This window comes from Triticum aestivum, chromosome 1B, assembly GCF_018294505.1.
Source record: "Triticum aestivum cultivar Chinese Spring chromosome 1B, IWGSC CS RefSeq v2.1, whole genome shotgun sequence".
NCBI classification, from domain to species: domain Eukaryota; kingdom Viridiplantae; phylum Streptophyta; class Magnoliopsida; order Poales; family Poaceae; genus Triticum; species Triticum aestivum.
Genome location: NC_057795.1, coordinates 647,919,694 through 647,991,782, shown reverse-complemented (window position 1 = coordinate 647,991,782; position 72,089 = coordinate 647,919,694). Strand labels below are relative to the sequence as shown.

Here is a 72,089-nt window from a genome sequence, read left to right as displayed (position 1 = left end):
TCTTTTCCTCGGTCTGGTAGACATGTCCTTCACATAGATAACCTGTGCCACATCATTGGCTAGGACGAACGGTTCGTCAGTGTACCCAAGATTTTTCAGATCCACTGTTGTCATTCCGTACTGTGGGTCTACCTGTACCCCGCCTCCTGACAGATTGACTCACTTGCACTTAAACAAAGGGACCTTAAAATCTACTCCGTAGTCAAGTTCCCATATGTCTACTATGTAACCATAATATGTGTCATTTCCATTGTCGGTTGCTGCATCAAAGCAGACACCGCTGTTTTGGTTGGTGCTCTTTTCATCTTGGTCAATCGTGTAAAATGTATTCCCATTTATCTCGTATCCTTTCCAAATCATTACAGTCGAAGATGGTCCCCTGGACAACAAGTACAGCTCATCACAAACAGTGCTGTCACCTCTGAGACGTGTTTCCAACCAACTGCTGAAAGTCTTGATGTGTTCACATGTAATCCAGTCGTCGCACTGCTCCGGGTGTTTGGAGCGCAGATTGTTCTTGTGTTCATCGACATACGGGGTCACCAAGGTAGAGTTCTGTAGAACTGTGTAGTGTGCTTGAGACCAAGAATATCTGTCCCTGCATATTATTGAGTCCCTTCCAAGCGTGCCTTTTCCAATCAGTCTCCCCTTATACCGCGATTTAGGGAGACCTATCTTCTTAAGGCCAGGAATGAAGTCAACACAAAACCCGATGACATCCTCTGTTTGATGGCCCATGGAGATGCTTCCTTCTGGCCTAGCGCGGTTACGAACATATTTCTTTAGGACTCCCATGAACCTCATATTGTGTAGAAATACGGGCCCGGAATGACAATCTCGTCGACTAGATGAACTAGGACGTGCGTCATGATATTGAAGAAGGATGGTGGGAACACCAGCTCGAAACTGACAAGACATTGCACCACATCACTCCTTAGCGTTGGTACGATTTCTGGATCGATCACCTTCTGAGATATTGCATTGAGGAATGCACATAGCTTCACAATGGCTAATCGGACGTTTTCCGGTAGAAGCCCCCTCAATGCAACCGGAAGCAGTTGCGTCATAATCATGTGGCAGTCATGAGACTTTAGGTTCTGGAACTTTTTCTCTGGCATATTTATTATTCCCTTTATATTCGACGAGAAGCCAGTCGGGACCTTCATACTGAGCAGGCATTGAAAGAATATTTCTTTCTCTTCTTTCGTAAGAGCGTAGCTGGCAGGACCTTCATACTGCTTCGGAGGCATTGCCCTCTTTTTCGTGCAAGCGTTGCAGGTCCTCTCGTGCCTCAGGTGTATCTTTTGTCTTCCCATACACGCCCAAGAAGCCTAGCAGGTTTAGGCAAAGGTTCTTCGTCACGTGCATCACGTCGATCGAAGAGCGGACCTCTAGGTCTTTCCAGTAGGGTAGGTCCCAAAATATAGATTTCTTCTTCCACATGGGTGCGTGATTCTCAGCGTCATTCGGAACAGCGAGTCCGCCGGGTGATGGAGTCATGTACCTAGGGTAGGGTCACAGACCTGATTTAAGTACCCTGACCAAGGACACCCTTAGAAGAGATCACCTTCCAGTCGACCTACGAGGGACTCACTCGACTGACTTGAAGGACTCGACCACAAAGACTCACTCGACCACCAGAAGGTCAAGAGGCACTCTGCACTGCAACGGTCTGTAATTAAGTAGACTTTATGATAGTAAAGACACTTTATGTGGGGCGTTACCAGTAACGCCCCGGACTTAATGTACCTTAAACCCTTCATTACGTGGGTTGGCTGGGGTCCTGGCGCACTCTATATAAGCCACCCCCCTCCACAGGCAGAAGGGTTCGGCACCCTGTAATCCATATACACATAATCCACTCGACCGCCTCCGGGCTCCGAGACGTAGGGCTTTTACTTCCTCCGAGAAGGGCCTGAACTCGTACATCTCTTGTGTTTACAACCTCTCCATAGCTAGGACCTTGCCTCTCCATACCTACCCCCCACTCTACTGTCAGACTTAGATCCACGACAGTTGGCGCCCACCGTGGGGCCGGTGTTTTAGCGATTTTGTGGAGAAGTTGCGATTCTTCCGAGTACTTTCATCATGGTAGCTGCTGGAGTTTTGGTCGAGGGTCGAGAGATTCGTCTCGGTGCTCTCACCTTCGTCGCCGACGACTCCGCCTGGCTCCAGGAGGCTCCACTCGACGTCGATGCGCTCCCCGTCCGCGGTGCGACGCATTTTCGCGCATGTGTCCGCGGCGTTCTGCTGCGGCAACCGTCGACCCCATATCGGTCGACTCCCCTATCGACCACCCTCCCGGTCTCCCGCCAGCGCAAGCGCTCGGGTCGGTCGAGGCTTCAGCGGTGGGTGAGACACGCGGTGGCTCGCCAGACGGCCACCACCCAAGTTGCGGCAATCGAGCCCGACGAATCTCTCTACGGCCTGTTCGATCTGTCGACTGGCTCCGTAGAGACTGCATCCGAATGCGATAGCAGTGATCCAGCGGCGGAAATCCTGATGGTCGACGGGCCTCGCAGCCCCCCTGGCTTCGCCCGTGATGGTGGGGCAGGCGACGGAGGCGACCCCGCACGAGACCACGAAGAGTACCAGCCCGAGCCACTCGACTCTCTGCAAAGAGAGGAACTTCGCCGCAGGAACATGGATGCCCTGCATACTCCCATCGCAGGAGAAACCCCCGAGGCTCGCGCCTTGGAGGAGGCACGTTTGGCCAATTTGGCCGAACGCGCTCGCCTGGAGAATCTTCAGCGAGCACTCGACGAGCGCGCGCGGCAACGAGTTCCCGACGCCAATCGACGTCAACTCTTCCCGCCGACTCAGGTATATCGAACCCCAATCCAGAATTTAGCAGCTGCGACCCGTATAGCAGAGTCCATCCAGCCCTCTCAGTCGGAAGCTGGCAGAGGCTTGATGCAGATCAGGGATCTGCTCCGGGCAGCAGGAGATCAGAATTCAGCCGTGTCGCAGTCGCGCAACAGAATTCACAGTCGATCCGTCGCTGCGAATACGGTTCAGTCGGCTCACAGTCCCAGATCGCCTCCGCGGCGTGAAGGGCGCGAGAATCGGCGAGACCAATATGGAGACCGACACGACCGAGATGATAGGCGTCGAGTGCCCACTTCCCCTCCGAGGGGTGGGTCTTACGCTCCTCGGCAGCAAGATGACAGACGTCAGCTCAGTGCGGGGCGAAGAGTTCCAGTCGACCCCAGAGAACCAGGCTTCGACGCGCGATCCATTATCGTGCAAGGCTTGGTCGACCGGAACAGAGCCCATCGAGGTGGACTCGACAGAGATGCGCCCACGAGCAGTCGAGTGCACGTTTCTGGTCCGGAATGTTTCAGCAGAGCTATCAGAGCCGCAGTGATTCCTCCCAATTTCAGGTTGGCAACAGGAGTCAGCAAGTTCACCGGTGAGTCTAAGCCTGAAACTTGGCTTGAGGACTACCGAGTGGCGGTTCAGATTGGTGGTGGGAATGACGAGGTGGCCATGAAGCATTTGCCCCTCATGTTGGAAGGTTCTGCCAGAGCGTGGTTGAATCAGTTACCTCCTAGCAGCATTTACACTTGGGAAGATCTGTCCCGAGTGTTCGTCAGAACGTTTGAAGGAACTTGCAAGCGACCGGCTGGATTGACGGAGCTGCAAGTCTGCGTGCAGAAGACCAATGAGACTCTCAGGGAGTATATTCAGAGATGGATCACTTTGCACCATACTGTGGAGAATGTGTCTGATCATCAGGCAGTCTGCGCCTTCAAGGATGGTGTCAAGAACAGAGAATTGAGTTTGAAATTTGGTCGAACCGGAGACATGACCTTGAGTCGGATGATGGAAATTGCTACCAAGTACGCCAACGGCGAAGAAGAAGACCGACTCCGAAGCGGCAAGCACAAGCCGAGCCAGTCGGAGAAGGGAAACACCAGTCGGAAACAGAAGCGGAAGGCTGAACCGGCAGCTCCTGGAGAGGCTCTGGCCGTGACTCATGGAAAGTTTAAAGGGAAACCAAAAGGATCCTGGAACCCTAAGAAGGTAAAGGATAAAGAAGGGAACGACGTGATGGATATGCCGTGTCACATCCACACGAAGAAAGACGAAGAGGGGAATATCATTTACCCAAAGCATACCACTCGCCAATGTCGACTCCTGATCCAGCAGTTTCAAGGAAAACAGTCTAAAGACAAGGAAAAGGAGTCGGACAAGGCCGAAGACAAGGAGGACAGTGAGGAAGGATATCCGCATGTCAACTCCACTCTGATGATCTTTGCAGATGTGGAAAGCAAGAGTCGATTGAAAGTCATTAACCGCGAGGTGAACATGGTTACCCCAGCAAAAGCAAATTATCTGAGATGGTCCCAAACACCCATCACATTCGACCAATCTGATCACCCGACTCATATTGCCACCCCTGGGAGGCAAGCTTTGGTGGTCGATCCAGTTGTCGAAGGCACTCGACTGACAAAAGTGCTGATGGACGGTGGTAGCGGGCTGAATTTGTTGTATGCAGACACACTGAAAGGAATGGGCATTCCGATGTCCCGACTGAGCACCAGTAACATGAGCTTTCATGGAGTTATACCAGGGAAGAAAGCCGAGTCACTCGGCCAAATAGCTCTGGACGTGGTGTTTGGTGATTCGAAACATTTTCGCAAAGAGAAGTTGACGTTTGAGGTCGTGGATTTTCAGAGTGCATATCATGCCATTTTGGGGAGACCAGCTTATGCACGGTTCATGGCTCGACCATGTTACGTGTACCTCAAATTGAAGATGCCCGGCCCCAAAGGAGTGATCACTGTCACCGGTGATCGGAAAAAGGCAGAAGAGTGCTTTCAGAAGGGCTCAAAGATTGCTGATTCCCAGGTGACAGCGGTCGAGTTTGAAGAATACAAGCAAAACGCAGATCCGAGTGATTTGCTGCGATCCAAGAAACCCGCCACAGAATCTGCATTTCAGTCGTCCGGTGAGACGAAGCCTGTTCACATTCACCCGACCGACCCCGATGCAGCCCCGACCCACATCTCCACAACACTCGACCCGAAATAGGAAGAAGCGCTCATCCAGTTCCTCCGTGAGAACTGGGACATTTTTGCATGGAAGCCCGCTGACATGCCAGGTGTTCCCAGGGGACTGGCTGAGCATCGCCTAAGAGTCGACTCATCAGCAAAACCAGTCAAAGAGCATCTTCGGCGGTCCGCCGTCCAGAAGAGAAAAGCCATTGGTGAGGAAGTGGCTCGACTGTTGGCGGCAGGATTTATCCGAGAGATATACCACTCCGAATGGCTCGCTAATGTCGTCATGGTTCCTAAGAAGGACAAATCGCTCCGAATGTGCATTGATTTCAAGCACATCAACCGGGCCTGCCCGAAAGATCATTTTCCTCTCCCTCGCATAGATCAAATTGTTGACTCGACCGCGGGATGCGAGAGATTGTCTTTTCTAGACGCCTACTCCGGGTACCACCAGATCCGTCTGTACGGACCCGACGAGGTAAAAACAGCTTTCATCACTCCATTCGGGTGCTTCTGCTATATCACCATGCCATTCGGCCTCAAGAATGCCGGAGCCACATTTATGCGAATGATTCAGAAGTGTCTACTCACTCAAATCAGTCGGAATGTGGAAGCGTATATGGATGATATCGTCGTCAAGTCACGAAAAGGTTCCGACCTGCTCGCTGACCTCGCCGAAACATTTGCCAACCTCAGAAGGTATGATATCAAGCTCAATCCATCAAAGTGCACATTCGGAGTTCCTGGTGGCAAGTTACTCGGTTTTCTCGTTTCCGAGCGAGGGATCGACGCTAATCCAGAAAAGATCGGCACTATTCTCCGAATGAAACGCCCTGTGCGAGTGCACGATGTCCAGAAGCTTACTGGATGCTTGGCCGCATTAAGTCGATTCATCTCACGACTCGGTGAAAAGGCATTGCCTCTTTACCGACTAATGAAGAAGGCAGACAAGTTCGAGTGGACTCCAGAAGCTGATGCAGCGTTTGCCGAGCTAAAAGCTCTGCTCTCCACCCAGCCGGTGCTTGCTGCTCCAATCAGCAAAGAGCCTCTGTTGCTTTATATCGCAGCCACAGGACAAGTCGTCAGTACAGTGCTTACGGTCGAGCGGGAAGAAGAAGGAAAAGCTTTCAAAGTTCAGCGCCCAGTGTATTATTTGTCTGAAGTCTTGACTCCATCCAAGCAGAGATATCCTCATTATCAGAAGCTTGTGTATGGAATATACATGACCACAAAGAAGGTTGCTCATTATTTCTCTGATCATTCCATCACAGTCGTCAGCGACGCTCCACTATCAGAGATTTTGCACAACAGAGATGCAACTGGTCGAGTGGCGAAATGGGCGATTGAACTTCTTCCCCTTGATATCAAGTTTGAGGCAAAGAAAGCCATTAAGTCCCAGGCAATAGCAGATTTCCTCGCCGAGTGGATTGAACAGCAGCAGCCGACTGAAGTTCACTCGGAGCATTGGACCATGTTTTTTGATGGCTCTAAGATGTTGAATGGTTCCGGTGCTGGGGTTGTCCTGGTTTCCCCCAGAGGAGATAAGCTCAGATATGTGCTCCAGATTCACTTTGATTCCTCCAACAATGAGGCAGAGTATGAGGCCCTCTTATACGGATTGCGCATGGCCATTTCACTCGGCGTCCGTCGCCTGATGGTCTATGGCGATTCAGATTTAGTGGTCAACCAAGTGATGAAGGAGTGGGACGTGAGAAGCCCAGCCATGACTGGATACTGCAGTGCAGTGAGGAAGCTGGAAAAGAAGTTCGAGGGGTTGGAGCTCCATCATATACCCCGACTGAAAAATCAAGCAGCTGATGATCTAGCAAAGATAGGTTCCAAGAGAGGAGCCATTCCGAGTGGTGTGTTCTTGGAGCATATACACACTCCGTCAGTCAAAGAAGATCCTTTCACCGAAGAAGCTCCACAGCCCAAGAGTGCCACAGATCCGACTGAGGTTGAAGTCCCAGCAGTGGTCGACTTGGTCATGGAGGTCTTGGTGGTCATTCCCGACTGGACAGTTCCGTATATCGCGTATATCCTGAGAAAAGAGCTTCCGGAGGATGAGGAAGAGGCTCGACAGATCGTCCGTCGATCTAAAGCCTTTACCGTAATCAAAGGACAGTTATATAGAGAAAGCGCGACTGGAGTTGGTCAGAAGTGCATAACACCAGAAGAAGGTCGAATCATCCTTAATGATATCCACTCGGGGACCTGTGGTCATCATGCGTCCTCTCGGACCATCGTGGCCAAAGCATACCGAGCCGGATTTTACTGGCCAAAGGCGAATGAGATGGCAAAGGAAATAGTGGATAAGTGCGAGGGATGTCAGTTCTACTCGAATATGTCGCACAAGCCTGCATCAGCTCTGAAGACCATTCCACTCGTCTGGCCTTTCGCAGTATGGGGGTTGGACATGGTCGGTCCTTTGAGAACAGGTCGAAGTGGCTTCACGCATGTACTGGTGGCAGTCGACAAGTTCACCAAGTGGATTGAGGCTAAACCAATCAAGAACCTTGACGCCGGTACTGTTGTTAGCTTCATCAGGGAACTGATATTCAGATATGGAGTCCCGCACAGCATCATTACGGATAATGGGTCGAACTTTGACTCGGAGGAATTCAGGGATTTCTGCAACTCTCAAGGCACACGAGTCGACTACGCTTCAGTCGCCCATCCGCAGACGAATGGACAAGCAGAGCGAGCCAATGGCCTGATTCTCAAGGGATTGAAACCCCGACTGATGCGTGATCTCAAGCATGCAGCTGGAGCGTGGGTCGACGAACTTCCCTCGGTGCTTTGGGGACTGCGGACCACACCTAATCGATCGACCGGAAGAACTCCATTCTTCTTGGTCTACGGAGCTGAAGCAGTCTTGCCGAGTGATCTTCTCCACAATGCTCCTCGAGTTGAGATCTACAACGAAGCAGAAGCTGAACAAGCGCGGCAGGACGCAGTCGACCTTTTAGAGGAAGAAAGGGAGATGGCTCTGATCCGATCGACCATCTACCAACAAGATTTGCGTCGTTTCCACGCCAGAAATGTGAGGGGTCGAGCCTTCCAGGAAGGAGATTTAGTTCTCCGAGTGGATCAGAAGAAACATCACAAGCTTGCTCCTTCTTGGGAAGGACCCTTCATCGTCACCAAAGTTCTCCACAACGGGGCGTACCGTCTTTACAACGTCGAACATAATATCGACGAGCCCCGAGCTTGGAACGCGGAACTACTCCGCCCATTTTACACTTAAGTTTATCACTCGGATGAGTTGCAATAAAGTACTCCTGTAGTTCATGGATTTCAAAATAATAGTGTCATAGTTCCTCCATAATTTTTGTCACTTTTTATTTTGTCCAATAAAATTTTCCCCTCAGTGGGTGACTTAGCCGCGAATTCGTTTCGCCTAAGTTTGTAAAAATCCTTACCGAGTGGTGAGCCAGACTCCCACTCGGAGGCTTAGCTGCGAATCCGTTTCGCCTAAGATTAAATAAAATCCTACCGAGTGGTAAGCCAGACTTCCACTCGGGGCTTAGCTGCAGTCCAAGTACTCGCCTAAGTTATAAAAATCCTACCGAGTGGTAAGCCAAACTTCCACTCGGAGGCTTAGCTGCAGTCCAAGTGCTCTCCTAAGTTATCAAAATCCTACCGAGTGGTAAGCCAGACTTCCACTCGGAGGCTTAGCTGCAGTCCAAGTACTCGCCTAAGTTATAAAAATCCTACCGAGTGGTAAGCCAGACTTCCACTCGGAGGCTTAGCTGCAGTCCAAGTACTCGCCTAAGTTATAAAAATCCTACCGAGTGGTAAGCCAGACTTCCACTCGGAGGCTTAGCTGCAGTCCAAGTACTCGCCTAAGTTATAAAAATCGTACCGAGTGGTAAGCCAGACTTCCACTCGGAGACTTAGCTGCAGTCCAAGTGCTCGCCTAAGTTATCAAAATCCTACCGAGTGGTAAGCCAGACTTCCACTCGGAGACTTAGCTGCAGCCCAGTGCTCGCCTAAGATATAAAAATCCTACTGAGTGAAGAGCAAACCTCTCACTCGGGGGCTTAGCTGCAGCCCAGTGCTCGCCTAAGATATAAAAATCCTACCGAGTGAAGAGCAAACCTCTCACTCGGGGGCTTAGCTGCAGCCCAGTGCTCGCCTAAGATATAAAAATCCTACCGAGTGAAGAGCAAACCTCTCACTCGGGGGCTTAGCTGCAGCCCAGTGCTCGCCTAAGATATAAAAATCCTACCGAGTGAAGAGCAAACCTCTCACTCGGGGGCTTAGCTGCAGCCCATTGCTCGCCTAAGATATAAAAATCCTACCGAGTGAAGAGCAAACCTCTCACTCGGGGGCTTAGCTGCAGCCCAGTGCTCGCCTAAGATATAAAAATCCTACCGAGTGAAGAGCAAACCTCTCACTCGGGGGCTTAGCTGCAGCCCAGTGCCCGCCTAAGATATAAAAATCCTACCGAGTGAAGAGCAAACCTCTCACTCGGGGGCTTAGCTGCAGCCCAGTGCTCGCCTAAGATATAAAAATCCTACCGAGTGAAGAGCAAACCTCTCACTCGGGGGCTTAGCTGCAGCCCAGCGCTCGCCTAAGTGGATTAAGGAATAAGTCGACTGCAGTGAGCGTCTTGCTTTGAACCTGCAAAAGACATTTCAAGCCAAAAGCAATCATATTCAAACATCAAATTCAAGTTCGGAACGATACCTAAAGGAACCGAAAGTGCTCAGGCGCTAAGCCTGTTAAGGTTTATCGGTTACAACTCCACTCGGCATACCGAGGCAAATTTAAAGCGTCGAGCTTAAAAGAAGTTTTTTACCCCTCCTGTGGAGGGCTGGAAGGTGCAACAAACTCATCAAGATCAATTCCATCTGCGATCCGAGTGGCAGCAGCAATGAAAGTTTCCATAAAGGACCTGAAGTCGTGTTTCTTGGTGTTGGCCACCCGGAGGGCCGCCAGCTTGTCTTCTCGCGCATCTTTGCAGTGGACTCGGGCCAGACACAGAGCAACATCTGCACCGCACCGAGCCGAGGACTTTTTCCACTCCTGCACTCGACCAGGGACCGTGTTCAAGCGAGCCATCAGCGACTCGAGGTCGTTCTGGAGTGTCTCCCTGGGCCAGAGCGTTGAGTCGATGCGAGATGTGGCGACCTTCAGCCTTGCAAGATAGTCCACGACAGCTGCAACACGGGACTCCAGTCGGAAAACATTCATGGCAACTTCGTCGTTCACCGGAGAATTGACGGGGTCAAGGTTTGGTTCCAGCCGGCTAGTCTCTTCTTCAAAGTCTTGACAAAATTCTGCAAGGGCGATCACCGAGTCAAGGCAATGGTCGAATGGAAAAATCACAGTTGAAAATGATTGTTGAGCATAAAGGTTTACCTTCAAGCATAAGGAACAGCTTCTTGGCAAGACCACTCAGGAAGGCCTCCAGATCATTTTTCTTCCCAAGAGCAGCTTTCAGATTGGTATTTTCTTGTTCAAGCTTGGTGACTGAAGCTAACTTCTCGTCAGCAAGCTTGATCTTCTCAGCTAGTTCAAGGTCTTTTTTCTGTTGGGCCTCCTTCACCTTACCTGCAAGTTACAGCAAGATCAGATTTTGAAACAAATAAAGGGAAAAAGCAGTCGTCGAGGTCTCACCAAACATACCTTTGGTCTCCTCCTTTGCCTTCGTCAGATTCTCCTGAGCCAGCTTCAAATCCAGCTCGAGCTGAATGTGCTTGTTTTCCAGCTCAGTGTAGCGAGCCGCAAGGTCACAGGATCTCTGCGAAGAATCAATCGACTAAATGTCAAAGATAATTCACTTCCGAGTGGAAAAGGAAAAATCATGCGTTTCTAAGACTACAGCCGAATACAAGCATTCGACCGTAGTCTCGGGGACTACACCCAGTGGGTGCACTCAGCGTGCCCCCACTAATCCTATTGAAGACAGAGTCGACCAGTCGACCTCAAAAAAAAACAAGATGTATTCTTTAAGACTGTAATCGACTGCAAGCAGTCGACCACAGTCTCGGGGACTACACCCAGTGGGTGCACTCAGCGTGCCCCCACCGGTTTGCGAAATCCATTCGCCATAGTCGAATGACGGAAAGACTGAACTTATAAAGCCTAAGGCCGACTGCCAGCAGTCGACCTTAGCCTTGGGGACTACACCCAGCGGGTGCACTCAGCGTGCCCCCGCTAACACGGAGTTTAAATCGACACACCCAGTGGGTGATTACTATAAATTCTGGAAAGAAAAGTTTTGATAGCATATCCTAACAGAACAAGCGGTGGTCGACTGACCTGAACATTGCTTTGAAGGGCGGAACTGGCGTCGTAAGCTGCCTGGCTCGCATCCCGGATGGTCTTCAACTGCTCCATCATGATCCCTGCCTGGCGTATCGCCTCCTTCGCGGCGCCAGCTTGGTCCTCTGGGACGTGGTGCGTCGTGAAGAGGGAGGGCTGCAGAGCACTCGTCAGTGGATCTGCGAAGGACACAGTGTGTCGAGTGGTGTTCTCCTCCTCCGCGACCAGAGTCTCAGGCACCGTCACATCCTGGGGCACCCTGCCGGCAGACGCTTTCCTACTCCTTCTGTGCTTCAGCGGTTCCTCATCTTCATCATCATCAGGGAGAGTGATAACAACATTGGATGGAGCTACAGAAAAGAATCAGAATTAGAGATCATGAGTCAGTCGACTAGAAACGGTGTTAAGAGTATAGTACCAGGTTTTGAGGTTGCTGCGTCCTCCATCTCATGGTCGTCAGCCCGGGCTGAGGTCTCAGAAGTAGCAGCACTGCAACTCCAAAGAATCAGTCGACTAACTCCAGCGCCAACCAGAGATAAAGTTCGCACAAAACAAGAAGACTTAAGCAGCATGATTACCCTGATATGGTGGGGATGGACACCTTCATCTTCGGCAGGAGCTTGGTCGGCTTTGACGGGGCCGCCCTGGGCTGCTTCGACGCCTTTTCAGTCGGCGCCGGAGAGGTGGTCCGAGGGCGCTTGGTCGACTGTGTAACAGTCGCAACCCCCTTGCCACGTTCAGTCGCAGGGTCATGGACAAGCTTCGACCGCCTTTCCGAGCGCGGTGGTGCGACCTCCTCCTCCTCCACTTCTTCGTCCTCATCATCATCATCATCATCGTCATCATCATCATCATCGTCCTCAGCGGCGTCCGAGTCCCACTCCTCCTCCTGGCTCTCGCCCCCGCTCGCTTCTCCCTCCTCAGTCGGAGCCTGTGCTCCATTGGGCATCGAGTACAGCTCAGTGAGGGCCTGATAGACATCAAGACAAAGATCAGTCGACCGATCGGCAGAGAAAACAGAAATAAATGTGACAAGAATACAATGGGAAGTGGAGCAGACATACCTTGTTTGGATCACTGTGGTGGTCGAGCGGAGGAATCCTTCTGGCTCCTCGGGGGTTATCCTTGTTCCCAGTAACAGCGGCCATCCACCTTTCCAGAGTGGCATCGTCGACTGCTTCTGGATTGACCCGAGTCTCATCCTCAGTCCCGCGGTACAACCACATGCAATGGCTCCGGAACTGAAGAGGCTGGATACGACGCCTAAGAAAAACCTCCAGGAGATCCATACCCGTCACTCCCTCCCGAACCAACTGAACTACACGCTCCATCAGCATCTTCACGTCAGCTTTCTCCTCTGGAATCACCTTCAGAGAGGAGGGCTTGTTCACTCGGCCCATGGTGAACTGAGGGAGTCCACTCGACTGCCCCGGCGTCGGCTGATCCTGGCAGTAGAACCAGGTCGACTGCCAGCCTCTGACTGACTCGGGAAATGTCATGGCTGGGAAGGTGCTCTTGTTCCTCACCTGGATCCCCAGACCCCCACACATTTGGACAACTCGGGTTTTTTCGTCGCCTGGGCTCGCCTTCTTCACGGTCTGAGAGCGACACGTGAATATGTGCTTGAACAAGCCCCAATGCGGTCGACAACCCAGAAAACTCTCACACATGGACACAAACGCGGCAAGATAGGCGATAGAATTCGGGGTGAAGTGGTGGAGTTGCGCTCCAAAGAAGTTCAAGAAACCACGGAAGAAAACGCTCGGCGGCAAAGAAAATCCGCGGTCGACATGGGTAGCCAGAAGCACGCACTCACCCTCTTCCGGCTGGGGCTGCCACTCTTTCCCCGGAAGCCTTGCAGCTCCATGAGGGATCAGGCCCTCGTTGGCCATGTCGAGGAGATCCGTCTCCGTGATGGTCGATTGGATCCAATCTCCCTGGACCCAGCCTTTCGGCAGGCGAGATCTAGACGAAGACCCGCCACGACTGGTGGATCTCCCCTTCGCCTTCTCCGTCGCCGACGCCTTCTTCGCGCGTTCCAGCGCCGCCGTCTTCTCCTTGACCATGGCTGCCGGCGAGACGCGCGAGGAGAAGTTGTGCGGAGGCGAGAGCGAGCGCGTTGGGCGGAGACGAAGGGAGCAGAGAGAGAATGCTGAGGCACTGCTCAAAAAACCCTCGCCGGGCGCGTTTATAAGATCCCTTCCGAGTGGATGACAGGTGGGCCCGGTCGATCTAATCATATCCTGAAACAGTTGCGCGGACGTGATACGTGGCGAAAAAAGCGGCGCGGGGATCGAGGCGTCTATGCCCTGTCCCATCCGAGCGCCGCGGTCCGCCCCGCTTCGCGCGCTTCCCCAAATTTCGTATCCCGCGGAATCCGCGAACGGCAGATCGGTCTGCCAGACGCGGGATTTCCTGCGATCCGTCGCTCGGAAATCGGCGAAGTCCAAAAGATCACTCGACGAAGGAAAAGAATGGATCGAGTCGACTGAAGAAAAGTTGTTCACTATCAACAAAGAGATTTTTTGGTTCAAAACAACGCACGACCAGTATGCGAAGGCTAATCGGAAACAACATCAACTCCTTCATCACTCAAGCCTCAATCCATTCGGGGGCTAATGATGGAGTCATGTACCTAGGGTAGGGTCACAGACCTGATCTAAGTACCCTGCCCAAGGACACCCTTAGAAGAGATCACCTTCCAGTCGACCTACGAGGGACTCACTCGACTGACTTGAAGGACTCGACCACGAAGACTCACTCGACCACCAGAAGGTCAAGAGGCACTCTGCACTGCAACGGTTTGTAATTAAGTAGACTTTATGATAGTAAAGACACTTTATGTGGGGCGTTACCAGTAACGCCCCGGACTTAATGTACCTTAAACCCTTCATTACGTGGGTTGGCTGGGGTCCTGGCGCACTCTATATAAGCCACCCCCCTCCACAGGCAGAAGGGTTCGGCACCCTGTAATCCATATACACATAATCCACTCGACCGCCTCCGGGCTCCGAGACGTAGGGCTTTTACTTCCTCCGAGAAGGGCCTGAACTCGTACATCTCTCATGTTTACAACCTCTCCATAGCTAGGACCTTGCCTCTCCATACCTACCCCCCACTCTACTGTCAGACTTAGAACCACGACACCGGGACCCTTTCCAAAGATTACGTGTAAATCATTGACCATAGCAAGTACGTGATCACCGGTACGCATGGCGGGCTTCTTCCGGTGATCTTCCTTGCCTTTGAAATGCTTGCCTTTCTTTCGACATTGATGGTTGGTCGGAAGAAATCGACGATGACCCAGGTACACATTCTTCCTGCAGCTTCCCAGGTATATACTATCGGTGTCAAGTAAACAGTGCGTGCATGCGTGGTATCCCTTGTTTGTCTGTCCTGAAAGGTTACTGAGAGCGGGCCAATCGTTGATGATCACGAACAGCAACGCCTTTAGGTCAAATTCCTCCTTTTTGTGCTCATCCCACGTACGTACACCGTTTCCATTCCACAGATGTAAAAGTTCTTCAACTAATGGCCTTAGGTACACATCAATGTCGTTGCCGGGTTGCTTAGGGCCTTGGATGAGAACTGGCATCATAATGAACTTCCGCTTCATGCACATCCAAGGAGGAAGGTTATACATACATAGAGTCACGGGCCAGGTGCTGTGATTGCTACTCTGCTCCCCGAAAGGATTAATGCCATCCGCGCTTAAAGCAAACCATACGTTCCTTGGGTCCTTTGCAAACTCATCCCAGTACTTTCTCTCAATTTTTCTCCACTGCGACCCGTCAGCGGGTGCTCTCAACTTCCCGTCTTTCTTACGGTCCTCACTGTGCCATCGCATCAACTTGGCATGCTCTCCGTTTTTGAACAGACGTTTCAACCGTGGTATTATAGGAGCATACCACATCACCTTCGCAGGAACCCTCTTCCTGGGAGGCTCGCCGTCAACATCACCAGGGTCATCTCGTCTGATCTTATACCGCAATGCACCGCATACCGGGCATGCGTTCAGATCCTTGTAGGCACCGCGGTAGAGGATGCAATCATTAGGACATGCATGTATCTTCTCCACCTCCAATCCTAGAGGGCATACGACCTTCTTTGCTGCGTATGTACTGTCGGGCAATTCGTTATCCTCTGGAAGCTTCTTCTTCATTATTTTCAGTAGCTTCTCAAATCCTTTATCAGGCACAGCATTCTCTGCCTTCCACTGCAGCAATTCGAGTACGGTACCGAGCTTTGTGTTGCCATCTTCGCAATTGGGGTACAACCCCTTTTTGTGATCCTCTAACATGCAATCGAACTTCAGCTTCTCCTTTTGACTTTCGCATGTGTCCTTGCATCGACAATGACCCGGCGGAGATCATCATCATCGGGCACATCGTCTGGTTCCTCTTGATCTTCAGCAGCTTCGCCCGTTGCAGCACCATCGTGCACATCGTCTGGTGCATCTTGATGTTCAGTAGCATCACCGTATTCAGGGGGCACATAGTTGTCATCGTACTCTTCTTCCTCGCCGTCTTCCATCATAACCCCTATTTCTCCGTGCCTCGTCCAAACATTATAGTGTGGCATGAAACCCTTGTAAAGTAGGTGGGTGTGAAGGATTTTTCGGTCAGAGTAAGACTTCGTATTCCCATATATAGGGCATGGACAACACATAAAACCATTCTGCTTGTTTGCCTCAGCCACTTCGAGAAAATCATGCACGCCCTTAATGTACTCGGAGGTGTGTCTGTCACCGTACATCCATTGCCGGTTCATCTGCGTGCATTATATATAATTAAGTGTGTCAAAAATCATTACAGAACACCATGAATAAATAATTAAGTGACCAAATTAATAAAAGTTCATCATCACATAAAAACCAAAGTACATACATAGTTCTCATCTAACAACATAAAGCTCTGCAGAGCATCTAAATTAATTAAACCATACATTGAAACTATGTAAAACATTTCAATGCGAAAACAAATGCGATCATAATCGCAACCAAGGTAACAACTGATCCAACGGCATAATGATACCAAGCCTCGGTATGAATGGCATATTTTCTAATCTTTCTCATCTTTAAGCGCATTGCATCCATCTTGATCTTGTGATCATCGACGACATCCGCAACATGCAACTCCAATATCATCTTCTCCTCCTCAAGTTTTTTATTTTTTCCTTCAAGAAATTGTTTTCTTCTTCAACTAAATTTAACCTCTCGACAATAGGGTCGGTTGGAATTTCCAGTTCAACAACCTCCTAGATAAATAAAATCTATGTCACGTTGGTCGGCATAATTTTCATAAACAATAAATGAACCAATAGTTATGAAAAGATAATATATACCACATCCGAATCATAGACAGGACGAGGGCCGACGAGGGCGGATACCAAAACCATCGGCACTATATAAGATGCAATAATAAAAGTAAGAAAATAATACAAGTTAAAAGAATAATATTTTCCTTTCGGAAAGAAGATAAGAACAAGAGGCTCACCACGGTGGTGCTGGCGATGAGATCGGCGCGGGTGATCGACGGCGGTGAAGACGGGGACGGGGCGTGATGGACCGCTAAACCTAGACAAATATTGAGGAAAATAGAGGTTGGCGGTCGAGCTTGGAGAGGAGAAAGTTAAGTAGTGTGGCTCGGGCATTTCATCGAACACCTCATGTGCTATGGAGGTGAGCTAGAGCACCACAAAGCCCCCCCCTCGCCGGCAAGAGAAAAACAGAGCACTGGAATGCTCTGCTCGCGAGCGAGGGGGTATATATAGGCAGCACTATTGGTCCCGGTTCGTGGCATGAACCGGGACTAACGGGTAGCCAATGGTCCCGGTTCATGCCACCAACCGGGACCAATAGTGGTGGGCCAGGAGCCAGGCCCATTGGTCCCGGTTCGTCCCACCAACCGGGACCAAAAGGTCCGGACGAACCGGGACCAATGGCCCACGTGGCCCGGCCGGCCCCCTGGGCTCACGAACCGGGGCAAATAGCTCAATTGGTCCCAGTTCTGGATTGAACCGGGACTAATGGGCTGAACTGGCCTGGGCCATTGCCCCATTTTCTACTAGTGGTACCTGTTATCTGTACCGTTCACATCAGATTCTCTTTCCTGGAGATGTGAACCATGCCTGCTGCTGCAATGTGATTTAGAATATACGGACAAAAAACCTATGCATGCTTACTCTAGCAGCAGTGTCCACCTCCTGTCACCTCACGTACTCTCTCTTGGCACTGTTTCTCCTTTGATTTCTCCCTCACAGCCACGCTTTCTCTCTCAGCTCTCACACGTCTCATTCTCTCTCTCCACTGCTACACGCCAGAGATTGGGCGTTTTCTCTCCTCCCACTTTATTCTCTGTTCTCTCTTCCATTTTCTTATTATTCCTCTCTCTACTACTCACACATCATGCATTTGGAATCTTGAATGAAGCATCTGCATGTGTTGTGTGGGGCAGAGCTCTTCACGTGGGATGCATGGGAAAGGTAAATTGTGAGAGAAGCTGCCAAAAGAGGGGGCTGGTCAACTCCTGCTAATGACTCTGGAGTAGTCAGATGCCAGCTCGTGGTTCTCTTAGCTGCACAGATCACGACGCGCAAATGGACGGTCATGATAGCAGGTACCACAGAGCTCGAGCTACAATGCAACTTTCTGCATCAGCTATTTCTCCGTCTGTCACTGATTGGTGATAAGTGGACTGACTGGATCCACCTAGTGTATTGTCTTGCTGATATACCGTAGAAGCAAGGACCTAACCAAGTCTCGATGGAATCTTCATTCTTCTGTTTTTCCTGTTAAAACCTATATATACTGACTTAGTGAATGTTAAATAAAACTTCTGCATGAATTTATTTGAAAGCTCAACCTTCCCTTTAAAAAAAATAATACCTTTATTCGGTATCTCGTCAAGGGGTGGCTTTAACAATCTGGGGAAGCCAAAAATAGAATGCTTGTAATATAATGCAAGTTTTGCGATCAAGACGTAAGTACTATGCATTTGGTTTTACCTTACCATTTGCACGCTTTTATGGAGGGCTGTGTTTGTGACTCTTAATACTAGATGATTCTCCGCGCGTTGCTGCGGAAAATATTGCATAAAATTGGTGTTTTATTCCTCATATTGGCTCTTAAAAGGATCAACAAAACAATGATTGTGATTTGACCAAAATATTTAAGAATGATACATGACTAAAATGGTAAATGAACATGTGCACATTCATAAATTCCATTGGACTCAGATCAGCCAAATACAGTAGCGGCATTATTCTCCAGAGGTCAATAGTTACATCACCTAAGAAAGTGAAATACTAAAAAGGAGGGAGGGGAGGGGGGGTCCATGGGAGGCAAAGGAGGTCAATAGTCATAACCTGGACATGAGGGCGGTTGTTGAAGCGATACCGTGCATGTCAGTCGTACTTGCGGCAGCTCGAGCCCAAGGCAGCCAAGAAGAAAACATGCATGTATGGAATGAACGCCTGCAAAGGCAGATTCTGTATAAATGAAAATGATACAATGATGGGTGGTAAATAAAAAGGGGTTGACCAACAGTGGAAAAAATGTATCCAGAACTGTTGTGTTCATGTTTGATATTTCAAATGAAGCGGCTTAATTCATTCGTCGTCAATGTTACATCTGGATAATGGAATATTGGCACTCATACATCCATGTGCCAACGTGATGTTAGCTCAGCTGGTTAAAAATTTAAAGAATGTGAGTCATGGCAAATAGTTCATCTCAGCTGGTGACCCAAAGGGATAGATCTAAAAGACAATGCAATTTGTATCCACCAACCAAACAGGCACTATATCATCGGTGTTGGGTTTCAAGTGAAGCTGAAAGTCCTTTGTTACCTGGCTCTAAAGTCTAGCTATGAAAACTGGACCAATCTAACCAAAGGCAACATGGTTCAAATAGTATAATGTGTAACATCATAAAAGAACAGGATGATAATCCACACCAAACAAAGGAGATGTCAGAGCTGTATAAAAAGTGTTAGTTGTAAATAAAACCACAATTAGTTCCTGATAAGAAAGCTACAGTACAGTACGAACTTTGAAACAAAATCCATCAAAAAATATAAAAGAACATTAGTGAGCTGATGCCCTGCGGGTATTGTTGCAGGTAAAACAGTTGCCGTCCAAATATGCTAAGCTTGTATGAATAAGCATGCAGAGAAATGAGACCGGATTCCTTTATAACTATTCAATATCAGAAATAGAGAGTACATTAGCTGAAACATTTTTCTATCAATTCAAGATACCAATAAAAGAAATGGCGAGAACATGCTTTAACAGATCTTTTTATTGTCAGCCAGCAGGCAGAGTTTTCCAGGTTATCACTTTGGTAAGATATACACAGGAAAGCCAGCTCTGCAAAATAACAACTATCCAAGTCTCGAAAGGTTGATGGGTTGATTAGTTAAATCCACATCGAGGCATGCACAAACATCCGGAGGTGTGCAGAAGCAATGAACAGGACAAACAATAGTCCATGTGCTGAAAATAATAGTAATTATACAATGAGATGAACAAACTATACTCCCATGCTCTGAAAACATATATAGTGAGATAGTACTTTAGTGTTCTATTTTCCGGAAGACTGATATAAGATATAATAGACATGAACTGATATATAAACTTGTCGCTGCAGGCGAGACAAAAGTGTGTACCTACAGCCTGAGGAAGAGGCAAAGGTGTCTTAAAAATTGGGACTCCGGCCGTGGTCCGCCACTACGCCTTCCCACTTTATCCGAACAGACCGGCCAGTCAAGCTCTGACTACTTCGTCCAGCTCGCTGCTGCTGAGGAGGGATTCTTCTACGTCACCAGTTCTGGAGGTTAGAGATGCGTCTGTTGCAAGTCGAGCGGTGGCAATCAATCCACTGTTGGGTGATTATCACCAAATGAATCAGCATAGACACCCACCGCTAGACTAATTGAAAGGAAATAGGATGCAGAAATCGAAAATTCAAACCTGACTCAGATTTGGAGCCCGAGCTCCTCCCACACATTCAACACAATCGATGGAGAGAAGATGGCGGCATGGCCAGCCACTTCTCCAGGCAGGGCACGGCGGCGTGCTTAGGATCCGCTCCGCAACGGTAGATCGTTGGCATCCATGTGCCCCGCCGCAAGGCACAAAGAGGCGGGGTAGAAGGAGGAGAGGGTCAAGGCGTGTTGTGCTGCGAATCAGCCAACGGCGTCAGCAGATAAGGTCGCTGGGAGATGGAGGGATAGAGAAAGAGAGAGAGAGTGGAGATGCGCCTGGTGCCTGGTGGTGGATCTTTATGGTTCATGATCAGGAGTAAAACCATGGTGAGAAACGCTAGACTCGTTCTTCAGTTACGGAAGGCGAAAGAGCAATCCCTTCGGCGACCAGGGACGACAACGCACGGAAGAAAGGATAATTGCATCGTGGGATTTTTTTTTTAAAATTTTTTTGATGACATGGCGATTGCTGATGTGGATGGGCCGCATGTCAAGAGAAATCATGTAGTGGGGATGAACTATTTAAGTATTATAGATACCACCACCAACAAGCATCTCGAATTTGTTTGAACTGATTAAATTGGGGGATTATGTGGTTTGTGTTGGACTATTTAAAACCATCGTAATGGCATTATCCAAATCACTGCATGTGGAGAGTTGAATAGGCATCTCAGATGGACCAGCTAGTCAAGAAACTATGGATGGGTAGGAAAAACAGTAGACAAACAGACATGTCTCGGATGCATACACTACATAACAAAAACACACGAAAATGCAGAGCTCACGGGAAGAACAGATGCAGATTAATTCTGACAAATTTGCAGTAAGAAAATCCGTCTGGGCTAGCTAGCCCTGACGGAAAACCTGAATAACAAGGAGGGTAAACCATAAGCCGAATTACGACAATAGGAAAAGGAACTGTGAACCTTTGCCCGATCTGGTTTCCTTCTGTCGAATACATGCATGTATGTAAGTTTTCACCGCAAACAGGCCACAAATGTAAGGTAGATATTCATCCACAAGGAACCAGAAAAAAATATATGCCTCAATCTATATGTAAACCCCTCCTCTACAGTCATTTAACTATCGCACGACAAAGTTGTAGGAACTTGCTAATAGCTGACAGTGGAAGCCATTTCGTATTCGCTCGATGGCTTCCTGCTCGTGGAGCAGAGGAAGAAGGCGCCCCCAAGCCACTACGAAAGAACAAAAGCATGGCCAGCATAATCGCCCCACAAGGTATGAAGATGTCCCACGCGATGCTGAAGAGGTCGTCATGAGAGCTTGCGTACATGTAAGATGGCCTCATGCTGCGCACAAAGTGATGAGTCTTGTATGCGTCGTATGCGTGAGGCAGCGCACGCAGCATGGTGCTCCCGGTGTAAAAATTGGAGAAAGGGCTCTGCCTCTGGAGGCCGAGAACGCATTCAAGATGACCTGGGGGAGCAAGAGCCTGTCGAGCATTAAGCCCCCATAAGGGACAATGTCCTCCCAGAATGTAAGTTGTAGCGGCATTAAACGGGCAACTTGCCTCAGCATCCTTCTACTACTGTGGTTGGTCCTCATGTGGACGACCAAAGTTATTACTCCACCTATGATGTACAAGGCAAGCATATCCATAGCACTTTCATCTCTGTAGACCATGCCTCATGTTTGCTTCCATCCACAGAAGACCATGCAAAACTGAAGAAGGCGCAACTGCAACAGAAAACGTCGCCATTGTGATGATTCGCACCCTGATCACAGGATGTAGGACACCATGTCGTTGTCTGTGAGCGGCTTGCCCACCGATGCCATCTCATCACCGAGCGCATTCATGCGCCCGATGTACTCGGCCATCGTCGAGTTGCCCTTCTTGGTGGTGGAGAGGGCAATTCTGGTGTTGACGACTGTGTGCTTGAGTTTGGGAGATAAAGATCTCCCTGATGGCGGCCCATGCTTCGGCCGCCGTGTCGCAGTGTGCAACCTGAACCATAACAGGGGCTGAGATGGAGTTGAAGATGAAGCTCAGCACCTGAGAATCTCGAGCCTTGTCGATGTCGTATGCATGGTTGGGCACGTCCGTGGGCTTGTCGTGTTTGTCGTGGAGCTTCTGCTCCGGCTGCTCCCTCTCCAGATCAAGGTAGGAGACGAGCTGCGCCCCACGGATAGCCGTCATGGCTTGCACGTGCCATACCAGAAAGTTGGAGTGATGGAGTCGGTCGGCTATGGGGATGAGGGCAGGCGCGGCGACAACGGAGCTTGAGGAGGCCATGGCTACGAGAGATGTGCTTAGAGGAGATAGGCTCTGAATACCATGAAAGATGGCTTGAAGCGTATGCCTAGCAGGGACACGTTACGTGTTATATATAGCCATAGGCTAGGGTTTACAGGATTCGGTAGTTAGGTTAGGCTTGATCCTCAAGTTAGCTAATCTACAAGATAAGGATCGAAGCACAAACCTAACTACCAGATTACAAGATCCCCATGCACGCGACTTAACGGGTATATACGGTTTTATATATACAACCGTATATACGTACATTGTATTCTAACACGCTCGATGGCTTCCTGCTCTTGGAGCAGAGGAAGAAGGCGCCCCCGAGCCACTAATGAAAGAACAGAAGCATGGCCAGCATAATCGCCCCACAAGGTATGAAGATATCCCATGCTATGCTGAAGAGGTCGTCATGAGAGCTTGTGTACATGTAAGATGGCCTCGTGCTGCGCACAAAGTGACGAGTCTTGTATGTGTCGTATGCGTGAGGCAGCGCACACGACATGGTGCTCCCGATGTAAAAATTGGAGAAAGGGCTCTGCCTTTGGAGGCCAAGAACACATTCAAGATGACCGGGGGAGCAAGAGCCTGTCGAGCATTAAGCCTCCATAAGGGACAATGTCCTCCCAGAATGTATATCGTAGCGGCATTAAACGGGCAACTTGCCTCAGCATCCTTCTACTACTGTGGTTGGTCCTCATGTGGGCGACCAAAGTTATGACTCCACCTATGATGTACAAGGCAAGCATATCAAGAGCACTTTCCTCTTTGTAGCCCATGCCTCATGTTTGCTTCCATCCAAAGAAGACCATGCAGACCATGCAAAACCGAGAAGGCGCAACTGCAGCAGAAACGTCACCGTTGTGATGATTCACATCCTGACCTCATTCACCTCAAGCCAACCACCACCCGAGAACAGAACTGGTTGTTTGTTAATGTTCTTGAAGAGAGTCTCAAAGTTGAGCACGAGAGGGGTCATGTAACCCAGAGCGAGCATGACAAGCATAATGATCGGCATGGCCAGAAGCGCTTCAGGGACCTTCTTGACATGGAACAGTTGCACAACAATGAAGGCACATGATAACGTCATTGAGATGAGGGCCATGGTGCTTTTCCAAGTCCATTCTCCATATTGAGTCTTCCATTTGGCCTATGTACATCGCGTATGAAGCAACGCCCAGAGTTTCAAAGAAAAGAGGGTCTTCTCCCTCAAGCTTCTATTTTTCCAGTGAACATGTTGTGTTGCTTCCAAGTCCAAACTAGCAAAGTGAGCAGTTATCAGAATCTTACAGTCTGAGGAGGAGACATTAACCCCTCGACACACAAAGAAAAAACACATGGAATCCTAATGTCACGTCCTTTTCAAGCATACATAACTAGATAACTATATGAATTTGTATCAAAGAGTGTTTGGCACAACAAAAAAACTGCACTGAACGATTAGAGTGTGAAGACAAAACTCTTAGGACTTCTATATCTTCTAACATTCTTATAAAACTCCTATAAATCAAAAAGAGCCCTTCGAATCCTTAGAACGGTCCTTCCTGAAACCCACGTCCATAATATTACATTTCAAGCCTTTGACTTTGTACGGATATTTCCTTGACACCCCATTCTACATGCCCAACTTATTTCATACTTGGGAAAAACACGATTTTGCACACAACATTTTTTTTCGAATACATTACCACACAACTCGTGATGATACCAAAGCCAACTTTCAGCCTCACCAATCGCGGTTTTGGATTGCTAAATAGTGGATATGATCTAAGAGCTGCAGCAATGGGAACGATTCTTGTCCAAAGGAGTGCATCTTTATCACAACATGCTCCCCAGTTCTGATATTTGTGTATATGCATGCCAATATAAAATGATGCGCATACCTGGCGAACGTTCGCCAGGCCCTGCATGGCAATGGAATCTTCACTCTTCTATTTTATTTTTCTGTTCAACCCTATATATACCGACTTGGTGAGTATTAAATATAACTCACATGAATTCATTTGAAGGCTCAACTTCCCTTTGAAAATCAATATCTTTATTTGGTATCTCGTCAAGGGGTGGCCTTAATAAATTCGGCAAATGAAAGTTAGAATGCTCGTAATATAATGCAGGTTTTGTGATCAATATGTAACTACTATGCATTTGCTTTTATCATCTCATTTGCACATTTTTATGGAGGGTTGTGTTTGTGGCTCTAAATATACCACCACCAACAATTATCACGAATTTGTTTTTGTTTGAACTAATTAAATTGCGGGGTGTGTGGTTTGTGTTGGACTATTTAAAACTGTCGCAATGACAATATCCAAACCAATGCATGTGCAGAGCTGAATAGGCACCTCAGATGGACCAACTAGTCAAGAAACTATGTATGTGTAGGAAAAACAGTAGATAGACAGACAGGTCTCAAATGCATACACTACACAGAGCAAACGCATGAAAACACAAAGCTCACAGAAAGAACAGATGCACATTAATTCCAATAAATTCGCAGATAGAAAATCCACCCGCGCTAGCTCGGAACCTCTCCAATCTCAAAACTCCACTCTGCGTCGTAGAGGAAACGAGGAGCTCGATTTGCGCCACTCCCTGAAATTGTGCTGCCGCTCCCTTCGATCCGGAAGCCGTAGTTATGGAGCGGAACAGGTCCTAAATACCAGAATAACAAGGAGTGTAAACCATAAACCGAACGATGGCAATAGGAAAAGGAACTGCGAACCTTGCCTAATCTTATTTCCTTCAGCCGTATACATGCATATGTATGTATAAGTTTTCACCCCAAATAGGCCACAAATGTAAGGTAGATATTCATCCATCAGGAAACAGGAAAAGAACTATCTTCTCTCAGTCTGTATGTAAAACCCTCCTCTACATCACTTATGTGGCCATGAATAATGTCGTAGGAACTTGCTAAGAGATGACATTGGAAACCATTTCGTATTTGCTCGATGGCTTCCTGCTCTTGGAACAGAGGAAGAAGGCGCCCCCGAGCCACTGCTGAAAGAACGGAAGCGTGGCCAACAGAATCGCTCCACAAGGGCGTCACAAGAGCTTGCGTACATGTAAGATGGCCTCATGGTGCGCACAAAAGGCATGAGTCCTGTATGTATCATACGCGTGAGGCAGCCCACGCAATATGGTGCCCCCGATGTAAAACCCTGGAGAAAGGGCTTAGGGCCTGTTTGGATGCTGCCCCTGCACGCCCTACCAAATCACGGGCTAGCCAAAAAATAGGCGCAGGTTTCAGCCGCCAACAACTCGCCAATTCAATGGTGGATGAACTGCTGAAGCTAATGCAGCCTGGGCAGCCAAATTATTGGCCCCGAACCAAACAAGTGCCCGCCCTCTGGTCAACTACCAATTTTTTGGCTTGGCTGCTGCAGGCATCGATCCAAACAGACCCTTAGACTTTGGAGGCCGAGAACACACTCAAGTGAATCAGGGGTAATTTTTTGCGACAACTACATCCATCGGGTAGTATTGTGTGGTACGAGGGAAGGGATTCATTGGCAAAACGTCCTTGGAGAATGTCAGTCAGATAAGATTTAATCAGATATACGAAGATCCAAAGGATCCGATCTAATTAATCCAGACCATCAAATCTTGCCAATCCAATGGCCAAGATTGCTCCAATGATGATTGCTCAAAATATTTAGCAGGCAAATAATATCATGCTAAATATAAACTCCATGCTAATCACATGATTAACATGATAGTAATTGATACCCTGCCTAATATCAACGTGAAATTAATTTACTCCCTAAAATAAACGAGCGTACACATTCACCAGTATTAAATCGGAGGAAGCCTTTTTTCTCAGAAAAATAGATAGACATGTCCATCTTTTTTATCTGATAATAAGTACATATATATATATATCTATCTATCTTGCCCCCCATGCTTAGCTCAAGATACAGTGGCCAGCTAGGAGTGCGACCTTTCGGGTTCTCTTTTCTACTCTACTTTCTATAGGAACGTGACATTTTATACAATTAAATATGTTATTTTAGCTTTACAATTAAATATGTTGACCAGTTGACCCAGAGACCAGCGGCGCCCACGGCACAGCCTCAGCGCTCGCCGGTGGGCCCACTCCCCAGGTGGCCCTTTCCCCCGAAATCCCATTTCCAAACGGCCCAAAAACACATTTCCCGTAATATAAAAATAGGTTTCTCCCCAGTCTGAGCCCCCCCTACTCGGCGGCCAACCGCAGCGCCCTCCCCTCCGCACCCAAACCCCCCGCCCCTCCCCTCCCCGCGCCGGCCTCGCCGGAACCCTAGCCGCCGCGCTCCGGCGATCGGCGGGCGATCGCATTGGCTGCGGCGCCGATGGCGACCCGCCCTTCCAAGTGAGTTCCCCCCCTCTCCCTCCCCGCGCCCCGCCGCCGATCTGGTCGGGGCGCCCCCCTCCCCCTCCCCTACCGCCTCGTCTCGCCGCGGCTAAGGCTGATTTCGGGTTTGGTCCGCAGGAGGAGTTACCTTTGCGCGGGGAGCTCCTCGTTCGACGACCCCGACGTCGTCGAGGTGTCGCCGGCGGCCGCCGCCGCCGCCGGCGGGTGGAACCCCGGCCACCAGAAGAGGAAACGGAGCCAGGTATAACATCGTCGCACCATCTAGTTGGTTGGTTAGACGATCCTGAATTTCGGCCGTTTAGGTGCTGAATTACGGTTCGGATCCCAGGCTGCGCATCTGATCTGTGTGCCGATGATATGTCCTTGCGTTCTGAAATAGATGGTGCGGTGGCTCCTTACGTTTGCTCATCTTCTTTATCTTGTTTGTGTTTTGATAATATCATGTATGCATTTTTAATTGTTTGCGTGTTGGGTCATGTGCTAGCAAGGTCCCATTTGCTGTCTGAATGGGGAATTGTGGTTAAATTGACTGGTGAAACTGGCAATTTTTCACCGTTGATTGTCTTGTTTAGCTGATACACCAGGCAGGACCCCTGGGGTGACTCTAGAATTGCTCTCTGTTTTGATCTCTTTAGTTATGGTTGTCAAGCAGTTTAGGTCGGGATTGAGTCGGTTCTCTGATGGTATGTCAGGAACTCGTGTTCGAATGAAATGTAGGGTGTTGTAGGCTGGAACATCATTCACTGTTAATTATCCCAAGTGCTTCTTAATTCTTTGATCTCTTTGTGCACACCTGAGGTGCACTTCACAGCTGCAGGATTGTCTCCCTTCGTTCTCTCTTTGTGTAAATAGTTGTTAGCTATTTGGATCATGTTCGCACTTTGCGCATCTTCTGTTGTTGACCTTTGTATCCTGTTCCATTGGTCTTGACACTAAATAATACCACTATGACCTTGCTCTGTCATACTCATACAATCATATTGTTGTAATTCTTATGAAATGCTATTGCTTTGACATACTACTCTTTCAGGGCATTTGACTTGGTAACCTTACAGCTTGTGAGCACCTTATGTGTTTCTACCATGTTGCATGAAATGGTGTTATTGATGACAGAATCTTATCTCTGTTGGAAAAGGCGACGCCTAGGTTGTGCTTAGGTGCTAGGCGATGGCAAAACGCCTCGCATAGGGCATAAGCACAAGTCTAGGTGGGGCAAGCAAAAAGTTCTCCATATGAGTGAGAATTCATTCCATGTCATAGTGACGGGCCAAATGGGCCAATATGCCATATTTAAATGGAGGGTAGTTGGTAGTTTACCCATTTTCACGCTCTAAATTAATGTCTATATGCCTCGGGTGCTTAGGCGCCGCCTAGGCACTAGGCGAAGGCCAACCACCTTGCTTACGCATAGCGTTTTTTCCAACATTCTTAACTATAATTGCATAAACAATTCTGGCTGGTTCATAGTTGCATGACATCTGCCATTGTTCTTCTTCTGTATTTATTATGTGTATTATATAAACCTAGCTAGCCCATTGTTTCCATATATAGGATCAACTATGTTTGTGACTTTCCATATAACAATTTTCCAACAAAATTCTATTGGGTTATAATGGCGTGTTTAAAATTTGCCGACATGGGATTAATACTGTTTTTCTGCAATGGGAATTAATAGGTTGTTTCTCGCGAAATAATTGAAATTGATGATGATCCTGATGGTGTTGTGATTATTGGTGAGAAAGCACCAGTTGAAAAGAATAAACATTCAGTTGGATGTCCCCTTGTTTGGCCAAAGCATGTGAAGGTAAACCCTCTCATGTCTTTACCTTTCCATATTATTTGTTTGCCTTCTCCTCTCTGATTGATGCTTTCTCTGTGAACAATTTCAGACTAGTGTGGCTGGTGACACTGCCGGACCAAGCACCTATGCTTCAAACAGTACTGCCATTATGGGTGGTTTTAAGAAAGTTAGCGCCGGACCGAGCACCTATGCTTCAAACAGTACTACCATTATGGGTGATGTCAAAAAAGTTACCTCTGGACCAAACACCTATTTTTCAAGCAGTACTGCCATGAAGGATGCTTTTGCTAAAAAATATATGGAAACCGCAGTTTACCATGATTATGATGACTACCCTTTCGACGCATTCGAGGAAGATGAAGACTTTGCTTATGAGGAAGATGACTATGAAAACTATGAGTTTGATGATACACTTTATGAGAATGAATATAACTATAATTTATCTGCCCAGTTGGATGGCTTGGATATCCCGCCTGGAGTGGAGGCTCCTTTACCATGGCTGCAGAAGACTGCCGCTGAGATGTCGAGTAATTCCAAACCCATCCCAATCTTGGACGATAAAGTTGATGAAAGATACAACACATTTAAGCAATTTGATACTGTTGATGGCCATAGTGATCATTACTATGTGAAACCAGAGTTAAGGAGAGCTCTGGTAGTGAAGAAGGTAATGGTTATGACATGCCCTCTTCATCCTTTGCCATCTTATATTGGTACTAACTTGTCCTATTAACAGCCATCAAAAGACTGGGCGAAGCGCATTCAGCATGAGTGGAAAGTCTTAGAGAAAGACTTGCCAGGTAGCCAGCTCTTGCTTCTTGTGACCTTTTTTCTATAATAAACTTCTTCTTGGTACTAATTTTCCCAATCAGTATCTTGCTGTCATTAGCTCAAATATTTCCTTGTGATGAAATGCACATTTTTTGTCGGGATACACTGTAAAGGGCATTTTATGATTATGTTTTTGCTTTTCTCCCAATTTAATAGATACCATATTCGTGAGGGCATACGAGGATAGAATGGACCTTCTTAGAGCTGTCATTATGGGTCCAGCAGGCACTCCTTACCATGATGGGCTCTTTTTCTTCGACATTTACTTCCCTCCTCAATATCCAAACATACCTCCAGTAAGACTTTATGGACTTTATCTCCATTAATGACTGTTTTTCTTTTATTAGTTTGCCCTTGGTCACATTTTATAGTAATGAGTTAAATTCTTTGCAGCTTGTTAACTACCGCTCTGGTGGGCTGCGGCTTAATCCAAACCTGTATAATTGTGGGAAGGTGTGCCTTAGCCTGTTAAACACCTGGGCTGGTAGTGGATGTGAGAAATGGAATCCATCCAATTCAACCATGCTGCAGGTCCTTGTCTCCATTCAGGCTCTGGTTTTGAACGCCAAACCTTATTTCAATGAGCCTGGGTATGCTAATTCAGCTAACACACCTGGCGGGGAGAAGAGATCCCTAACTTACAATGAAGACACCTTCCTGCTGTCCTGCAGGACGATGTTGTATTCTCTTCGAAATCCACCAAAGGTATGGATGTGCTTGTGCTTATCCTTGTTGCCGCAAAAGAAGCAACTACTTTGATAACAGTACTGCTTTTGGGGAGCCAATGCAACCCTGTCTAGTTGATAACCAGAATGTATTCTGATAGATCCGTTGACATCTAGTATCTTGTTTATCAATAGCACCTTTTATGTTGAAGATGCTGTCATGTTCATGTACCACCTTCGAATCCTGCAACCCTGTCATCTTATTTATGAAAACCTGTTATGCTGAAACCTCTTCTGTGTATCTGTTCATAGATATACTGCCCCGAATCCTGCAACTCTAATGTGGGGTGCATCTTTTGCGCAGCATTTTGAGGATTTCGTGGCCGGCCATTTCCGCAAGCATGGGCGCAACGTCCTGGTGGCCTGCAAGGCCTACCTGGACGGCGCCCAGGTCGGGTGCCTGGCCGGTAACGGGGTGCAGGACGTGGACGAGGGGGACAAGAGCTGCTCGCTCAAGTTCAAGACCTCGCTCAAGAGGCTGTTTGAGGAGCTGCTGATGGAGTTCACGGTGAAGGGAGCGGACTGCAGCAAGTTCCTGTCAGAGAAGGCGAAGAAGTCGGCCGCATCCGCCTCCAGCACCACCTCTAGAGGGCCGCCGGCGGACACCACGCTGAGGCTATAAGCGGTGGCCGCCAGCCGAGCCGAGCCAAAATGGTAGCAATAATTTTGGCCATGGAGGCGATGCGATTCTAGGCTTGCCTAGCTATAACTCCTCCTGCCCTCGTCGGTCCGATGCCCGGGCGAGAGGGGAAACCTGATTGTTTGTTTTTGTGTAAGTAGTTTATGTACATATGGCCCTCCGGCCTAGCTCTTCCGGTGAACATAATCCGTCCGTCCGTCCGTCCGTATGTTTAGGGACAAGTATCATCGTCAGCACCGTCATCACCTGTGAGAGAGACTCTTATGATTGATGTCACCGTCCTAGGCTTTAATATATATCTGATGGAGTTTGTCAGCATGCCCCTCGCTCCTCCTTTGGGGGCTCAGCTCTGGCATGTCCATTCCGTGATTGTTGAATCTGTCTTGATATTCGGTTGCTGGCTGTTTTCGATGTTTCTGAGGGCTTGAATTTCCCCCGTGTCAACTCTGAATTCTTGTCCTGTGTGGTGTGCGCTCCTGTTAGACCACTTTGGCTTTACTGCTGCTCTTTGTTGGACTCGAGTGCTGACGGTCCATCACTTCTCAAGCAGACCCAGCCTCGTCCATACACGAGTTATTATTATTTGTTCCCACGCGACGATAACTGAAGAGAAGAAATCGAACCCTCTTTTTACGGCAGCTGACTACTTGGGTAAAGGTAAGCAACTATTTGAGCAAATTCCTTCACTGACGAAAAAAAAAAGTTGCTCAAATAGGAGCCTCGGTATCATCGACGGATCCAAATTACTTGAGCACTTCTCTTTGACTACAAAAGAAGATTTTTTTTTTTAAAAAAAGAAGAAGGAAGGACGGCCATTAGAGGGAGCATTCACAGATTTGCCGGTTGTGCAACAAAGCCATTAGTGCTACCAAATAAACGCACATTTCATGCCATATACTCCAGTGCAAGCAGAAAATTAAAAAACAATAAAAAAAGCTGAAAATCCAATTAAAAAGAATAAAACGTCAATGCACTCAAAATTTAAAATACCCCCCCCCCCCCCCACCCTCCCCTCTCATTCCTGAAATATAAGTTATATATATTCTGTCCCAAGTCAAACCTATTTCCTTTAAGTTTGAGCAAGTTTATCGAGAAACACAACGACACCTGTAATAACACCATGATGTTTCCACCGACATCGACTCATTGTCAGACAAGTCAATATAACCTTTTCTCAAATTTGGTCAAATTCAGAAACCATTGACTTCAGACAAAACTTATACGGGTCGCATTTTTAAAACGACGCGAGCATTTTGACAAAAATATAAAAAGATAAAGAAATACTAACATAAAAGTGAGGTAAAATTCCCCATCTACCACCACCGGGGTGGCTTAAACCCCACATCACAGAGAGTCAATCCCCTGTCCCTCCCGGTGAGTCGTCTCCTCTCCACTTCCATCTACACCAAGCGGAGAGGGGAAGGAGATCTCAATCCCCACCTCCGCGCCTCACCAATGGCGCCGCCGCTCCTCCTCCTCCTCCTCTTGCTCCTGATCCGGGCCGCCGGGACCTCCTCCGCGCCCGCGCCCCCGTCCTACTCCGCCCACTGCCCGGCCCCGCCCGCCGTGCCGGACCTCCCCGCGGGGGCCGGCCTCGCCTCCCCCTCCGCCGCCCCCGCCCCCGCGCTCCAGCTCTCCACCGGCTACTTCTCCGGCGGCGGGGACCTCCTCTTCGGCCCGGACGGCGCCTCCCGCCTCCCGCGCTCCTTCGCGCTGCTCCCCACCTCCGTCCTCCCCACCGCCGACGCCTCCGTCCTCCGCGTCGCCGCCACGCTCTCCTTCTCCGGCGGCGGCGGCCGCGGCAACCGCAACGGCATCTGGCCTACAGGCCGCAACCGCCGCCTCTTCGAGTACGACGGCCAGCAGCACCGCCTCCGCCCGCGCCTCCCGCGCTTCGTCGGCCGCCGCGGCTCCCTCGTCTTCGACCTCCACGGCTACTACTCCTCCGCCTCCGGGGGCCTCTGCATGGTCGGCTCGGGCTCCGGCCGCGCCGCCGACGGCCGCCCCGTCGCGCTCCTCGCCGCCGTGCTCCGCCTCCGCTTCCCCCGCCCCGCCAACCTCTCCAGCCTCTTCGTCACCGGCCGCCTCGAGAGCACCGGCCCCGGCCCCGGCGTGGCGTTCGAGCCCGTCTCGCTCCTCGCCTACGCGGAGGAGGGGTACGCCTACGCCGAGAGCGCGTCCTGCCCTCGCCCGCCCGCCGACGGCCGCGACGTCCGCCAGCTGTTCGGCGGGAGGAACTTCACCTGCCCCGGCCTCAGGTCGCTGCTAAGGCCGGGGTTTAGGCTGGACTACGGCAACGGCGGCGAGGCGGCCGCCTCCTCGCTGGGGATCAACCAGACGCACATGTTCGTCAACAGGGTGCACTGCGCGGCCGACGGCGCTGTGCGTGTCTATGTGGCCTTCTCCAACATGTCAGATTATTCCAGGTATTACTTCATGGTCACCGAGAAGGCGATTGTGGCAGAGGGCTTCTGGGATCACAATTCCAACAGGTTATGCTTGAAAGGATGCCATGTGGTAAACTCAGGATCATCCCGTGCGGAATTGGCGGTCGGTGAGTGCGGGATTGGGATGACCTTCTGGTTCCCGGGAGTGTGGTCGATCCAGGAACGGAGCTTTTCTGCAGGGTTGGTCTGGAACGCCAGCCTGAAAAGGGACCAGGGCATTGCCGGATATTCAACTGCGGTTAGGGGTAACTTTGGGGGTTTGAAGTACAACTACACTAAGGTTGATGAGGCAACCAAGTATTACAAGCAGTATGGCCTGAACAAGAAGAGGAAGGGCAAGTTCCCAGATAGAAATTCGTATCTAGACTTGGCGTTCCGGTTCAACTTGCAGAAATGGGGTGGTTCTGGGTACGCATCGCCGATCACAATCGGATCCATGTTGTCTGATGGGAGCTCTTTTGTGCTCACAGACCTTTCCACTCGCCCTGCAGTGCTGGAGACGAAGCAGAGGTTACTTAATGTCAGCTACAATATCCGCTATGTCGGGCGTTGGTCACAAGCAACATTTCAGCGGCAACAGATCTCGGCGGAAGGTGTTTATGACACCGAGACAGGCTCCTTGTGCCTGATTGCATGTCGACGGGTTAATGTCTCCTCCTCAGACTGTAAGATTCTGATAACGGCTCACTTTGCTAGTCTGGATGCGAAAGCAGCACAACATGTCCAGGGGAAAATTATAAGCTTGAGGGGCAAGACCGACCCTCTTTTCTTTGAAACGCTGGACATTGATTCATATGGGATGTACATAGGCCAAGTGGAAGAATCAATATGGCGAATGGACTTGGAAAGCATCATGGCCCTCGTCTCAATGACTCTGTCGTGTGCCTTCATTGCTGTGCAGCTGTTCCATGTCAAGAAGGTCCCTGAAGCGCTCCCTGCTATGTCAATCACTATGCTTGTCGTGCTCGCGCTGGGTTACATGACCCCTCTTGTGCTCAACTTTGAGGCTCTTTTCAAGCACAGCAACAAACAGACTGTTCCCTTCTCCGGTGGTGGTTGGCTTGAGGTGAATGAGGTCATGGTGCGAATCATCACAATGGCGACGTTTCTGCTGCAGCTGCGCCTTCTTCAGTTGGCATGGTCTGCACGGTCTTCTGTGGATGGAAGCAAACACGAGGCATGGGCTGCAGAGAGGAAAGTGCTCTGGGTGTGCTTGCCGCTGTACATCATAGGTGGAGTTATAACAGCGATTGTGCACATGAGAACCAACCATAGCAGAAGGATGATGAGGCAAATTGCTCGCCTCATGCCGTCACGACATACATTCTGGGAGGACATTGTCCCTTACGGGGGCTTATTGCTCGATGGGTTCCTGCTCCCCCAGGTCATCCTGAATGTGTTCTCAGCTTCTAAAGTCAGAGCGCTTTCCCCTGTGTTTTACATTGGGGGCACCATGCTGCGTGCGCTGCCTCATGCATACGATGCATACAGGACCCATCACTTTGTGCGCAGCATGAGGCCATCCTACATCTACGCGAGCTCTCGCGACGACCTCTTCAGCCTCGCGTGGGACATCGTCATACCTTGTGGGGTGGTCCTGCTGGCCACGCTCCTCTTCTTTCAGCAGTGGCTTGGGGGCGCCTTCTTCCTCTGCTCCAAGAGACGGAAGCCGTCGAGCGAATACGAAATGGTTTCCACGGTCAGCTCTTAGCAAGTTCCTACAGCTTTATTCATCGCGAGATAAGTGGAAGTAGAGGAGGGGTTTACATATGGTCTGAGATATAGTTTTTTCTGTTTCCTGATGGATGAATATTTACCCCGCATTGGTGCTTGTTTGTGGCAAAAACTTATACATGCATGTATATGAAAGAAGGAAACCAGATCAGGCAAGAGGTTCGGTTCTTGATTCACAGTTCCATTTCCTATGCTATCGTTTGGTTTATGGTTTACCTTCCCTGTTATTCTCGTAACGTTGGAATTAGTTTGCCCTGCTCTTTCAGTGAGCTCTGCGTTTTCGTGTGTCTGCTTTGTAGCGTATGCATCTGAGACCTGCCCTGTCTGTCTAGTGTTTTTCTATCATCCATAGTTTCTTGAATCGTTGATTCCTTTTCCTATTGCCATAATCCGGTCTATGGTTTACCCTCCTTGTTATTCTGGTATTCAGTCAGGGCTAGCTAGCCAAGGTGGATTTCTGCCAGCGAATTCGTTGGAATTAATCTGCACCTGTTCTTGCTGTGGGCTCTGCGTTTTCGTGTGTTTGTGTATGCATCTGAGAACTGTCTGCCTGTCTACTGTTTTCCTACCCATCCATAGTCTCTTGACTCATTGGTCCATCTGAGATGCCTGTTCAGCTCTAAATATGCATTGGTTTGGATAATGTCATTGCGACGGTTTTGAATAGTCCAACGTAAAAGCGTGCAAATGAGAAGATAAAAACAGATGCATAGTATTTCCATCTTGATCGCAGAACCTGCATTTTCTTATAACCATTCTAATTTTAGCTTGTCCTATTTGTTAAAGCCACTCCTCAACGTCGATACCGAATAAAGATTTTCAAAGGGAAGGTTGAGCTTTCAAATAAATTTAATGTGAAAGTTATATTTAACATTCACTAAGTCGGCATATATAGGCTTCAAAAGAAAAAGAAAAAGACCAGAAGAATGAAGATTCAACCGAGACTTGCTTAGGCTGATCATCATCAAGAATCTGCACTAGGTGGTTCCAGGCAGTACTGGCTGGTATGGTAGAGTAGGAGGAAGATGCAGCGGGGCTGCGTCCAGCTGCTGTTTTGATTATCCGCTGATCATCGATAGTTCCTGGTGCCTCCTATGCCTACGCCTGCAATATTCCAGTCCCTAGTGTACAAATATGAAACAAATAATGCACGGAATAAATCAATAATTCCACTAAAGAGATATGACGAGGAATAAGCTATTCATCTTTAGCTTTGGGAAGGCTCACTCCATATAAAAGACTTTGGTGCATGGTAGAGGTAGTGACATGAAGCCATTGGTTTTCCGTCACTTTAATAGGTAAGAATTCCTTGGTGTTGTGCTTGTTTCTCTCCGGGTACGTCAGATACAATGAGAACTTCGAACAAAAGATTAATGCCCTCAGCTTGTTTGTCCTCGGCACGGTCAGTCTATTAGGCTACAAGAGCTTTAAACAAACACTACATTTCATAGTTTATTTTATAACGATTTTGGGGACTGAACTTTCGGGAAAATCTCAAAAGATTCCCCTTCTCCTCATTGTCCATTTTTTTGAAACGCGGTCCCTTAGGGCCTGATTCATTAAAAAATGTCGAAGAGAGTTGCCCAATTAATTAACGGAAAACCAGGCGAAAACCGTCACAACATGCCCGCAAAAACAAGGCAAACAGGGCGACCTGGCAACCCACACAAGAACGCACACACGCCGTCGAGATTGCAATCCGGTGTCATCGTCATCACTCCTCCGCGAGGGCGACTCCACCTTCAACGACCACCGATGAAGCCGTCACCGCTCAAGCGCCAAGGCCTGTGTCGGTCGATGCCAAACAGTCCACCACACGCGCTGACGACCAGGCAGCTCCGACTCTGTCGACGAGCATTGCAAGGGAAAAGCACTGGGCCTGCGTTGAGCCGGCACCGGAACCGAGCATCCGTCTCGTGTCATCGTCACCGCAGAGTCACCTCCTCTGCAGCTCCGACTTCAGGAATGTGTTTGAACTGGCACAATCACGACCACCTTTCACAATTACTCTGGGATTATCTGATATGCAACGGCAAATTAAAAAGGACCACCTAAATCTGAGGCGACTTAATTGTTTCCAATTTCAATCAATTGCATTCAAATCGTTGGATCGGAAAACAAACCGCCAGATATGTTTCTTCTTCCTCCAACAGTTTTCTGGATTAGAACTAACAAAGCACAGTTTGATTCGATCGGATCCAACCTCCCCCCCCCCCCCCAAACGGGGGCATTGCCTCATCATTTAATTATAAGAGATTGCATCCAACCTGATTTCTCTCCCCTATCTCCCGTGCCCCGCCTCCAGCAAGTTCTCGTCTGATCCCTCATTGCCGGCGCCCTGACCGTCCACATCTTAGGCCGAGGCTCACCCGACTCGGCCTTGGGTGCTACTTCTTGTTCCCAGTAGATTATAATCGACCGACACATTTTACTACTAAACAACACGTAGTAAAGCAAAGCAAACCAGATACACACATGAGAAAAATGACACGCGGACATAAAAAGAGAAGAAAACTAAATAAAAAGAAAAGATAAAAAAATGTATAAGGAGAGACATGAAAAACAAGCTTTGCAAATTTTACTACTCTCTCTGTTCACTTTTATAAGGCGCTGAAGAAATTTCAGACATCATACAAAACATCCCATTTTTAGTTGTCTGAAACGACTTACAAAAGTGAACGGAGGGAGTAGTAATAACCATGTGAGACCTGTTCGTCTGTCTACTATTTTCTACTCGCTCGTAGTAGTAGATCCTTGACTCAATGGTCCATGTGCGAGTCATAGTATTACTCAGCTCTACACATGGTTGGATAATGTCGTTGCGACAGTTTAAAAGATTCCAACGTAAACCACGCCTCCACCAGGATTTGAGTCTTAAGCTATCTACTAAGAGCATTTCCAACATAAAACCAAAAATAGCCTCCATGACAAAAACAGACATTTGGGTCATTTTGGGCAACAAAATTTTGGCTCCAGAAGAATGATTATTTATTTATTTTTTGCGGGGAGAAGAATGAAGATTCAACAGATACTTGCTTAGATCCAGCCAATCTAAAATTAGAATCTACACTAGGTGGATCCATCCAGTACACTTGTCATCAGTGACCGGCTAAGACAAAGCAAGTATGGTAGAGTAGGAGGAAGATGCAGCAGGGCAATGTCGAGTTGCTGTTTTGATTATTCGTTGATCATCGATAGTTCCTGGTGCCTCCTATGCTCCCACCTACAATATTCCAGTCCCTAGCATGCAAATATGAAACAAATAATGCACGGAACAGGAATCAATAATTCCACTACAGAGAAATAAAACGAGGAATAAGCTATTCATCTTTGGCTTTGGGAAGGCCCACTCCATATAAAAGACTTTGGTGCATGGTAGAGGTAATGACATGAAGCCATTGGTTTTCCGTCACTTTAATAGGTAAGAATTCCTTGGTTATGAGCTGGTCCCTGAGTAGTAAGAACCAAATTTGTTATGTTTGTTTCTCTCCGGGCAGGTCAGATATAATGAGAATTTCACCCGCAAAAAAAGAAAGAAAGATATAATGAGAACTTGAAACAAAATATCAATGCCATGAGCTTGTTCGTCCTCGGCTAGGTCAGTCTATTAGGCCCCAAGAGCTTTAAACAAACACTACATTTCATAAGTTTATTTTAGAAGTATTGATCTTCGGTCTCTACACCAAGATGATGCAATTAGCCGAGAGAAAAGAGGTACAAGTTCGCCTAATTGATACTAGTATTTTCTGACTCAATGTGTTAATTAGACCGTCCATGTCTCTTGGCCAGATAAATCGTCATAAGTTTCACCTCTAGGATGTCCTCTTGATTATTATTTTCTGGATTGAACTTCATGAAAAATCTAAAAGATTCCCCTTCTCATTGTCTAAATTTGAATAGTTGTTTAAACTGGCATTGTCACGACCACCTTCCACAATTATTCTGGGATTATCTGATGTGCAATGGCTAATTGAAAAGGACCACCTAAACCTGAGGCGACTTAATTTTCCAATTTCAATCAATTGCATTCAAATCGTTGGATCGGAAAGTGAACAAACATATATGTTTTTTCTTCCTCCAACCGTTTTCTGGATTAGAACGAACAAAGCACTGTTTGATTCGATTGCGTCCAACCTTTTTTTCCCTAAACGGAGGCACAAAATTTGTCTCATCATTTAATTAAGAGATTGCATCCAACCTGATTTCTCTCCCCTCTCTCCCATGCCTCGCCTCCGGCAAGTTCTTGTCCCATCCCTCATTGGCGATTCGCCATGACCGTCCACGACGTCCACATCTTAGGCCGAGGCTCACGGGACTCGGCCTTGGGTGCTACTTCTCATTCCCAGTAGAGTAGAATCGACTGACACATTTTACTACTAATAACACGCAGTAAAGCAAACAAACTAGATACACACATGAAAAAAATGACACGCAGACACAAAATGAGAAGAACACTAAATAAAAATAATAGAGAAAAAAATGTGACAGGGAGAGACATGAAAAACAAGCTTTGCAAATTATACTACTAATGACCATCACGAGCATCTCAGTTACTCTACGGCTCCACCCATGCTGCATGACTGGGCGCAATTGGTTTCCTTCACATTGGTATAGCCAGTTAGCCACCCCGCCCAAGACATTGTTGCCACGTATAAGGCCACCAGAAGATGGCTCAAGAGATGGAGCAACAACCTTTCACTGATCAGTAAATCAATTGAGCAATGCAGCTTGAAGATCAAAGAGCTCTCTCCATCCAAGAATATAATTTCAGGAAAGCACTTACCTGCCACACTAGTAAACTGCTTGAAGCCAAGGGATTGTACCAGAGTAAAAGACTTAACATAAGATCGGCTAGTCTTTGGGATGAAAACACACACAAAAAAAATCCATGCAGGGGCATCTCAAAACTATAAACAAAACTACATTCCATCCATGAAATCTGAAGATGGCAGGAACACTGCTGCACCTAGGCATTCTTTCAGAGACAGACTTGGTCAGTTGGAACATCTGACGATGTCAAGGCACCAGCGGATGCAACAACAAAGTCATTGGGGGCGCGCAAGCTGGCCATCGCGTCGATGAACGTGGTGGCGCTATCAGTCGATGACGCCAGGCACGACGCGCGCATGGTCATGGGCAACTTCATACAGAACGCCGACACCCGTGGCACGGCGCACCCACCTACAGTACTTTGCATCATCTGGGAGCAGTAACTGAAACTGCATTTTCTTTGACAGGTAGAACTCAGGGCGATAGCAAGTACAAGCAGACTGATGGATATTTACCTTACATCTGCGCTTGTTTGTGGCGAAAAGTTATACATAGTGTGTAAGAACTAAGAAATAAGGAAAATCAGATCAGGCAAGGCTTGGATTTCTACTGTGAATTCCTTGAAATTAATTTAAGGACAGTGCTAACTTCCAGACGTCCTGATTATAGCGATAGATCCGGACGATCCACATGCAGCCCATATCTAGCTCGCGATTGCATCTGTTTTCCTCCACATGCATGTGATACTTAATGCTTTTTTCTCCATCATGTACGATGCATGACATTTGTTAGAAAGTTTAATTACATGCATGCATGTGAGACAAAATTGATGACATCACTATAGATCCCCTCATGATTCAAGAAATGCTAAATGTTTTGTAGGCCAAACCATCGCTCCGATCGAAAAATTATTTTCACATAAAAGAACCGTCGCGGCGAGAACTTCGAAACTAGATCTCATATTGATATGTTCCGACGACTTTTTTTCCCAGGTAAAAGTTACCACGCATAGGGTATACCAGTTATCATGTATATGACACATCGGTTACCATGATGTTTACATACGCAAATTTCGGGCATAAAAATGACTTCTTTCAACTTTCTCCCCACATGCAAATGCACTAAAAGTGCAGAAAAGCTAATGTCATCGGGGATTCTTTTGCTTTGAAATTTCAAAATGTGTTGTCGCTCGAATCGCCTATCTCAACCACAATCTGTTTTCACAAAAAAAAATCCACCGCGGCGAGACCTTCGAAACTAGATACCATTTGGCATGTTTCAATTTTTTTTGTGTGTGTCAAAAGATAGCATATCTGGGGTAAATAAGGTATCAGCTCTGGTGTGCATATATTACCATGTTATTTACACAGATCCTACCGAGTGTGTTTTCAACAACTTTTTCTCATGGGTCAAAAGTTATCGAGGTGTTTGTACCTAAGTTATCATATCCGGGAGCATATATTACCATGTTATTATACAGATGTTATCGAAGTATGTTTCCAAACAACTATTTTACACGGGTCAAAAGTTATCGAGGTGTTTGTGCCTAAGTTATCAGGTCCGGGAGCCTATATTACCATGTTATTTTACACAGATATTACCGGAGTACATTTTCAATTTTTTTTCAAGGGTCAACGTTAACGTGGTCTTTGTACCAAAGTTATCTGGTCTGCAATGTGTATATTACCATGTGATGTACAAATAAGTTACCAAGGTGTTTTTCAACAACTTATTCCCCGGATTAAAGTTACCCCTGGGTATTTATATGCAAGTTATCGACTCCATGGAGCCGAACATGCTATTACATAGAAGTTATCGGGGTGGTTCAGATTTTAGTGTTTTCATAAATATAATAGGACATCTACATGACACAAACTGCATCTACTATCCCTCCGATTTATCTCTTGAAACTGAATTTAATTCTTAATTTATCCAAGCAGTATTTCACAGAGAGAAAATGGAAAAATGAAAGCCCGGGCGCTTGAGGGCGGTTTGAGGCACCAGACTGTATATGCTCTTACCATGTTTTTTTAGAAAAACGTCGTATGTTTCAACAGCTATTTTTTCCGGGTCAAAAAGTTACCACAAATGTTTTATGTAAGTTATCAGGCTTGCGACGTAAAAATTACCTTGCTATTAGTATTTAGAATGAAGTTACCGTGTGTATGTTTCTACACCTCCCTCCCCCTCCACGTGCCAAAGTTATCAAGGTGTTGCACATGAGTAATCAGGTCTATGATGCCTAAAATTCTCATACTATTTACACCCAAAAGCGGTGGTGTATTTCAACATTTATTTTGTTAGTCAAAGCTATCACAATGTAGTAAAAAAATACTAACAGAGTAGCTGAGCCATTTGACTATTAAACGAAGAAAAAATAGTAGGAAAAATCGGTGTAAAAAAGGAAAAAGAAGTTTACTATTCACGTCATGGGTTTTACAAGTACAAAAACAACGTACACCTAGATGAGGTCACAACCTGAATATAGTCCGTGTGGTTACGGAGCACTGCCAGAAACCAAGAGGTGCTGCGTTCGATACCATGTTGTTGCAAAAATCCTGCCGGCAGGATTTTAGCTTTTCCGTTAATTTAATCTGTTCTTCCACTAAAAAAAGGGAAGACACTGGTATGTTCTTTGCATTTTCGTGCGTTCCCGTGTAGTGTACGCATGTGAGACATGTTCGTCTTCTACTGTTTTCTACTCACTCGTAGTAGTAGATCCTTTACTCGATGGTCCATGTGAGATATTATTCAGCTCTACATATGCATTGGTTTGGATAGTATCGTTGCAACAATTTAAAATAGTCCAACATAAAGCACACCTCCACCCCGATTTGAGTCTTAAGTTATCTACTAAGAGCATCTTCAAAATATGACACAAAATAGCCAGCGTGCCAAAAAACTGCCATTTTGGGTCACTTTGGGCGAAAAAAGGCTCCAGCAGATGCCCTATAGGTATATATGGTGCCCAAACAAGTTTACATCACGCCCAAAATTTTGCTATAGATGATACTAATATACACCACCTTTGACTGTAGCTGACACGCGAACGCAACTGGCCAGAATGAACCTTCACCCTGCAGCTGCCTCGTCGCCCCCTGTGGTCGTTTCAGCTCCAGATGCCGCGTGCCACGTTGCCACCCCTGAATACATACTCCCTCCGTTCCTAAATATAAGTCTTTGTAGAGATTCCACTAGGTGGACTACATACGGAGTAAAATGGATGAATCTAAACTTAAAATGCATCTATATACATCCGTATGCGGTTTATAATGGAATATCTACAAAGACTTACATTTAGAAACAGAGGGAGTAGATTTCACCAGAATTATCCTTTCACCTAGGCACCTAGCCGGTCTACTTATCACTAGTCAATGACCGCGTGGAAAATAGTTCAGATGTGGGTTAGAAGTGAGAGACATGAGGGCAGTGTGGTGAAGTTCGGGTGAGAGGCATAGGGTCCGCGTATTGCAGCAGTTCTTGTTACCAATGGATCATCTATAGTTCCTGGTGCCTCCTATGCGTACACCTATCCGATTCTAATCCGTGGTGTGCAGATACCAAATAAATAAAGCATGAAATAGAAATAACCAATTCTAGTACAGAGAAATCATATGAAGAGTGAGCTATTCATGTTTGGCTTAGGGAAGGCCTGCTCCTTATAGAAGAACTGGGTACATGGTACAGGTAATGACCTGATCTCGTTGGTTCTCTGTTAGGTTAGTAACTAAGGATTCCTTGGTTATGAGCTTGGTCCTTGAGTAGGTAAGAGTATATGAAATCTTAAACAAACGATGAACTTTTTGTGCTGGTTTCTCCTCGTGTAGGTAGGCAATAAGAACTTTACAAATGATGAATCTCCTGAGTTTGTCTGTCCTTGGGTAGGTAAGAGCCTATGAGACCTTAAAAAAGGTGATGAATCTACTGTGCTTGTTTTTCCTTGGGTATGTCAAAGACACCAAGAACTTGAAACAAATGATGAAGTTTCTGAGTTTGTTTGTCCTCTGCTACGACCTATGAGAGCATTAAATAAGCAATATATTTCTAAAAAAAACTAAAGTTTTGATCTTCAATATCTACACTAAGAAAACATAGATAGCCAACATAAAAGGGCTAATGAGCTTTTTCTTCGAGAAGAAAAGGGCTAACGAGCTAAATAACATGGTGAATCCAGTACAAACAGCAAGGTGAAAGTAGAAAAGGAAAAACAGCAGTAGAAAACAGAACACGGCTTAGTACCGGGACTACAGCTACACACAAGGCTCCTAGACAGGCTCCATGTTATTCTGGTATTCAGTCAGGGCTAGCTAGCCCAAGTGGATCTCTGTTGTGAATTCGTTGAAATTAATCAGTATCTGCTCTATCTGTGAGCTCTGCGTTTTCGTGAGTTTGCTGTGTAGTGTACACATCCGAGACCTATCTGCTTCCTACTCGCCCATAGTTTCTTGACTCGTTGGTCCATGTGAGATTCCTATTAATTCAGCTCTACATATGCATCAGTGGATAATGTCATTGTGGCGGTTTAGATAGTTCAACATAAAAAAACTTTACATATGTATTTGTGACTTGGATAATATCAGTTCAAACATATTCGATATACCTCATTAAAAAGTGTGCTAATGGGCAAGATAAAAATAAGTGCATAATAGTTCTATTTTGATCACGAAACCTGCATTTTCTTACAACCATCCCAGTCTTCGCTTGTCCAAATTCTCTTTTGTTGTAGCTGCCCATCGACGCAGATACCAAATAAATATATTGATTTTAAAGGGAGACTTGAGCCTTCAAAGTAATTGCATGCCAAATCTATATTTAACATTCACCAAGTCGGTATATCTCTAATTTCATCAGTACGATGAATCACGGAAGTATGGAGATCTCTTGACCGAAACTAGCTTAGATCCTTGGTTAGACTGGAAGTCACCAAAAGGCTGAACTAGGTGCATCTAGCCAGTACACTTATTACCACTCAGTGACCAACCCGGAAATAGCTGATGCGGTAGGGTAGGAGGAAGATGTGCGCGTTGTTTCTCTCTCCCGCACCTGTTTGGATTATCCGTTGTTCATCGATAGTTCCTGGTGCCTCCTATGCCTACACCTACAATATTCCAGTCCATATCATGCAGATATGAAACAAACAATGCATGGAGTAGGAATGAATAATTCCACTAGAGAGAAATAAGATAAGGGATAAGCTATTCATCTTTTGCTTTGGGAAGGCTCACGATATAAAGGACTTAGTGAGCTGTAGAGGTAGTAACATGAAGTCATTTGTTTTTGATGAGAAATTAAGCAATTGTTCGATTAATTTAATCCAATAATAAATCATGAACATGACATAGGCAGTGCTCATGACATACTGAATTTTGATAATGTACGCACGTACTTGGCCGATAGTAGAAACATCTACGCAAACTACTAGTACTGAACATATGAAAGTAAACACGAGCGGGGTAGATGTGTTATACCCTCCAGTAGGCCAGTCGGCCGTAGCAGCAGCGGAGGCGTCAGCCTCGTCGGCGATCCTCTTGTCAGCAGCGGCCTTCTCGGCAGCCGCGCGATCGGCGTTAGTGCTCATGGTGAAGACAAAGGTGATGCGGAAGTAGTCGACGTAGATGAAGTAGTTGAACAGAGGCGAGCAGTCGCGTAGGAGACGCTCCCCAAAAACCTAATGGCCTCTCTCCCGTACAGGATCAGGAGAAGCGGGGTTTCGGAGGCCTACTCTCCCATCAGCTGTGTACACGGTAGACGGGATGGGATCACAGAGGGCAGCAGCAGTGAAAGGAATGACCAGGGAGCAGTGGAGGTGTGAAGCGTTGTGTTTTTGGCTGAGCTACGATGCCTCATACCTATAGCCAGTCGGGTAGGAGAACGGTCCAGCAATAAAAGCGTTTAATTACAGAATGTTTCATCTCCATAAAAACACGTTTAATTACAGATGTTTTCATTTCCACAATTAAACGTATTTATTATAGACGTTTCCATTTCCGCAATGAATATGACGTCTCATATTCTGTTTGTGTCTGTAATGGACTCTCCAATTTTGACCGGCAAAACATTGCATCGGCTCAGCTCATTCCCGCAACCCGCGACGCGCGCGCGCGTCGTGACTAAGCGTGGCGAGGCAGGCGGCGGAGGAGGAGCGCGCGTGTGGAACACCTCTCCTTCCTTCACACCAACTCATACTAGTGGGAGAAGAGCTCATCTTATAAGTTGGTGTACATCTCTCTCAACTAGCCATGTGGGACTAAATTTCCCATCACTCCCTTGACAGCATGGGCCCTTAGGGATTTTCCCGAAATTGTTAAGTGGGCCATTAGCCCAACTAATATTCAGCAATCCCCCACCAGATCCTGAAGGCCCATGGTGTTGCCCTCTGTTCCAAACTCTGTTTTGATATACCAGTATTTTCAATGGAGACCTGTTAAGGTTGAACATCCACCTAGAACAAAAAGCTATACTCCTTCACAACTGAACAATGGACTAGGCCTTGAATTGTCAATTTGGAGTGAAGGAGTTTCACCAAGTGTCTTACCAATACTAGGCTGCCGAAGGCTGACCCCTCGGGTGGAGCATATTGGTCACTCCTGGCATTTTCATGAACTTACTAGAGATCACTCTAATCTCATAGACTATGACCAGTAGTCAGGCTCATATAGGTGTGTTCCTCCAAAGATCGCTATGTAGGATAGCATCTTGCTTTTATAAGCCTTGAAACACATTAAGACAAAAGTCAACCTGCCATACAGTTACCGAGAGTTGTGCATCTCCAATGGAGTGGGTTAGTGAAAATACTCTCCTCAATTAACCACTAGCTTGTTTTCCCAAGTCCTACTTCACGGGATCTCCGATCACATAGGTTGGGTTACCACCATGGCAACTCATGTGGGTCTCATACCCATCTCCCTCGATGCATTATCTATCACAACACGCGATAGCCCTTTTCTAAAGGGATCTGCCAGATTCTTAGCCGGTTGGACATACTCCAACGCTATCACTCCAGAGTTTCTTAGTTTTCTGACAACTTTTAGTCTCATTCTTATGTGTTTGTTGGACTTCATGTTGTCCTTTGAACTCTTCACCTTAGTTATGACAGTCTGATTGTCACAGTTCATAAGGATAGCCAGAACCGGTTTATCAACCAATGGTAAGTCCATCAAAAGATCTCGAAGCCATCATGTTTTGACACCAGATGTGTCTAATGCTGTTAATTCTGCTTCCATTATCGATCTTGTTAAGATCGTTTGCTTGCAAGACTTCCAGGAAACAACGTCACCTTCAATAGTAAACATATACCCAGCTGTGGCCTTCATCTCATCAGCATCAGAGATCCAATTCGCGTCACTATACCCTTCATGTACCGACGGGTATCCGGAATAGTGAAGTCCATAGTTCATAGTTGTCAGGACCCCGACTCAATGCCACATCGATCTAGCATGTAACACCTCATATCACTTTGCGGCCTCACGCACGGTATTCCCACGGGTGTCGCCTTACCTTTGCCCGGGACCGTTTGCGCCTTTTGGCACACGTATATGATAGTGTCGCTAGCATCCATATGGTAAGGAGCCCGAGCTGACATGGCTAGTCGTAAACCCAAAGTGGCACAGACTTACAGGGACATGCATCCATGACCCAGCATCGAACGTGTCGGTCATCAGCAAGTGAATCCGGGCTGTAGCACTGGGCTAGCAGGACTCCGGTAAACCGGGCTGCAGCGGGCTAACAGGACTCTGGTATTCATTGCATGGCATTTCCCCGAAGGGACAGACACAGGAACGAAGAAGGACACATGCCAGCCAGCCTAAGTGTTCCGGAGCAGTAGCAAGCTACCATGGCTCAGTGCAAGCACTAGGAGACATTTCCCGGTAAGAGAGGCTACTAAGGATAAACAACTAGATAGTCAGATCCCACACATACCAAGCATTTCAATCATACACACAATATGCTCGATATGTGCAAATACAACAAGGCATCACAACATGACTCTACAACACAAGTACTTTATTTAAAGGCTCAGAGAGCCATACATAGCATACACACAAGTACGGGTCACACGACCTAATTCAAGTCATACAAGCATACAAGCCAACAGCGGAAGTAACTTGTCTGAGTACAGACAACTAGTAAAATAAAAGAGGCTTGGGTAAGCCTAGCTATACTACATGGTCCTTAACAAGCTCAGGATCACCACCTGGGCCTCAGTCTACTCATCGATGTCAACGTCTACGAAGAACCCGTTAGAAGGGGTTGTAGCGTCTTCTGTAAAATGTAAATTAAAGCAACATGAGTACAAAGGTACTCAGCAAGACTTACATCAGATCCTACATACATGCACATTATCAAGAAGGGTTGGTGGGGTTATTGCAGCAAGCCAGCTTTGACTCTTGGCTAAGCTATCCTACGAGACTCCAACTTGAAATGGTTTTGCGCACACGAGTCCACTACTCACACTTCAATACACTACCGAGGATCCACCTCCGTCTTCCCATGGAAGAGCCATCCTCGGCACTCACGCTTATCTTGAAGCTTTTAGTAGTTTCCATTTACTTGTCTATGAACTGTATAGGCAACCAAGTAGTCCTTTACCACAGACGCGGCTATTCGAATAGATAATGTTAACCCTACATGGGTGTACTTCTTCATACATGTTTCCACCACTTAGCGTCTGCACACGACATGTGCTCGACAGACTTCAAGCGAAAGCCGACGAGGGTGTAGACCACGACCTACCTAAACACCTAAGTCTCTAGTCCAGGTTTATCGCCTATTCAGGTTCCATCCGCAGGGAGTCCGGCCGAGGTTTCCACATACGGCCCCGAACGATGTGTGCAGGGTTCCCGAGATACCTAATGGGCATCCGGTACACCATGCCACGTACCTACCACATCACAGCCCACCCCGCGGGTCAGCGCTGTCCACGGCCTCCAGTAGGCTACAAACACCAGAAACTACTTGCAACTCCTGGACAGAGGACTAGGGTGGATAAGAAGTCGAGCGGGGTCATATTTCAGGGCCCAATGCATGGTAGTAGCTGAATCTTAAATCACACATATAGATCTCAGTGCTTAAGGTCGGCCTCAATGAAACAACCCACCATGTACTCCTACATGGCCTCTCATCGATACCTTTACCAAATCATGTTCAACACATCACTCTCATTACCGGCATGATCATTTCACTCTAGCCATCACCCAGATGAACCAGAACTGACACGACTCTAAGCATAGCAGGCATAGCAAGGTAGGAACAACACATACACATGGCTCAATCAACTCCTACACATGCTAGTGGGTTTCATCTAGTTACTACGGCAATGACAGGTCATGCAGAGGAAATGGGTTCAACTATCGTAGCACACAACAGTTTGAATCGCGTTGTCTTAATGCAGTAAAAGAGAGCAGAAGCGAGAACATGTGATTGTATCGATATGATCGAATGGTTGGTTGCTTGCCTGACGGGTCGGTGCACTGGTATTGTTCTTTGTTGAGGTAATCACGGTACTCCTCGGGGGCAGGACCTGCCGCAGAGAGCACCGATACACAATCATCACCAAACAATATGCAACAATATGATGCATGCATGAGACATGGCAAAATGAGTGTGTTGGGCTAATGCAACTAAGACCAGATGGGTTTGAACTATTTTGAACCAGAGATTCAAGTTTCAAACTCATAAGTGGCCCTTTTAAGTGCTTTATCTAGTTCTGTACTAAACAGCAGGTTAACTTGTTTAAACATGCATGAAACCAGTACAGATGGATAGATTGGATTTTTCTGATCATTTTTCATATATAACACTTTGCATTTGGAGCTACAGATTAATTTCTATGATTTTTGAAGTTTGTGGTATTTTCTGGAATTTCCTGTGTAAAAATAATTCCAGTAAATAACTTACTGCGTCAGGATGATGTCAGTGGTCAACGGAGCTGGTCCAGGTCAAACTGACCAGTGGGTCCCGCATGTCAGTAGTTATTTAACTAACTAAATTTAGTTAAAACTAATCTGGGTTAATTAGCAGGGGGGGCAATTGTCATAGACTCAGGGGAGTCAACCTGGGCCCACCCAGTCAAGTCAACGGGGTCAAACCCGCCGGCGTTTAGCCGCCGGCGAGGCCAGACGCGGCGGTGGAAGTGCGTTTGTGCGTTCCGTCGACCAAATGAGCGGCGGAGGGCATCTACGTGTAGCTCGGAGCAAGCCGCAACTCTTGGTGGTGGTGGTTGAGCTCGGGGTGGCCGAAACATCGCCCGCGACGACCTTGGCGGTCGCCGGAGTCAGGTGAAGACGAACCCGAGGCTACGGGACATGTCGAGGCTCATGGTGAGGTGCGTTGGGCTCCTAGGGATGTAGTGAATGTGTTGGACATGGTGGGGTGGCCGGTGGTTGGCCGGAGACACGTCGGTGATGAGCTCGGCGGCGGTGCGTGCGGTGAAGCTTCGTGTGCTCGCTGTGGTGCACGAGAGCGAGAAAAGAAAGGGGGAGGAGGTAGCTAGGCTCACATCGGTCTCAAGGAAGCAGACGGCACGGTTGGGGACGAGCTGGTGCGGCGGCGACGGCGAGAGGGATCTCCGGCGGTGGCTTCGGGGCACGCGAGCGCTCAGGGCTCGGCTTGCTCAAAGGAGCGGAGGGCGGCGGAACTCCTAGACACGGTGGCGCGGCGCAGGGACGACGGAGAGCGCGACTACGGCGACGGTGCGGCTACGGCGGCGTTGGCCATGGTGCGGGAGAGCGAGGGAGAGGAGCTGGGGAGGAGAGGGCGTGTCTGTGAGCTCGGGGGAGGAGTGGGTGATCGACTCAGGGTGGTAGAACGGCGAGGGGAGGAAGCAGAGCGGCGGGCAGCTGCGTGGCATGCTCTGGTGCCGATGTCGAGCACCTGGCTGCCTGCCTGGCCGAGCCAAGCAGCTCGCTGGAGTGGTGGCTGGGCTGGGCCGGTAGGTGGGCTTGCCAGGTGGGCTGCCAGGTTAGTTCCCTCTCTCTCTTTTTTTATTTATGTTTTCTATTACTTCTGTAACTTTGTGGACTTTCTAAAAATACCTAAGCAACTCCAAAAATCCCCAAACTTCTCATGCCCACTGTTTAGAATATAAACAACAAGGAACATTTTAGTTTAGGATTATTTGGACACTTAAAATATTTTATAGATTTTAAATGTCCAAATTCAAATACTTATGATTTAATTCAAAGACCTTAGGATGACCTAGAAAATTGTGCACCACTTTTGGCAGAGGTTCTGAGCCAAGACAAAAATGATGGACATTTTAGAAGGGCATTTCGGGTTCATTGAAAATATTTTTAGTAAACCCTAGTTGGGTTCAGAGGGGGCTGGGGGTTCTGTCATCCCCATTTCAAGTTTCTGTTAAAAGGAATAGACATGATGCAACACTCTAATGCATGAACTAGCTAGGGTGTGACAACTCACCCCCACTCAAAAGAATCTTGTCCCGAGATTTAGGTTCCTCCGGGAAGAAGGCGGGATACTCAAGTCGAAGACGATCCTCCCTTTCCCAAGTTGCTTCCTTCTCCAAATGGTGCGACCATTGAACCTTGAGAAACTTGATATTATGACGTCGAGTGGTACGCTCGGCTTGATCGAGGATACGAATGGGGTACTCTCGATACGTGAGATTATCTTGAAGATCAAGCGTTTCGTGGTCCACTCCACGGATAGGATCCGAGAAGCAACGCCTGAGTTGAGAAACGTGGAAGACATCGTGGACTCTGGAGAGATGCGGAGGTAGTTCCAATTGGTAGGCAACTTCTCCTCGTTTAGCGAGAATGCGAAAGGGTCCAATGTAGCGAGGAGCCAATTTGCCTTTGATACCGAAACGATGGGTTCCCTTCAGAGGAGTAACCCGAAGGTAAGCCTTCTCGTCAACCTCAAAAGTCATAGCCCTATGTTTTTGGTCATATTGACTCTTTTGACGAGATTGGGCTGTTTTCAACTTTTCACGAACGATGCGAACTTGCTCTTCTGCTTCCTGGATCATATCCGGGCAAAAGAATTGTCTTTCCCCGGTTTCTGACCTGTTAAGAGGCGTTCGACACCTTCGTCCATACAGAACTTCAAAAGGGGCTTTACCCAAGCTAGATTGATAGTTGTTGTTATAAGCAAATTCGGCAAATGGAAGGCATTTCTCCCAACCCATTCCGAATGAGATAATAGAAGCTCGAAGCATGTCTTCTAGAATCTGGTTGACGCGTTCTACTTGACCACTTGATTGAGGGTGAAAAGCAGTGCTAAAGGAAAGGCGGGTTCCCATAGCATTTTGGAAACTTTCCCAAAATCGAGAGGTGAAGAGACTTCCTCGATCCGAGTTAATTTCCAGTGGAACACCATGAAGGGACACTATTTGGGAGATATACAAGTCTGCTAACTGACTAGCGGTTATACTCTCGCGAACAGGCAAGAAATGGGCCACTTTAGAAAGACGATCGATAACAACGAAGATAGCATTATTCCCTCTCTTGGTCCTGGGAAAACCGGTGATGAAGTCCATACCAATTTTGTCCCATTTCCATTCAGGAATAGCTAAGGGTTCAAGGGTGCCAGCAGGCCGTTGATGCTCTGCTTTTACACGACGACAGACGTCGCAATTAGCAACAAACTGAGCAATGTCTCTCTTCATCCTAGTCCCCCAGAACCTCTGGCGTAGGTCCTGATACATCTTAGTGGTACCGGGATGAATGGTGAGAGGAGATTCATGAGCTTCCTTAAGGATCAACTGCCGTAGATGTCGGTTCTTGGGAACCACTAGACGGTCCTCAAAGTACACGACACCATGATCATTTGTAGAGAAACATTTAGCATCTCCACTAGCAATGTTCTCCTTGATCCGAGATATTCCTTTATCTCGTTTTTGGGCAGCGATGATTTGATCCGTAAGAGTAGGTTTCGTCACCAAGATGGAAAGGAATCCTTGAGGAACGATGTGAAGGTTAACCTTCCGAAATTCCTCATGGAGATGCGGTTGACTTTGTTGTAACATCAAATTGTTACAATAAGATTTACGACTTAGTGCATCAGCCATGACATTGGCTTTTCCTGGGGTGTAAGTTATCCCTAAGTCGAAATCTGTGATCAACTCGACCCAACTTCTTTGCCTGAGATTCAAATCCGGTTGGGTGAATATGTACTTCAGACTTTGGTGATCGGTGAAGATTTCGCAACGATTACCGAGGAGGTAATGTCGCCAGGTTTTGAGTGCATGGACTACAGCTGCAAGCTCTAGATCATGAGTAGGGTAGTTTTCCTCATGTGGGTGCAATTGCCGTGAAGCATAAGCAATTAAGTGTCGATCTTGCATGAGAATGCAACCTAGTCCTTGTCGCGAGGCGTCGCAATAGATAACAAAGTCCTTGGAGAAGTCTGGTGGTACCAGTACGGGGGCAGAAGTCAGGCATCTTTTCAGTTCCTGAAAACTGTGCTCACATTGTGGAGTCCACTCGAACTTTTTATCTTTCTTGAGGAGTTCAGTTAGAGGTTTAGCAACTTTGGAGAAATTCTCGACAAAGCGACGACAATAGCTCACTAAGCCAAGGAAACTCCGAACTTGCTTAAGATTCAGGTGGAGTCCAATTAAGGACGGCTTGAACTTGCTCGGGATTGACAACAATAACTTTACCAGAAATTACATGTCCTAGATAGGTCACTTCTGGCAACCAAAATTTGCATTTAGAGAACTTGGCATAAAGGCGATGCTCTTGAAGTTTCATCAACACTAGTCTTAGATGATCGGCATGTTCTTCCTCGTTCTTGGAGTAGATGAGTATATCATCGAGGTAAACCACGACGAATTTATCCAAATACTCCATGAAGATTGAGTTCATTAACCGAGAGAAGGTGGATGGAGCATTGGTTAATTCGAAGGACATGACGGTGTACTCTTATTGGCCATAATGAGTAACAAAGGCCGTTTTAGGAATGTCCCCGTTCCTGATTTTGATTTGCTGGTAGCCTAACCTCAAATCCATCTTGGAGAAGACTGAGGATCCAGCGAGCTGATCATACAGGTCGTTGATCCTGGGGAGCGGATACTTGTTCTTAATTGTGACCAAGTTGACGGGTCGATAATCTACAACCATCTGGTCCGTACCATCCTTCTTCTTGACGAAGAGGACGGGGCAAGCCCATGGAGATGAACTAGGTCGGATGAAACCCTTTTTCAAGGACTCATCGAGTTGTTTCTTAAGTTCGGCTAGTTCTAGTGGTGTCATCTTATAGGGTCTTCTAGAAATTGGGACAGTTCCTGGAATGAGATCTATCATGAACTCGACATCTCTGTCAGGTGGGACACCTGGCAATTCTTCTGGAAATACATCCGGGAAGTCACGGACTACCGGAACATCTTCGAGGTCTGGTAAAGGACTGGCATTAAGGGATTATAGCTACCGCTTGGCTACTCGGGTCAAGACATTGACTATCTTTCCCGAAGGGTGTGTGAGTTGGACAGTCCTAGAGAAGCAATCAATCTTGGCATGATGGGCTGACATCCAGTCCATACCCAAGATGATATTAATATCCGAAGATTTGAGAGCTATCAATGACGCGAGAAAAACAAGTCTGTCGACTTGAATTTCATTCCCATGGCTTACTCTAGAAGTTTGCCATTTGGATCCCGGGGTTTGAATTACCATGGAGGTGGGAATCTCACAGAAAGTGGTGTTGTGCAGACGAGCATAGCTCTTGGATATAAATGAATGAGATGCTCCAGTATCGAAAAGAACAGATGCCGGGTGGCAGTTAACAAGGAGCGTACCGAGAACGACGTTGGGATCCTCCCGAGCCTCTTCCGCAGAGACATAATTCACATGGCCACGCGCAGTGGTGGCCGGCTTGGCATAGAACACTTTCCCTGTCAGCTTGCCACGGCCAACAACTTTTGCAGACTGGCTGGGGTTGGTCTGGGGACACTCGCGCATATAGTGGCCTGATTCCCCACACTTGAAGCACGTCACGGAACTGGTGCGTGGAGGAGCATTGTTGGTTGGACCACCATTGGGCTTGGCTGGTGCATACTGTTGAGCTGGGCGAGGCGCCTGATAGGATGGCCTTGGTGTGAACCTGGGGGGCAGGGCAGTGTTAGGCACCCACACCCGGCGCTTCTGTGGTCCAGCACCGGATGAGGAACCCAAGTCATGGCCATGGTTGCGTGTTGCTTCGTAATCAGTCTGACCAGACTCAGCACTGATGGCCTTGTTTACAAGCTTCTGAAAAGATGTGCACTAATGCAGACGGAGGTCATGGCGAAGCTCAGGGCTAAGTCCCTTGCGGAACCTTGCCTGCTTCTTGGCATCGGTGGAAACTTCCTTAGTTGCATAACGTGCAAGGTTACCGAACTCCCTGTTGTAGGCATCTACAGAGAGTCTACCTTGAGTGAAACTACAGAACTCCTCACGTTTACGGTCCATAAGACCCTCCGGAATGTGATGTTCACGGAAAGCCTCGCTGAATTCAGCCCAAGTAGTGACCTGGCCCGCTGGGTGCATAGCTTCATAGTTCTCCCACCAGAGACTGGCAGGGCCTTCGAGATGATATGCAGCAAAGGTGACCTTATCAGCCTCAGCTACGAGTGCAGAACATAGTTTGTGAGTAATGCCGCGAAGCCAGTCATCGGCGTCGAGAGGCTCGACGGAGTGGTGGAAGTTGGGTGGGTGTAACTTGATGAAATCGCCGAGCGACACCAAGTTATTCCTCTGATGGTGTGCTGTGTTCTGTTCGATGCGCTCCAACAAACGGTTGGTCTCCCGCTTATTTCTTTCAGCCTCCAGCATAACCTCGGCCAGAGAAGGAGGGTGAGGCAGGTTTGTTTCCCCAACTCTGCTGCCTTCGGCCTGCTCTGGGGGAGCAGGGTTGTTGCGGGTGTTGACCATCCTAGGGAAACTAGACAATGGTTTAGTCCAGGATGATAAGATTCTTACATAGAAATGTAGAATGTAATGGATAACTCGGAATATAAGATGATCATCCGTATGACATGGTAGATACAGAAACTGCTTCTTTTATTCCATCGTAATATACACCATACAAGGTTTAGTACAAAACCAAACAAAGTACTACTACGGTGAAAGGAAGATTACATCTCATCGGAGGCATTCCAAGCTCCTATACATTATTTTTTTCTACACCTCCGGAATTGATACACACTAAGTCATATTCCACAGGTCACGCGGGACGATGGAAATACAACTATTACAATACTAGTGAAACTACTACTAGCTCAGACATCTCCGTAATAGTCCTCATAGAAGTCTCCACCATAGCCTGGAAGTTCAACGTGAGCATCCCGAAACAGATGGCCCCGAGGAGCTTGCGGACCATAGGGGCTAGGATGGGGTCTTGGACCAACAAATGGTGGCCTGCGGGGACCACAAGGTGGGGTGATGCCTCCCACATCACGCCAATCCATCATGTCTGGCAGAGCAGATCTAACAGGATACAGATCTCTCATATCCATATATCCAGCTTGCACATCCGGTGCAAATCGAGTCAAGGTGGCCCAATGATCGGCACGGGTGTTGAATAGCTCCAGTCTCAAGGCCCGATTCTCTCGGTCCTTATCCTCGAGCATCTCGGCAGTGGTGCGAGTTAATGAGTTCTCATGTGTGGAGTCAGCATAGATAGCCTGGAGATACCCTTGCGCTCCCGGGAGTGAAGCAGGCATATAACAGAAGTCGGTGTTCCGAAGCAGGCCAGTCCTGACTCGCATGATGGTCATCATAGAATAGGCAGCATCCTGCACAACCATCTCAATAGTAACCCCAAGTCCATAGGAACAGTGGAGGGGCTCGGTAGATCCAGGATAAGAGGGAAATATCCTGACAGTGCAGAGATATTGGCTTTGATTAAAGTCTCGGAACTGCTCTTCGACGGTGTATTCGGGATACCAACGGTAACCCGTCTCGATCATTACCCGGACTAACATAGTCGTATGACCGGGAACATCGAGGCACCGGGTCAGGCGAACCACTTGGTTTTGAGCACGAGTGGCCATTTGAAAGCACAACCATAATGCAAAAGCATTAGAATTTCTAGCAGAATTTGGACAGCATAACTGCTGTAAATGCTCAAAAGAATTTTGAGACATTTTGCAAAGAGTTGCATAGACACTCAACAATATCATATCAAGGTTCTGGTCCAACTTAGCAACATAACAGGGCAGTAGAACTGAACTAGGCTTATAATCATCAAACCTATAAGGTACTACTGATTAGTAACACGTGAACCTGATAGAGAGAAGAGATCCTAGTCCTTAACTCCCGGTGGAAGAATGGACTGACTCAGATCAGAATGCCATGAGGTAAAGGAGTAAAAAGAGCCTTACGTATCATCCCACAATCAATTCCCCTACATATAACTAAAGCATTTCTAGACTCAACATCGACCAGTTTGGCTTGGAGAACCTACAGGCAGTCCGGCTCTGATACCAACGCTGTCAGGACCCCGACTCAATGCCACATCGATCTAGCATGTAACACCTCATATCACTTTGCGGCCTCACGCACGGTATTCCCATGGGTGTCGCCTTACCTTTGCCCGGGACCGTTTGCGCCTTTTGGCACACGTATATGATAGTGTCGCTAGCATCCATATGGTAAGGAGCCCGGGCTGACATGGCTAGTCGTAAACCCAAAGTGGCACAGACTTACAGGGACAGGCATCCATGACCCAGCATCGAACGTGTCGGTCATCAGCGAGTGAATCCGGGCTGTAGCACTGGGCTAGCAGGACTACGGTAAACCGGGCTGTAGCGGGCTAACAGGACTCCGGTATTCATCGCGTGACATTTCCCCGAAGGGACAGACACAGGAACGAAGAAGGACACATGCCGGCCAGCCTAAGTGTTCCGGAGCAGTAGCAAGCTACCATGGCTCAGTGGAAGCACTAGGAGACATTTCCCGGTAAGAGAGGCTACTAAAGATAAACAACTAGATAGTCAAATCCCACACATACCAAGCATTTCAATCATACACACAATATGCTCGATATGTGCAAATACAACAAGGCATCACAACATGACTCTACAACACAAGTACTTTATTTAAAGGCTCAGAGAGCCATACATAGCATACACACAAGTACGGGTCACACGACCCACATTCAAGTCATACAAGCATACAAGCCAATAGCGGAAGTAACTTGTCTGAGTACAGACAACTAGTAAAATAAAAGAGGCTTGGGGAAGCCTAGCTATACTACATGGTCCTTCACAAGCTCAGGATCACCACCTGGGCCTCAGTCTACTCATCGATGTCAACGTCTACGAAGAACCCGTCAGAAGGGGTTGTAGCATCTTCTGTAAAATGTAAATTAAAGCAACATGAGTACAAAGGTACTCAGCAAGACTTACATCAGATCCTACATACATGCACATTATCAAGAAGGGTTGGTGGGGTTATTGCAACAAGCCAGCTTTGACTCTTGGCTAAGCTATCCTACGAGACTCCAACTTGAAATGGTTTTGCGCACACGAGTCCACTACTCACCACTTCAATACACTACCGAGGATCCACCTCCGTCTTCCTACGGAAGAGCCATCCTCGGCACTCATGCTTATCTTGAGGCTTTTAGTAGTTTCCATTTACTTGTCTATGAACTGTATAGGCAACCAAGTAGTCCTTTACCGCGGACGCGGCTATTCGAATAGATGATGTTAACCCTGCAGGGGTGTACTTCTTCATACATGTTTCCACCACTTAGCGTCTGCACACGACATGTGCTCGGCAGACTTCAAGCGAAAGCCGACGTGGGTGTAGACCACGACCTACCTAAACACCTAAGTCTCTAGTCCAGGTTTAGCGCCTATTCAGGTTCCATCCACAGGGAGTCCGGCCGAGGTTTCCACATACGGCCCCGAACGATGTGTACAGGGTTCCCGAGATACCTAACGGGCATCCGGTACACCGTGCCACGTACCTACCGCATCACAGCCCACCCCGCGGTCAGCGCTGTCCACGGCCTCCAGTAGGCTACAAACACCAGAAACTACTTGCAACTCCTGGACAGAGGACTAGGGTGAATAAGAAGTCGAGCGGGTCATATTTCAGGGCCCAATGCATGGTAGTAGCTGAATCTTAAATCACACATACAGATCTCAGTGCTTAAGGACGGCTTCAATGAAACAACCCACCATGTACTCCTACATGGCCTCTCATCGATACCTTTACCAAATCGTGTTCAACACATCACTCTCATACCGACATGATCATTTCACTCTAGCCCATCACCCAGATGAACCAGACCTGACACGACTCTAAGCATAGCAGGCATAGCAAGGTAGGAACAACACATACACATGGCTCAATCAACTCCTACACATGCTAGTGGGTTTCATCTAGTTACTGTGGCAATGACAGGTCATGCAGAGGAAATGGGTTCAACTATCATAGCACACAGCAGTTTGAATCGTGTTGTCTTAATGCAGTAAAAGAGAGCAGAAGCGAGAACATGGGATTGTATCGATATGATCAAATGGTTGGTTGCTTGCCTGATGGGTCGGTGCACTGGTATTGTTCTTCGTTGGGGTAATCACGGTACTCCTCAGGGGCAGGACCTGCCGCAGAGAGCATCGATTCACAATCATCACCAAACAATATGCAACAATATGATGCATGCATGAGACATGGCAAAATGAGTGTATTGGGCTAATGCAACTAAGACTAGATGGGTTTGAACTATTTTGAACCAGAGATTCAAGTTTCAAACTCATAAGTGGCCCTTTTAAGTGCTTTATCTAGTTCTGTACTAAACAGCAGGTTAACTTATTTAAACATGCATGAAACCAGTACAGATTGATAGATTGGACTTTTCTGATCATTTTTCATATATAACACTTTGCATTTGGAGCTACAGATTAATTTCTATGATTTTTTGAAGTTTGTGGTATTTTCTGGAATTTCCTGTGTAAAATAATTCCAGTAAATAACTTACTGCGTCAGCATACGTCAGGATGACGTCAGTGGTCAACGGAGCTGGTCCAGGTCAAACTGACCAGTGGGTCCCGCATGTCAGTAGTTATTTAAACTAACTAAATTTAGTTAGTACTAATCTAAGTTAATTAGCAGAACGGGCCCCACTTGTCGTAGACTCAGGGGAGTCAACCTGGGCCCACCCAGTCAAGTCAACGGGGTCAAACCCGTCGGCGTTTAGCCACCGGCGAGGCCAGACGCGGCGGTGGAAGTGCGTTTGTGTGTTCCGGCGACCAAATGAGCGGCAGAGGGCATCTACGTGTAGCTGGGAGCAAGCCGCAGCTCTTGGTGGTGGTGGTTGAGCTCGGGGTGGCCGGAAACATCGCCGGCGACGACCTTGGCGGTCGCCGGAGTCGGGTGAAGACGAACCCGAGGCTACGGGACACGATGAGGCTCGTGGTGATGTGCGTTGGGCTCCTGGGGATGCAATGAATGTGTTGGACATGGTGGGGTGGCCGGTGGTTGGCCGGAGACACGTCGGCGACGAGCTCGGCGGCGGCGCGTGCGCTGAAGCTTCGTGTGCTCGCTGTGGTGCACGAGAGCGAGAAATGAAAGGGGGAGGAGGTAGCTAGGCTCACGGCAGTCTCGAGGAAGCAGACGGCGCGGTCGGGGACGAGCTGGTGCAGCGCGACGGCGAAAGGGATCTCCGACGGTGGCGGGGTCAGACGAGGTCGGTGCAGTGGCTTCGGGGCAAGCGAGCGCTCGGGGCTCGGCTTGCTCGAAGGACCGGAGGGCGGCGGAGCTCCTGGACACGGTGGCGCGGCGCAGGGACGACGGAGAGCGCGACTACGGCGACGGTGCGGCTACGATGGCGTCGGCCATGGTGCGGGAGAGCGAGGAGAGGAGATGGGGAGGAGGAGGTGTGTCTGTGAGCTCGTGGGAGGAGTGGGTGATCGACCCAGGGCGGCAGAACGGTGAGGGGAGGAAGCAGAGCGGCGGGCAGCTGCGTGGCACGCTCTGGTGCCGACGTCGAGCACCTGGCTGCCTGCCTGGCCGAGCCAAGCAGCTCGCTGGAGCGGTGGCTGGGCTGGGCCGGCAGGTGGGCTTGCCAGGTGGGCTGCCAGGTTAGTTCCTTCTCTCTCTTTTTTTATTTATGTTTTCTATTTTTTCTGTAGCTTTGTGGACTTTCTAAAAATACCTAAGCAACTCCAAAAATCCCCAAACTACTCATGCCCACTATTTAGAATATAAACAACAAGGAACATTTTAGTTTAGGATTATTTGGACACTTAAAATATTTTATAGATTTTAAATGTCCAAATCAAATACTTATGATTTAATTCAAAGACCTTAGGATGACCTAGAAAATTGTGCACCACTTTTGGCAGAGGTTCTGAGCCAAGACAAAAATGATGGACATTTTAGAAGGGCATTTCAGGTTCATTGAAAATATTTTTAGTAAACCCTAGTTGGATTCAGAGGGGGCTGGGGGTTCTGTCATCCCCATTTCAAGTTTCTGTTAAAAGGAATAGACATGATGCAACACTCTAATGCATGAACTAGCTAGGGTGTGACAATAGTACCCTTCAGATAGCGCATAACTCTTTCAACAGCACGCCAATGCACATCACCCGGTTTTGAAACAAACCGACTCAGTTTGCTCATAGCAAAGGCGATGTCAGGCCTCGTAGCACTCGCTAGGTACATAAGTGAACCAATGATTTGAGAGTATCTTAATTGATCTATAGCTGTGCCTTTGGACTTTCGAATCAATACGCTAGGATCATATGGTGTTTGAGATGGCGTGCAATCCGCATATCCAAAACGACTCAACACCTTCTCAACATAATGGGATTGCAGAAGTGTAATCTCACCCTCATTATCTCTCAGTAGCTTGATGTTCAAGATAACATCAGCCACACCAAGGTCTTTCATCTTAAAGTTCTGAGATAGAAACAACTTGACCTCCTCAATGACTTTGAGGTTGGTTCCGAATAACAGTATGTCATCAACATACAAGCATAGTATAACTCCTTCGCCCCCACCATGACGATAGTATACACATTTGTCAGCTTCATTAACAACGAAACCAACAGATGTCAGAGTTGTATTAAACTTATTATGCCATTGCTTAGGTGCTTGTTTCAGGCCATACAAAGATTTTAGCAACGTACACACTTTTCCTTCCTGACCATCTATCACAAAGCCATCTGGCTGTTGCATGTAGATTTCCTTGTTGAGCTCCATTCAGAAAAGTTGTCTTAACATCCATCTGGTGGACGAGAAGACCATGCGAGGCCGCCAAAGAGAGTATTACTCGAATGGTAGTCAATCTGGCCACAGGTGAATAAGTATCGAAGAAATCTTCCTCTTCTTTTTGATCATAGCCCTTGGCCACAAGCCTACCCTTGTACTTTTCAATCGTACCATCGGGCCTAAGCTTCTTTTTGAACACCCATTTACAACCCAATGGTTTACAGCCATAGGGGCGTTCAATAATTTCCCATGTCCCGTTAGCCATGATGGAGTCCATCTCACTACGGACCGCTTCTTTCCAGTAGTCAGCATCCGGAGAGGCATAAGCTTCTGAAATAGAAGTGGGAGTATCATCCACAAGGTATACACGAAAATCATCACCAAAAGAGTTTGTAGTCCAATGTCTCTTGCCCCTACCAAGGGTTTCCTTGTCATCCTCCTCATTACTTCCATCATGTGTCTGTTCATAATATCCCATCGGAATGGCAGGTTCAGGAGTCTCATCAGATTCCAGCCTAGAAGTGCTTTGCATATCTCTCATAGGAAAACTATCCTCAAAGAATGTAGCATCTTTAGACTCCATAATCGTACCGACCTTCACGTCAGGTACCTCAGGTTTCACTACCAGAAATCTATAGCCGACACTATTCTTAGCGTAGCCCAAATTAACGCAGTCCACGGTCTTTGGTCCAAGCTTACGCTTTTTGGGGATTGGCACATTGACTTTCGCCAAGCAGCCCCAAGTACGTAAGTATGAGAGTGTCGTTCTTCTCTTTTCCCATTGTTCATAGGGAGTGATCTCATTGTCTTTTGTCGGAACTTTATTCAGGACATGACATGATGTCAATATAGCCTCCCCCCACCATGCCTTGGATAAACCCGATGTATACATGGCATTAACCAAATCTGTTAGAGTACGGTTTTTCCGTTCGGCAACCCCATTTGTCTGAGGTGAATAGGGACTCGCGTCCTCTCATGAATAATTCCGTGTTCCACACAGAAAGAATCAAACTCATTAGAGAAATACTCTCCACCACGATCTGACTAAACTCGTTTTATTTTCTTTTCAAGTTGATTCTCAACTTCTGTCTTATAGATTTTAAAGTAGTGTAGAGCCTCATCTTTAGTGTTTAAAATATATACATAGCAATATCTAGTAGAATCATCTATCAGTGTCATGAAGTATCTTTTTCCACCTTTAGTCAATACACCAGTCATCTCACAAAGATCAGAATGTATGAGTTCTAACAGTGCCAAATGTTTCTCCTCCGCAGCCTTATGGGGCTTGCGAGGTTGCTTCGCTTGCACACACGAATGGCACTTAGAACCTTCGGCTAAAGTGAAACTTGGGATTAAATTCAATTTTGCCAACCGCGTCATACTACCAAAACCAATGTGACAAAGACATGAATGCCAAACTTCTGTTTCATTAACACTCGAATGAATATTGTTCACGACTTTATTACAAAAATCAGCGAGGGAAAAGTGGAACAGACCTCCGCATTCATAACCTTTTCCAAAAAACAATCCATATTTCGTAACAACTACTTTATTAGACTCGAATACCAATTTAAACCCTTCTCTACATAGAAGGGAACCACTAACCAGATTCTTCTTGATGGCGGGGACATGCTGCACGTTCTTCAGTTGCACGATCCTTTCCGAAGTAAACTTCAGATCGACCGTGCCAATACCATGAACAGAAGCACTCGCGCCCACTAGTAGAAAAAGGGTCAAATGTGAAGCACATTAGTGTCTGTTTGAATTTGAGCCGGCACTAATGTGTCCATTAGTGCCGGTTCCAACGGCTAGCCAGCCACTCTCATTAGTACTGGTTCATGGCGAACCTTTAGCACTGGTTCGTGCCACGAACCGGTACTAAAGAGAGTGGTGGCATGATGTTGTCAGTCTGGGGCCCCTCTAGCACCTTTAGTACCAGTTCGTGGCACGAACCGGTACTAAAGGTCATCCTACACAAACCCTTCGTCCACCCGAGCTCGCTCTGTTCTTCCTCCCCTCCTCTGTTCTTCCCCTCTCTTCCTCGAGCTCATCACACATTTTGCCCAAAATTTGTCAAGATTTGAAGGCCCCCATCCATTCAAATGATCACAAAGGTTAGCAACTTTGCCCTTTCATCTCTCATTGCTAGATTAGCTCATGCAATGCTTTGTATAGTGATTAATTTGTGCATTTAGTAATTTGGGAGGAATTATATGTGCTAGTATTTGATTTATATGCAATTTGAGGTCAAAAATAACACTTAGTTTGCATATGTGAGTGTGGTTTATAGGCTTCTAAATCTCCGTCGTAACCACCTTCGATCGCCCGCACCGTCCCGTCGCCGGCAGCACCTTGTGGTGAGGCTCTTGTTCATGAATGTTTTACATTACCAAATTGATGTTTGTGTGATTTGGATATATAGTTACTCGTATAATTATCTTACCCGTACGTTGTTTGTTATACATAGTGACATGGTTTTGATATCCGTCCCCGTCGGCCCTCGTCCTTGTTATGATCCGGATGTGGTATATTCTCTTTTAAAACTAGTTGTTGCATTTCATCTTTATGACAAATTATGACCATCAAGTTGACATTGATATTTTTATCAAGGAGGTATGTGAACCGGAAATTCCAACCGACCCTATTGTCTAGAGGTTAAATTTAGTTGAAAGAGAAAATGAGTATTTGAAAGAAAAATTGAAAAGAATTGAGGGGGAGAAGATGGAATTGGAAAATGCTCTTGAAGATTAGAAAGATTAGAATATATGCCATTGATAGTGTGGCTTGGTATCATTATACTGTTGGATCAATTGTTACCTTAGTTGCGATCTTGATCGCATTTGTTGTTGCATTTATATTCTTTAGCTAGAGAGTTATTTGTATGTTACATTTAATTAAGTGTTGTATATGAACTTTATGTATGAACTTGTATTAATTTGGTCTATTCGGTGTTGTGTAATGAAGATGAGCCGACAATGGATGTATGATGACCGATGCTCTCCTGAGTACATTAATGGCGTGCACACTTTTCTACTTGCCGCAGAGGCAAACAAGCGGGCGGATGGTTTTATGCCTTGTCCATGTGCTGGCTGTAAGAATGGTCACAATTACTCAACGTCAAGAACCATTCACGTCCACCTATTTGAGTCCGGTTTCATGCCCCACTATAATGTTTGGACCAAGCACGGAGAAAGAGGGGTTATGATGGAAGCAAATGAAGAATAAGAGGACGACGACAGCTATCCTGGCCATGGGCTCCCTGAATACGATGATACAACAATGGGGGAAGAAGCTGAGCCGGCAATGCGGGAAGAAGCTGAAGAAGAGGCATTAGATGAGCCCGTTGATGATCTAGGTCGGGCCATTGCCGATGCAAAGAGAAACTGCGCAAGTGATTTGAAGAAGAAGAAGTTGCAGCGCATGTTAGAGTATCACAAGAAATTGTTGTACCTGAATGGCAAAGCTGACAAAAAAAAAGTTGGGCACCACACTGGAATTGCTGCAATGGAAGGCAGAGAATGGTGTATCTGACAAGGGATTTGGGAAGTTGCTGGCAATGATGAAGAATATGCTTCCAAAGGACAACGAATTGACCGAGAGTACGTGTGAAGCAAAGAAGGTTGTCTGCCCTCTAGGGTTAGAGGTGCAGAAGATACATGCATGCCCTAATGACTGCATCCTCTACTGCGGTGAGTACGAGGATTTGAATGCTTGCCCGGTATGCAGTGCATTGTGTTATAAGATAAGTCGCGATGACACTGGTGATGTCGAGGGCGAGTACCTCAGGAAGAAGATTCCTTCCAAGGTGATGTGTTATGCTCCTATAATACTACGGTTGAAACGTTTGTTCCAAAACAAAGAGCATGCGAAAGCAATGTGGTGGCATGGAGAAGACTGTAAGAAAGACGGAAAGTTGAGAGTACCCGCTAACGGTTCGCAGTGGAGAAAAATCAAGAGAAAGTACAGGGAGGAGTTTGCAGGTGACCCAAGGAACGTATGGTCTGGTCGAAGCACAGATGACATTAATCCTTTTGGGGAGCAGAGCAGCAGCCATAGCACCTGGCCTGTGACTCTATATTTGTATAATCTTCCTCCTTGGTTGTGCATGAAGCGGAAATTCATTATGATGCCAGTGCTCATCCAAGGCCCTAAGCAACCCGACAACGACATTGATGTGTACCTAAGGCCATTAGTTGAAGAACTATTACAGCTGTGGAATGGAAAAGGTGTACGTGCGTGGGATGAGCACGGACAGGAAGAATTTGACCTAAAGGCGTTGCTGTTCGTGACCATCAATGATTGGCCTGCTCTCAGTAACCTTTCAGGACAGACAAACAAGGGATATCGCGGATGCACGCACTGTTTGGATGATACCGACAGTATATATTTGATTAGTTGTAGGAAGAATGTGTACCTGGGACATCGTCGATTTCTTCCGAGCAGGCATCCTGTAAGAAAGAAAGGCAAGCATTTCAAAGGTGAGGCGGATCATCGGACGAAGCCTCGCCACCGTACTGGTGCTGATGTACCTGATATGGTCAAGGATTTGAAGGTAATCTTTGGAAAGGGTCCTGGCGGACAACCTGTTCCGAAGGACGCTGACGGACGCGCCCCCATGTGGAAGAAGAAATCTATATTTTGGGCCCTGCCGTATTGGAAAGATCTAGAGGTCCGCTCCTCAATAGACGTGATGCACGTGGCGAAGAATCTTTGCGTGACCCTGCTTGGCTTCTTGGGCATGTATGGGAAGACAAAAGATACACCAGAGGCACGGGAGGACCAGCAACGTATGTTGGAAATATGCCCTAGAGGCAATAATAAAATGATTATTATTATATTTCCTTGTTCATGATAATTGTCTGTTATTCATGCTATAATTGTGTTATCCGGAAATCGTAATACACGTGTGAATACATAGACCACAACATGTCCCTAGTGAGCCTCTAGTTGACTAGCTCGTTGATCAACAGATAGTCATGGTTTCCTGACTATGGACATTGGATGTCGTTGATAACGGGATCACATCATTAGGAGAATGATGTGATGGACAAGACCCAATCCTAAGCATAGCACAAGATCTGAAGTGGGAGGGGAACCAACCCCTGGTGGGCTGGTGCGCCCCACTTGGGCCTCCCCCTGCGCCTAGGGTTGGAAACCCTAGGGGTGGGGGCGCCCCACTTGGCTTGGGGGCAAGCCACCCCCTTGGCCGCCCCCCCTTGAGATCCAATCTCTAGGGGGCCGGCGCCCCCCAGGGCCCCTATATAAAGATGGGGGAGGGAGGGTTGCGCACCCCTGCTCCTGGCGCCTCCCTCTCCCTCTGCAACACCTCTCCCTCTCGTAGAGCTTGGTGAAGCCCTGCCGAGATCGCCGCTACTTCCACCACCACGCCGTCGTGCTGCTGGATCTCCATCAACCTCTCCTTCCCCCTTGCTGGATCAAGAAGTAGGAGACGTATTCCCAACCGTACATGTGTTGAACACGGAGGTGCTGTCCGTTAGCACTAGGATCTTCGGTGATTTGGATCATGACGAGTACGACTCCCTCAACCCCGTTGTCTTGAACGCTTCCGCACGCTATCTACAAGGGTATGTAGATGCACTCCTGTCTCTCGTTGCTAGATGACTCCATAGATTGATCTTGGTGAAGCGCATAATTTTTTTATTTTCTGCAATGTTCCCCAATAGTGGTATCAGAGCTAGGTCTATGCGTACTTTTCTTTGCACGAGTAGAACACAAATTTGTTGTGGGCGTAGATGTTGTAAATTTTCTTGCCACTACTAGTCTTATCTTTTTTCGGTGGTATCATGGGATGAAGCGTCCCGGACCGACCTTACACGTACGCTTACGTGAGACAGGTTCCACCGACTGACATGCACTAGTTGCATAAGGTGGCTAGTGGGTGTCTGTCTCTCCCACTTTAGTCGGATCGGATTCGATGAAAAGGGTCCTTATGAAGGGTAAATAGAAATTGGCATATCATGTTGTGGCTTTTACGTAGGTAAGAAACGTTCTTGCTAGCACCCTATTGCAGCCACGTAAAAACATGCAACAACAATTAGAGGACGTCTAACTTGTTTTTGCAGCATATGCCTTGTGATGTGATATGGCCAAAAGGTTGTGATGAATGATATATATGTGATGTATGAGATCATGTTCTTGTAATAGGAATCACGACTTGCATGTCGATGAGTATAACTACCAGCATGAGCCATAGGAGTTGTCTTATTTATTGTATGACCTGCGTGTCAATGAATAAACGCCATGTAATTACTTTACTTTATTGCTAAACCGTTAGCCATAGTAGTAGAAGTAATAGTTGGCGAACAACTTCAAGGAGACACGATGATGGAGATCATGGTGTGATGCCGGTGACGAAGATGATCATGGCGCCCCAAAGATGGAGATCAAAGGAGCAATGTGATATTGGCCATATCATGTCACTATTTGATTGCATGTGATGTTTATCATGTTTTTGCATCTTATTTGCTTAGAACGACGGTAGTAAATAAGATGATCCCTCATAATAAATTCAAGAAAGTGTTCCCCCTAACTGTGCGCCATTGCGAAAGTTTGTTGTTTCGAAGCACCACGTGATGATCGGGTGTGATAGATCCTAACGTTCACATACAACGGGTGTAAGACAGATTTACACATGCAAAACACTTAGATTGACTTGACGAGCCTAGCATGTACAAACATGGCCTCGGAACACAAGAGACCAAAAGGTCGAACATGAGTCGTATGGAAGATACGATCAACATGGAGATGTTCACCGATGATGACTAGTCCGTCTCACGTGATGATCGGACACGGTCTAGTTGAGTTGGATCATGTATCACTTAGATGACTAGAGGGATGTCTAATCTGAGTGGGAGTTCTTTAAATAATTTGATTAGATGAACTTAATTATCATGAACTTAGTCTAAAAACCTTTGCAAAATGTCTTGTAGATCAAATGGCCAACACTCATGTCAACCTCAACTTCAACGTGTTCCTAGAGAAAACCAAGCTGAAAGTTGATGGCATCAACTATACGGACTGGGTCCGGAACCTCAGGATCATCCTCATAGCTGCCAAGAAAGCATATGTCCTAGAAGTGACGCACCCATCCCAGAGAACCAAGAAATTATGAACGCTTGGCAGTCACGTGCTGATGATTACTCTCTCGTTCAGTGCGGCATGCTTTACAACTTAGAATCGAGGCTCCAAAAGTGTTTTGAGCAACACGGAGCATATGAGATGTTCGAAGAGCTGAAAATGGTTTTCCAAGCTCATGCCCGGGTCGAGAGATATGAAGTCTCCGACAAGTTCTACAGTTGTAAGATGGAGGAAAATAGTTGTGTCAGTGAGCACATACTCAAAATGTCTGGGTTGCACAACCACCTGTCCTAGCTGGACATTAACCTCCCGGACGAGGCGGTCATTGACAGAATCCTTCAGTCGCTCCCACCTAGCTACAAGAGCTTTGTGATGAACTACAATATGTAGGGGATGGTGAAAACTATTCCTGAAGTATTTTCAATGCTGAAATCAGCGGAGGTGGAGATCAAAATGGAACATCAAGTGTTGATGGTCAATAAAACCACTAAGTTCAAGAAAGGCAAGGGTAAGAGGAACTTCAAGAAGGACGGCAAGGGAGTTGCTGCGCCCGGTAAGCCAGTTGCCGGGAAGAAGCCAAAGAATGGACCCAAACCTGAGACTGAGTGCTTTTATTGCAAGGGAAGCGGACACTGGAAGCGGAACTGCCCAAATACTTAGCGGACATGAAGGCCGGCAACACTAAAGGTATATGTGATATACATGTAATTGATGTGTACCTTAACAGTACTCGTAGTAGCTCCTGGGTATTTGATACCGGTGCGGTTGCTCATATTTGTAACTCAAAACAGGAGCTGCGGAATAAGCAGAGACTGGCGAAGGATGAGGTGACGATGCGCGTCGGGAATGGTTCCAAGGTCGATGTGATCGCTATCGGCATGCTACCTCTACATTTACCTACGGGATTAGTTTTAAACCTCAATAATTGTTATTTAGTGCCAGCTTTGAGCATGACCATTGTATCTGGATCTCGTTTAATACGAGATGGCTACTCATTTAAATCCGAGAATAATGGTTGTTCTATTTATATGAGAGATATGTTTTATGGTCATGCCCCGCTGGTCAATGGTTTATTCTTAATGAATCTCGAACGTGATGTTACACATATTCATAATGTGAATACCAAAAGATGTAAGGTTGATAACAATAGTCCCACATACTTGTGGCACTGCCGCCTTGGTCACATTGGTGTCAAGCGCATGAAGAAGCTCCATGCTGATGGACTTTTAGGGTCTCTCGATTACGAATCTTTTGACACATGCGAACCATGCGTCATGGGCAAAATGACCAAGACTCCGTTCTCTGGAACAATGGAACGAGCAACCAACTTATTGGAAATCATACATACTGATGTGTGCGGTCCAACGAGCGTTGAGGCTCGCAGAGGCTATCGTTATGTTCTCACTCTCATTGACGACTTGAGTATATATGGGTATGTCTAGTTGATGAAACACAAGTCTGAGACCTTTGAAAAGTTCAAGGAATTTCAGAATGAGGTCGAGAATCAACGTGACCGAAAGATAAATTTCTTACGATCAGATCGTGGGGGAGAATATTTAAGTCACGAATTTGGTACGCACTTAAGGAAATGTGGAATCGTTTCACAACTCACGCCGCCTGGAACACCTCAGCGTAACGGTGTGTCCGAACGTCGTAATCGCACTCTATTCGATATGGTGCGATCTATGACATCACTCACCAATTTACCGCTATCATTTTGGGGATACGCTCTAGAGACAGCTACATTCACTTTAAATAGGGCACCGTCTAAATCCGTTGAGACGACACCGTATGAATTATGGTTTGGGAAGAAACCTAAGCTGTCGTTTCTAAAAGTTTGGGGATGCGATGCTTATGTGAAGAAACTCCAACCTGAAAAGCTCGAACCCAAGTCGGAAAAATGCGTCTTCATAGGATACCCTAAGGAAACCACTGGGTATACCTTCTACCTCAGATCTGAAGGCAAGATCTTTGTTGCCAAGAACGGGTCCTTTCTGGAGAAAGAGTTTCTCTCGAAAGAAGTAAGTGGGAGGAAAGTGGAACTTGATGAAGTACTACCTCTTGAACCGGAAAGTAGCGCAGCTCAGGAAGATGTTCCTGTGGTGCCTGCACCGACTAGAGAGGAAGTTAATGATGATGATCAAGGTACTTCGGATCAAGTTACTACTGAACTTTGTAGGTCCACCAGGACACGTTCCACACCAGAGTGGTATGGCAACCCTGTCCTGGAAATCATGTTGTTAGACAACGGTGAACCTTCGAACTATGAAGAAGCGATGGCGGGTCCAGATTCCAACAAATGGCTTGAAGCCATGCAATTCGAGATAGGATCCATGTACGAAAACAAAGTATGGACTTTGACAGACTTGCCCGATGATCGGCGAGCGATAGAAAAATTATGGATCTTTAAGAAGAAGACGAATGCGGATGGTAATGTTACCATCCATAAAGCTCGACTTGTCAAGGGGTTGACTATGATGAGACTTTCTCTCCCGTAGCGAAGCTGAAGTCCGTCCGAATCATGTTAGCAATTGTCGCATACTATGATTATGAGATATGGCAAATGGACGTCAAAACGGCATTCCTTAACGGCTATCTTAAGGAAGAACTGTATATGATGCACCCGGAAGGTTTTGCCAATCCTGAGAATGCTAACAAGGTATGCAAACTCCAGCGATCCATTTATGGGCTGGTGCAAGCATCTTGGAGTTGGAACATTCGCTTTGATGAGATGATCAAAGCGTTTGGGTTTATGCAGACTTATGGAGAAGCCTGCGTTTACAAGAAAGTGAGTGGGAGCTCTGTAGCATTTCTCATATTATATGTAGATGACATACTTTTGATGGGAAATGATATATAACTTTTGGACAGCTTTAAGTCCTACTTGAATAAGTGTTTTTCAATAAAGGATCTTGGAGAAGCTGCTTACATATTAGGCATCAAGATCTATAGTGATAGATCGAGACGCCTCATAGGTCTTTCACAAAGCACATACCTTGATAAGATATTGAA

General features: G+C 47.2%; 2 protein-coding genes and 1 long non-coding RNA gene across 3 annotated transcripts; 2 read left to right on the top strand and 1 right to left on the bottom strand.

Annotated features, from left to right (window-relative positions):
* Positions 1 to 18,368: 18,368 nt before the first annotated feature.
* LOC123098465 (uncharacterized) lies at positions 18,369 to 20,622 on the bottom strand. Its single transcript, XR_006447792.1, has 3 exons — positions 20,247 to 20,622; positions 19,943 to 20,154; positions 18,369 to 18,749 (listed from the first exon to the last, which is right to left on the bottom strand). It is a non-coding gene; the product is annotated as an uncharacterized lncRNA (long non-coding RNA).
* Positions 20,623 to 26,705: 6,083 nt separating this feature from the next.
* Positions 26,706 to 31,266, top strand: LOC123145120 (putative ubiquitin-conjugating enzyme E2 38). The gene is made up of 8 exons (XM_044564443.1): positions 26,706 to 26,868; positions 26,989 to 27,112; positions 28,547 to 28,675; positions 28,761 to 29,339; positions 29,409 to 29,472; positions 29,660 to 29,799; positions 29,897 to 30,208; positions 30,533 to 31,266. The coding sequence occupies exons 1-8, from the start codon at positions 26,849 to 26,851 to the stop codon at positions 30,848 to 30,850; spliced, it is 1,686 nt and encodes a 561-aa protein (XP_044420378.1). The 5' UTR covers positions 26,706 to 26,848; the 3' UTR covers positions 30,851 to 31,266.
* Positions 31,267 to 32,220: 954 nt separating this feature from the next.
* Positions 32,221 to 35,240, top strand: LOC123145112 (uncharacterized). The gene has a single exon (XM_044564436.1). The coding sequence runs from the start codon at positions 32,324 to 32,326 to the stop codon at positions 35,024 to 35,026; it is 2,703 nt and encodes a 900-aa protein (XP_044420371.1). The 5' UTR covers positions 32,221 to 32,323; the 3' UTR covers positions 35,027 to 35,240.
* Positions 35,241 to 72,089: the final 36,849 nt, after the last annotated feature.

Bases quoted from the DNA above. Each gene is read 5' to 3' on its own strand.
- LOC123145120 (XM_044564443.1), top strand. From the start codon at position 26,849: ATGGCGACCCGCCCTTCCAA. The intron at 29,340-29,408 runs GTAATGGTTATG...TCCTATTAACAG, and splicing joins GAGCTCTGGTAGTGAAGAAG to CCATCAAAAGACTGGGCGAA. The intron at 29,473-29,659 runs GTAGCCAGCTCT...CCAATTTAATAG, and splicing joins CTTAGAGAAAGACTTGCCAG to ATACCATATTCGTGAGGGCA.
- LOC123145112 (XM_044564436.1), top strand. From the start codon at position 32,324: ATGGCGCCGCCGCTCCTCCTCCTCCTCCTCTTGCTCCTGATCCGGGCC.